This window comes from Phyllostomus discolor, chromosome 2 (assembly GCF_004126475.2).
Source record: "Phyllostomus discolor isolate MPI-MPIP mPhyDis1 chromosome 2, mPhyDis1.pri.v3, whole genome shotgun sequence".
NCBI lineage: Eukaryota > Metazoa > Chordata > Mammalia > Chiroptera > Phyllostomidae > Phyllostomus > Phyllostomus discolor.
This window is the reverse complement of record NC_040904.2, coordinates 162,591,486-162,651,404: the sequence shown is the minus strand read 5'-3', so window position 1 is coordinate 162,651,404 and position 59,919 is coordinate 162,591,486. Positions and strand designations below refer to the sequence as shown.

The 59,919-nt window shown below is 49.5% G+C and overlaps 2 protein-coding genes across 4 annotated transcripts; one reads left to right on the top strand and one right to left on the bottom strand.

Moving 5' to 3' along the window:
- Positions 1–3,106: 3,106 nt before the first annotated feature.
- Positions 3,107–30,381, top strand: PDE1B (phosphodiesterase 1B). 3 transcript variants are annotated; one of them, XM_028532142.2, is made up of 16 exons: positions 3,107–3,604; positions 3,692–3,813; positions 19,972–20,085; positions 21,018–21,200; positions 21,369–21,435; positions 21,782–21,898; positions 24,205–24,345; positions 24,741–24,841; positions 24,939–25,064; positions 25,190–25,291; positions 26,290–26,410; positions 26,737–26,818; positions 27,168–27,276; positions 27,779–27,909; positions 28,410–28,529; positions 29,043–30,381. In XM_028532142.2, exons 2-15 carry the CDS (start codon positions 3,704–3,706, stop codon positions 28,511–28,513), a joined length of 1,608 nt encoding a protein of 535 aa, XP_028387943.1. In that variant the 5' UTR covers positions 3,107–3,604; positions 3,692–3,703; the 3' UTR covers positions 28,514–28,529; positions 29,043–30,381. The 3 variants fall into 3 exon arrangements, with proteins under 3 accessions (XP_028387943.1, XP_035874778.1, XP_035874779.1); XM_036018885.1 differs by having other exon boundaries at positions 3,448–3,604; positions 3,695–3,813; XM_036018886.1 differs by lacking the exons at positions 3,107–3,604; positions 3,692–3,813 and adding an exon at positions 15,197–15,426.
- A 1,062-nt stretch (positions 30,382–31,443) lies between these two features.
- On the bottom strand, positions 31,444–40,952 carry PPP1R1A (protein phosphatase 1 regulatory inhibitor subunit 1A). Its single transcript, XM_028532124.2, has 7 exons — positions 40,707–40,952; positions 37,027–37,087; positions 35,776–35,813; positions 35,386–35,449; positions 33,115–33,270; positions 32,095–32,201; positions 31,444–31,577 (listed from the first exon to the last, which is right to left on the bottom strand). The coding sequence occupies exons 1-7, from the start codon at positions 40,788–40,790 to the stop codon at positions 31,572–31,574; spliced, it is 516 nt and encodes a 171-aa protein (XP_028387925.1). The 5' UTR covers positions 40,791–40,952; the 3' UTR covers positions 31,444–31,571.
- Positions 40,953–59,919: the final 18,967 nt, after the last annotated feature.

Sequence of the window (59,919 nt, the reverse complement as noted above, 5' to 3'; positions counted from 1 at the left end):
CCAGAAGAGGCTTCCTTATTTCAGGCCAGTAAACAGAGTCAGAGATGTTAAGTGACTTAATGAAGGTCACATGTTTAGCAGTACATCTAGAACTGAGAGCTGAGAATGATATTTAGTCCTAGACCTTTCTCCCTGAACAGACTGCCTCTTCATCTGCAAAAACTTAGTTGTCAGCACCCAGAGACCCTAGAACAAGCAAAAATAGGAGAAGGTAAGGACACGATGACCTTAACCACCTGAAACAAAAGATGAATATCTTGGGGTAACAGGGTCCATCAGTACTTTAGGCAATTTGCTTCCTAAATTGTCAGAGACCCCTTGCAGCCTAGGACACAATCAACTATGAACTGCTTTCTGCTCTCAGATCCCCAGCTTGCTTTGTTCTGGCCTCAAAGGAACTGAGGAATGAGTATCAGGGAGAAATTCTGACCTTGATTGCTTTGTCTTGCAGGCAGAGTAGGTTCTAGCCTCAGCATTTTCATTAGTGCAGTGTTTTCATTACAATCTCCATTAACTTGTTTGCAGCAAGGAGATGGAATTATCCCTCTTACCAGGCCTGCGGGGAGATGCTTGCAGAGGAGCTCCCATTCCTTTGGGCAGTAAAGACACTATGATGTTCAGTTCAGTGGGCAGGTGAGGGAAGCCTCTAAATGCAGTAGGCCCGGGTCCTGGATGAGGGGGTCTTACCCTTTGGCACTTTGTCCAGGAGGTAAGAGAACAGCTGCAGTTTGAGCTTTAATCTAGGAGAAGGAGTCCCAGGTAGGGACAAGACTTCCTTAACCTTAGGTCCTCATACCTATATCCGTTCTTTTCCAACAAAGTTTCACTTTGAGAAGAGGCTGCTGGCACGTGGCTGAAATGTACTCACGGGGTTTGGGGGGAAGACTCTTATTCCAGTCCTCCTCCCCACAGGGCCTCCTGCTCCTCCTAAGTACCTGTCATCAAAAGAGATGAAGATGAACCCCCCTCAGCCCCCACACCTCAATGAGTTGTCAAGTACTCTCCCTCCCACCTGAATAGGAAGCAGGAGCAGCGGGCCACGTTGCAGGTTGAGGAAATCACAAGTTAACTTGAGCTGAGTTTGCAGCTCTGGAGAGATTGAGGAGCAGGCTTTTCTCTTGTCACTTTGGGAGGAGAGGATTGCGAGGCCTCCCCTTTAAATAGCATTCCCGTGGGAAGCAGATCACATCCATCCGTCACCAGTGCCAAAATGTCATTTTTGGGTCTCTATCAAACCCAAAGCTTGTTGAAAGGGATTGTGGGGTTAGGGGAGTGAGGAGGCACAGTCTCCAAGGGACAGGGACAGTTTGGAAGCTGAAATGGAGAGAACTGAGGTTGGGCCGAAGGGGCCTGGGAAAAGTGGGGGCAGGGGACAGGAGGAAAGACAGGGAGAAAAGAATAGTGGGTCTTTTGAGCCTATGAATGAAACAGATACACCCTGTCTAGAAGGGTAAGACAGAAATGGGATGGGATTGCAACAAGAGCAATGATGTTGAGGTTAAACACCAAGACTGGTGACTAGAGAAAGAGAAAGAAAGCCACGGAGTAGAAAAGCACTAGAAAAAGTTGGGAGACTTGGCCTAGGCTTTGCTGCTTACTCTGTGGGACCACATAGTTTTTCTGGCCTTAGTTTTCCCATGTGTTAAATGAAGGGGGTTAGGCTAGATGGAGTCTAAAGTTTCTTTTACAAATAACTTTTGGGGGTATGAAATTTTTTCTTAAAATGGGTCAGGAGATGGGAGCCTGGGAGAGCAGGGGCGGGATATACCACTGTGTGCACATGAAATATTGAGAGATTCCTCTGGAAGTACATCACGACCTCTTTCCCATTTCTTCTAGCTGAAATACCTGCATGATCTGGGAATCTCCTTAGCTCTAATCCTAATTTTTAATTGGAGCTCTTTAGCTCTAATCCTAATTTGCAATTCTGTTGTAGCTTCCAGCCCCTTCTTTTTCAGTCATTAAGGAAGTTAATTGCTCTCAAATTTTGAGAATTAGATTGTGTATGGGTCTGATTTTGGGGGTCCCAGGTACAGCTCTGACTTGCCTGAGACTGTTCCTGGCAAGGAGAGGAAAGGGGGATATATGCTGCAGTTAATGGGCAGAGAGGGGAAGTCCCAGTATTCTTTTTGATGTGTTCCTCCATCTCTGCCTCTGCCATCTCCTTCTGCCTTTGTACCTCTGGGAGATGGTTCTCCTGATAATTCTCTGTCCTGCCAGATCTGAGGGCCTGGCCTAACTTCATTACCTCGAAGGCAACTCTTTAATGTTGGGAGTCTTCACCCTGCCACTTCACATCTGTTCTACTTCATTGCCTGGGAAGGCGGGAGCCTCCTTCCAATCTGCTGTGTTCTTAAAATTTAAACTCACCTTTTGGGATCCTGGATTAGTTAGTGAATACATCTCCACTTTCTATTTACATAGGATTTTCCCCAGTGTCAAAGCAGGTGGTCATTAAAGAGAACAATTCTAAGGAATGCTGAGGTAGTTCCTGCCAGAGTCCAAAGTAGGACTTAATTTGATGGAAGAGGCTTTGTCCTGTTACGAAGTCTTGAGTTCAAATTCCAGGTCATTCTACAAATATTTTAAGCAGCTAGGCTGTTTTGTGCCCGGCCCTCAGCCACTAGATTTCTTTCACTGAAGACAGAATAAGAAGAAATAATCTGGAAAGGCTACAGGAGGGGTTGAGATATTGGTAATGATTTCCCGGCTCTTAAGGAGTTGTATTAAACCTAAAGAAGATGTGGTGCTGCCTGCACTGGTGGAGTCTCTCTGGAAAGCTCTGAACTGAGGAGAAACTTCCCCCTCCACAAGGGAAGTTAGAGACACCAGGGGGAAGGCCACAGCGATGGGCACACATCAGGAAGACCAAGCTAATGGAACTGGAACAGAGAAAAGGCATGGGATACCATGGAAACTCCGAGTAGACCCTGAACTTTTCCCTTCCAAGGCAGGAGTGCAAGTGCGAGGTTCTGGTCTGAGGCTGGGTTCTGATGGTGGGTGGCTTCACTGAGCCTGAGCGCCAAGGCCCCCAGGCAGAGAGAGGCGAACTGCTCATGCTACCCCTCTGTCTCACACGGGATGCTAGGCACAAGCGGAATATATGAAACCACTCGCACGTACAAAGAAACTTAAAACGCACACCAAAAGAACCCACGCAACACCCACACCGAAGTCCTGCCTCCTCCTGCGCTGCACTTTGTAAACACGCACTCACATCCGCCGCGCGGGGCACCACGCACAGCCGCTCATCCCGGGAGCCTGGGTGCTTGTGCTGGCATTTGGGTGCTTTGGTCTGGGTGCGCCCCGGGCTTCCAATCGTTCCTCATTCCTCCGGGAGGGGGAGGAGTGGCTGCGAGTGAGAGACGAGCCGGCAGGCGGAGGAGGAGGGAGGGGGAGCAGAGGGAGGGGGAACCGGCCGAGGAGGAGGAGGAGGAGAGACAGGAGGCGGCTCTGGCAGCGCGCGGCAGCGGCGGTGGAGAGCTCGGACTGGGAGCCCAAAGCTCGGCTGGGCAGCGGGAGAGGAGGAGCCACAGGAACTGCAGCTCTGCCAGCTCCGGCTGAGCCTAGAGACGTCGGCCTGGCTGGTCCGCGCCAGCCGCAGGTGGGAAGGGGCTGCAATGTGGGTGAGGGTCTTTCCTCTGGGAGCTAAGTCTGAGCCTTGGTGCTGTCTCCTCCCTCTGTTCCACAGTAGAGGCTGAGCATGGAGCTGTCCCCGCGCAGCCCTCCCGAGATGCTGGAGTCGGATTGCCCGTCACCTCTGGAGCTGAAGTCAGCCCCCAGCAAGAAAATGTGGATTAAGCTTCGGTCCCTGTGAGTCCCCGGGGCCCGGAGTGGGGGGAAGGGATCTTAGGGAGCCTGGAAAGGGGGGAGGGGGGGTGAAGGCTGGAGTCGGGCTGGTGGATTCTCTCTGGCACACATGTTGGCAGGTGAGAGCAAATAAGCTGCTCTGACACGAGTGGCCAGGCCACATGTGCAAGGCATGTGCGGAACAAGCGGCTGGTTGGAGCGGGTTTAGGAGTTGCAAAGCTAACGATGTGCCTGTGGACCCCCCGGTGACACACGCAGCGTGGAGAAGCGGCACAGAATGTGCGGTGCAGTGTGGCAGGGCTGCAGACGGGCAGCGTTCAGGAGGTGCCAGGCTGACTCACACATATCCATGTGTGTGCCTGAGTGTCTGTGGGTCACAGAGATGTTAGTAGAATGATTGCACACAGCTGCAGATGTAGTGCTTGGGGATACTTGTGCCAACCTGTGGGTTATATATACCACTGCTGGGATTGGTGGTTTTTGCCTCTTGCATCCTACATGGGATGGGGGTGGGGAGAGTCCCATACCTGAGCCGCTCATCTCTCTTGGGGCCTGGAACCCCACTCTGCCTATTAATGATGGAGCACCCTCCTGGGATCTGGAGAAGTGGTGATACCTCCACCTGGGATCTGGCGGAAGAGGGTAGAACCCCTTCCTGGGAGCTGAGTGGTGAAGAATGATGACAGGGCAAGGTAACTGTCATAGCCTTTTTGTTGCTATAGGGTCTTCCAAAGATCTCCAAGCACATTTAGGCGTCTTTTCTTATTGTTGCAGGATGAGGGCATGTTGGGAGGAATAAATGAGGAAAGGAAGGACTCAGGCATCCCATACTCCAGTCCCAAGGGAGGAAAGGAACTTTTCTTCCTGCTCCTCAGAGAGGATCTGGTCAAATACAAGCCATGCACCATGTTTATCGCCCAGTCAGCTGCCAGTGGGTAATCTCTGCAGTCTGTTGATTCTTAAGCAGAGAACAAGGGAAGGTGCTCCTGTTCCTGAAATGACTCCCCATGGACACAGCAAAGATGCCGTAGATGTTTAATGAGGAAGTACAGGAAACATAGCCCCTACACCCAGTTCCTCCCTAGCAGCCTCAAGAGTGAGCACCAAAGCTTTCTGTTTCTGGGTTCTGGCGGGGGGGGGGGGGGGAGATATGAGGCAGGAGGTAGATAGATGCTTGTGGCTGTGTTGTTCTAAAAAATACTTGCGGCGATAAGATGATGCTTTTTTACTGGGTTGGTGGGTCTGATTTATGTGCTACCTGCTTAGAGAGGCCTGAGGGAGAACTGAGGCATAGTGGTAACAAGGCTTGGAATCCAAATGTACTTCGCAGTTCACCCGCTTTGCTGCCTCCAGCCAATGCAGTTTGTGGGATCTATGAAGCGCAACCTTAGAATGAGTTCTGGGATGAAGAAATGGAAAACCGGGTTAAATCAATTTTTTGTTGGGAGGAGCACTGGTTGATTCTTGATAGAAAACTGAAGCTCTGTTAATGGTGACTAAATTGGGAAGAGGGGCAGGTGAGGAAGTGATTGAAGGGCAGAGAAGGGGCCTCAGGAGAATACAAGGCATCCCGGGATAACTCCTCCATAGCTTTAGTGGTCTTCATATACTTCCCCTGCCTCTATTCCAGGTAACAGGTCCTGCAAAAGAGCAGGTTTTACCATCTCCCATACCTTCATTTAAAAAAATATATATTTTATTGTTTATACTATTACAGTTGTCTCAATTTTTCCTCATTTACCCCCTCCACCCTCCACACCATTGTCCATGTCCATGGGTCTTGCATACATGTTCTTTGGCTGCTCTAGTCTTTCCTGGGAGCAAAATGTTATTTCTTCCTTTGGTGCGAGAAATTCTAAATGGAGAGAGAAGAGGATCCCCAGAGGAGGCACTGAAACCTGGGAGCAGAGGCAGCTGCCCCTATAATATGTTAGTTGACATGTCCTTACAGGAAATGATAGTGAGCAAGGATCACTAATCATATTGAATAGATTATTCTGGTCTTGACTCACTTTAGCAATTCGTACCTTAAAAGTGCTACCTGCGTGCAGTAACTTAACCAGAAAAGTACCATCTCTTCATCACCAAGATAGATCCCAAATCTCACTTTCTCAAAGCAGAGAAAGACCTTTGTATCAGGGGAGATCTCAAGCTGATGGCTTACTGGATTTGGCTCTGTTTGAATATTGGGAGGCTTTGGCAATCAGATGAAGGGAAATAAAAGGAGTTAGGATTTTTGCTGGGCAGAAGAGAGAAACTCAGGATCAATTATTGTCTGAAGGAGGTGAACAGAAAAGGCATTCTCTCTTTTAAATGGAAATAGAGCATTCCTCCTCCAAACCCCAATCACCACCTGTTCCCAAATGGGCTTGAGTGGGAAGGGGTTGTTTAGGCTGGAAATGGGGGGAGGGTGAACGTAATTATCTTGGGACTGAGTACTGAACAGAAATGAAGGCAGATGGAATATATATATAAGTGGAATATATAAATATATATATTTATATGTGTATAAAAGCCTTGATTCCCCTATTTAACACCCCCCACACCCCATACTTTTCATTTCTAATCTAGGACATGTAGACTCTCTTCAGGGATGCCAGGCCTGGTGTTTTTGCCTCTGATTAAAAAACCATATAATATAATCGTACAGGGCAATTTCCTTTTGGGAAGGGCATTCAGGAATTCTGTTTCTTACACTAGCACTCTGCCAAAGATAAATTCAGGAGCATATGAGCTGGAGAGTCTCTAACTGTAGGATTTCACCTCCACCTAGCAGGAAAATTTTCCAAACTAAGCAGGCTCAAGCTGAGATAGGAGAGAGGCTGGGAAAGGCAGTCTGGAGATGGTGGGTCAACCAGGATGACTTTCATCACCTTTCACATTAGTTGAAGGATTTCACTTGCCCATCCCCACTTTGCTGAGACCAGAGAGCTTTCAGGAGTGTGGGGGAGGGTCATTAGGAGTAGAGGGAGTTTCCCATGTCTTTGGGAATCAAGAAAAACCATGAGCAGAGATTGGTTTGCTATCCTTAACTCATTTGCTTATTCAACAACTATTAATTGTCTCCTGTGGGCCACATGATATGCTGGATGCTGGGGATATAGTGCTGGACAAGATAAACACAGTCCCTGCTCCTAATGAGCTTTTAGTTTGGTTCAATTCCATCAAGTGGAGGAAGTGCCCTGGTCCTCATTTTACTACACACTCCCAAGTGGTAAAATTCTATCATCTACCACTCTGGTGTCTGCTTAATCTTTTCCTTTGGAGGTTACACACAAAAACATGTGTGTATGTGTATATATGCTTGTACTGTCCTGGCAAAGAGAGGGAAAAAAGTCTCTCTCTTTGCCAGGATAGTACAAGCATCACTAGCATCACTCTCTTTTCTTTGCTCATGTATCCTGGAATTTTACAGACAGAACTTTCTTCTTCCTTTGGGATAGTACAGACAAAAATCCCTTTCCCTTCTTCTTTCTTCACATGGTACACACTCAGGACTTTCAAGGTCTATGCTCAATGTCCTAAGCTGTGGTTCAAGGTCATTACAGCTGAGCTGGAGCAAGGATCAGTTGGGGATTGTTTTTGCCTATCTTTTTTTTGTCAGAGTCTAGTATGGTAACTAAAACATAATAGGCACTCAATAAATAAAAGAATGAACACATGAATTAATGATATATGTGTATATGTCATGGAGCCCTGTTTTGTCTCTGATTCTGTGGTGCGTGTGTTCCTGCATGCAGAGGCGGGAATAAGAAATGGGGGTGGAAGGAAGGGAGATGTTGTTGTTGTTTTTTGAGAAGGTGATGTTTACTAGGTGTGGGGTTTGAATACCTGGAACTGAGCCTGGGACTGAAGGAGTTACAGAGAGGATACATAAACGACATTATCTGGCTGTATGAATGAGATGTATCAGAATGATTGTGAATGCCTGACATGTATACATATGTGTTTGGGGAAAGGTTGATGTACATGCCAGGGACAGTGTGTGGAGTCAGAGCTCTATGACGATGTCTCTTTGTTTTTGTGTTTATAACTGGCAGACTGATAATAAGTATGTGGGGAAGGTATGCTGAATTCGTGTGTGCTGAATATCCGGAATTGTTCTGTCTATGAATGAGATGTATGAGTGTATGCAAGTGTGTGTGTAGGTAATGGGATAATATGTATGTGTAATCTCGTGTATGTGTTTGTGACACTCACATTTTTTAACAGTTTTGGGGAAATCAAATGGGTAGGAGGAGGAAGCTGAGGGACTGGACTGGGTGTCTCACTGATTTATCCCACCATTTGTCTTTATTTTGTGTATTCCCATGAGTGATCTTCTGTGGCTATTACCAGTTTTGGAAACCGTGCTGCTGTCCTTTCTCTGCATATGGCTGTGAAGCTGCTGTGACGATTGGAGAGCTCCTTGGACCTCGGGAGAAAAAGGAGCATCATTTCTCCCAGGCCTTGGCGGGGATAATGTTTAGTGCCTTTATTCCCTGATTGGCCCTTCCTTCTTTATTTCTCATCATAGCAAAAAGACTCTCTCCTCCTTGGGTTTATATGCCCCTCTCCTATCAGATGGCTTCCATCTCTCTATTTCCCCCATCAGCTTTGTCTTGAATGAGGCATCCTGGATGGTAGAGGGTGGAAAATTTCTGCAGTAAGCTGAGAGGAGGTTCAATAATAGGGAAAATCAAATTGAGACCAAAGAAAGAACTCCACGACCTTCTGGTCAGAAAAGGTGGCTGGAGAGAAGCGGGGAGGCAGAGTGGTGGTCATAGAAGATCATTTTGAATATTGAGAGACTTGAGTCAGAATTCATGTTTCCACGCTGCATGATCTTGAAGTCACACAGCCTCTCTGAATCTCAGTTCTTTATTTGCTATCATCCATATGAAAGTGGCTTTTAAATGATATCGTCTGAGTTCTTTGAACATGGGAGAGCGTGCTTTCCTAAGAAGCAGGGGAATAGGAATGAAAGGGTGACCATTGGCTTCAATAGGGAAAAAATAAAGATTCAAGAGGCAGGGATATGAATTACTTAGTAGGTTTGAGTCCTGGTGTCTGGGACATGATTCAGAAAAGTCTTGTTGATGAATGGTTGTCTGGAGCCAATGAGGCAGATTTCTGAGCTTAGAGGATAGAAGGCTGGGTGGGGTTGGAGAAAGACTGTCCTAGAAAGAGTATGGGCTACTGAGGTCAAAAGAAAGAGAGCATCTGACTTCTTATCATCTCTTTTCCCAGTGGAAAAACTAGAAGTGGATGGAGCAATTGCAGGTGTAAGACATGGTGGGTGTGGGTAGCCCAGGGACCGTGATTGGTGAGTTCTCTGAGCACTGGAGGAGTTGCCCTCTGGCATTTACCCTCGGTCGCTAGGCCTGGGTATGATATGACTGGGTATGCCACATTGTATTTTAGAGAATCTCTAAGGTCCCTTACAACCCAGCATCACCCTGCCTGCACAGGAGCCCCAGGATGCTGGTTGGAAAAACTGAGAGGAGATCGGACATTTGAGATTGCATTTATCACCTTAGCCAGAAGTGGGGTGAAGTAGGTTGGGGATGCTATGGGACTGGAAGGGCAGGTGAGAGAGTCAGTAGAAGAGAAGCCTGCCTGTCTCTAGATCCTTTCCACCTGCCCGCTGCCCAGGGAGTTCCTGAAGTCAATGAAGTGAGTGGTTTTCTTCCATATTTCCCTCTCTTTTGGGCCACTCATCAGTCTCTGATGGAGGAGCCAAGAAGCCTTTCCTTTCTTGAGTCTTTAAAGGAATCATCAAGGATTTGTTTCTACCTTCTCTCCCTCTGTTTTCATTCTTTTTGATTCTTCCTGCATCCTTTCCTCTGTCTATTCTCTGCTTTGTTCACATCTTAATCTGGTCCCTCTTTCTCTGCTAGGCTCCGTTTTGCTCCCTCTCTGGTCTCAACTTTCTATCTTCCTATTCCCCGAGACTTAGCCTCTCTCACTCTCAGCTTTTGTGCTCCTGCTCCTCCCTCACCTTGGCTAGGACTCAGAAAACCCCTGGGGCTCCCCCCTCACCAGGTGGTGTTGTGGTGATGGTGCAGGGTAAGTTTGCTGCAGGTGCCCGTTGGGGCCACCTGAGGAGTCCAGCCTCAACCCCTGTAGTCTGCAAGTCCTTTCTTTTGCCTTCTCAGTGACCTCATCCTCCCAGCGCCTCTGGGGAAGAAGCCAAATAATTGCCTTTGGATCTCAGGGGGCTGATTTTTCTCAGGTACCAAAGTTGAGCTATTTTCCAACTCTCTTCAGGACAGCAGCAGAGAAAGAGGGACAAAACCAGGGCAGCAGGTGGGGTGCAGGTGAGACAGCTGGGAGACTGGAAGTTGTTAGATAATGAGATTGTTCCCTGAGGGAGGAAAATTTAATAGTCCGAGAGAAGTGGGAGAGAATCCTGGGAATACTGAGTAGGGCAAAGATCGGAACTGAGGGGGAAGAAAGGCTACTGAGGAAGGAAAAGGAGAAAACCCAGATTTATCCATTTGATACAGGAAGGTGCCTAATGCCAGTGCTCTTGCCCCTCTGTCTCTAACAGCAACACGCACCCCCCTGCCCCATGTCCAGTCCTGCAGCTGCTCCTCTCCCCTCAGCTCCTGCTGCATCTATGGAGCTTTATTCCTGTCTGGGAAGAAGACACCAGGTTAGCCTTCTACTTTGGCATCACAGCCTGGGAGAAATCTACTGAGGGAGAGATAATGAGGTTTTGGTGGAGAAGCAAGCTTGGTGGGCAAAGGGCCAGGGCATATGCAGGGGGAGGCCTTGGGATATAGGTTGGGAGAAGAGCTAGAAAGGGGGGGGGGGCTTCAGGTGGTGCTGTTGGGTAACAGTCAGTCTCCCAGGTCAGTTGGTTCTGCAGCTGCAATGAAATGTTAGATTTGCAAATAATTATGGTGGCTGCAGTGGGATGATTAGGCTGCCTGCTGGTGTTGGCACCATTTAGGTTGGGAAGGGAGCTTGGCTTCCAGGGGGCTTAGTGATTCCCTGGCAGGCAGCACCTGGGGGCTAGGGAAGCTTCTCCTTTCATTCCTATTCCTTGGCTTCCTTGCTCCCCTTTTTAATCAACTCTTGTGTGTCTAACTTGGCACCATCTCCCTAGTTCTTTCCTCTATGCCCATCCTGTTTGGAAACTTACTGGGGTCTGGACAGAGTGAACACATATGCCAACATGTTGTCAAGCTTCTTAAACCCAGATTGTTTCTCTATCAAGCAGCCGCTTTAGAAATTCCAATCTGAAAGAAATAAGTCAAATCATACCGACTCACTTCCCCAAACTTCTTTGTCCTGCCTGTTTTCTTCCTTTCTGTTTTTCTTTGAAATGCCAAGAAAACTTGCCATTGTTTTGACTGCAGCAAGATGGATTAAATATAGATCTGCAAGAGAACTTCCTGGAAGTTCATGGAGGTAAGAATGTGACTTTTCTATGATAAAGAAGAAAGCCACTGTCCTTTAAGAATCAGGTTATGAGTTGGGGGAAGTATTGATGAACTTGAACCCAGGATGAATCAAGACCCAGGCATCCTACTTTCCTAGTGTCTCCAACCTAGACACTGTTACAGAGGAGGAAACTGATGCCCAGAGATAGTTGGTAAGGTGAGGGGCAGGGCTAGGATCAGACCCAAATGCTACTGATGCACAGTTTAGTGCTGTTCCTACCACACCTACAGTCAGTCCCTTGCCAAGTTTCCAACTCATTTTTCCATCCCAGGCTGCCTTAAACATCTGTTAGGCCCTTGGAAGCTGGGCACCTGCTGGCAACGTCTGTTGGGATGTGGTCTGGAGGGCTGGTGGGGTGGTTCTGTAGCAGTTCTTAATGAGCAGAATTAAATAGTTCAGGAAGGGAAATAGTTCAGTTGTCCATACCTATAGAGAGGTATGGACAACTGAACCAGAGAAAGAGTTCGTTTGGACTGAGTCCTGGGAGCCTCCTCTCTGACTTGCTTTCCTCTTATTTTCTTGCCCACCCCACCAGTTCCTCCTACTCTCAAGGGCTGAAACCTGAGGGAGAAGAGAATCATTTGTGTGCTGGTCTGGAAGCTGGGATATTGGATCCTTATTGGTCTGGACCAAGGCTCAAGCTGCTCAGATTGCCCCCTTCCTCATCTGACCTGAGCTATGCTGAGCTGTTGCTAGGAATACCTGTTAGAAAGGGCTGTTGGTCAGGAGGCAGAGGGTTCCTGACCTTCAGACACAGGCAGAGGGTAAGCTGATTCTTTTCCCTCTTCTTCAGTGTTTCTCAGACTCTCTTCTATAGCACCTCTCAAATTTCCCTTCCTTCCCTCCATGACCCTTAGTAACTCCTGCTTCTCTCCCTCATCTCCCTCCACTCACCTGGTTTCTGTCCTTCCCCCACTAATCCCCAGTCTTCTGTAGGCTCTACCCTATTCTCCTCCCACCCTCCCTTTACCCAGCTCCTCAGGCCAGTGCCTAGAGACTGCTGCCATGTCAACCTGATGCCTGCCACCTCCCAGGATGGCACCCCAGCTCTGCCACTAGGGGGCTATTTTTATTTCTGGAGCCACCCCCGCCAATGTGCCCAGCCAGCTGCAAGAATTGGGCTGCTTATACAGCAATGGGAAGCCAGGGGAGTGAGGGGAGAACCAGTGCTTGGATAAGGTAGAGATCTGGTTGCTCTTGGCTTCTGGAGCCCATGCTCTGCATATTCCCCATCTTCTGCTTCCACTGTCTCCTGGCCCCTGTGGAGTAAGGAGGCAGGGTGAAGTCCCAGACATCTGGAGTAGTGGTAGCAGGGCTTTTTCACATCAGGGGTTCTTAGTAAAGGAGTGGGTCTAGGAGACTTTGTTCATGGAGGACTTTTAATAAACATTTGCTAAACTAACTAAATAAAGGATTGAACTAAATAACCTTTTGTATTCATGCATCACTTTATAGTTCCCAATGTGCTCTTGTATGAGCTCATTTGATCCTTGTGAGAATTCTGTGAAGCATGTATTATTTACCCATTTTACAGAGCAGGAAGCTGGAGCTCAAAGTGTCTTGCTCAAGGTCACACATAGTGATAAAGTCTAGGCAAGAGGCTCTTGGTTTTAATTCATGTCCTCTTTCTATTGGATTCAGATAATTTCCTTGGTTCTTTCAATTTCTGAGATTTTGGAGCCTTTAAGTCAGTTAACCCCTCCCATATAACTGCCACCCCCACCCAACCCCCATCTCTCTCCATCTCTCCAAACCCTCACCGACACCCCTCTTGTCTGACCAGAAGCAGTGTCTCCTATCCTTTGTTCATCCCACCCCAAATCCTATTCTCCAGTGCAAGTGGGGAAAGCTGGGGACGGGCCAGGAGGGAGGCTTTATCACTGGGCTCCTTCCTATTTTACAACTAAATTTAAGGACTAAACAAAAATCCATCTTTGTTGGAGTCATCACATCTATGCCCTTCCTAATACCTTGGGGACAGTCTCCTTAGCTTGGACAGAGGTAGAGTGTAGTGTGTATATGTGTGGGTGAGTGGATATGTATGAAAATTTGTGGGTTTTTTTTTTTTGCCAGAAAGAGATGGTAGTTTACTGATATCCTTACCAGGAACAATCAATAATAATAATAATAATAATAATAATAATAGCAGTACTAATAGGCTGGGATGAGTAATGCAGCATGTATGTATGTGGGGGTGAGATGGTAAACAGTCATTTGTCCAACCAGCTTTGGTTCTATTGGGCAAGAGAGTAGAGGGATGGATATCCTCTCCAAAGCTTTGCTAGACTAAAAAATCTCTACTTTTTAGTAGGAGGGTTGAGGTTAGTGCCCACACTGGAGTGAGGGCCTGGAGTCAGGGGAGGGAGGGGAGCTGGCTTGGCTTGGTGTTTGTTACTGCACCAGGTGGTGTGCAGAGGCCCCCATTCCCACCTCCATCCCTATCCCTCTAAGCAAGCATGTCCACAGAACAGGCCAAATGACTTGTCTCTCATTTCCTAGGTGGCATTTCTGGGTCTCTGACTCTGGGTCTAGTCTTTTCCTTCCAAAAACACTAACCAGCGTGTGTGCGTGCGCGCGTCTGTGTGTGTGTGTGTGTGTGTGTGTGTGTGTGTGTTGAGGGGCACAGAGAGAATGAGATGGACACAGAGGGTGTGGGTTTCATTTTTTCCAAACTCTGAAGCAGCCCCACCTCGTAGCTACCAGGAGTTCACTTAGAAAACAACTTGTAGATATTTAACCTCTGTTTCTCTCCTTGAGGTTGAAGCCTACTTTCACTTGTCCCGGTACTCAGTGGGGCTGAGAAACAGCAGGTTCCCAAACTTCATTTGTTTATAATCCTTCAAGGCTTTGGCACAGTGAGAAGGTATTTTAATTTCTCCCTGCTTTTGGGAGGTGTGGGGGGAAGACTTCCTGTCATAAAATCCTAGCTCTTGGCCTGTTCTCTTTCCTTTTTTCCTGTAATACTCACCCCAACTAGTTCCCTCCCTTATTTCCACGTTACCCTAGCCCTAGATCCTAGATTAAGGAAGGAAATTGTAGTAGCGCAGAACTCTCTTCCCTGACTGTGCTGGGATTTACCTCCAGCTCTCACCCTTAGCCCCGCCCAGCCCCTCAGTTGACCAATCACAGCCCCAATATACTTGTCCTGTGACGTCATCTCTTAGCCAATCCAGAGGCGGGCTGGGGCTGTGTGTGCACGTCCCCTTCGCCCGGCAGGGGCCAGGTTCTCTTCCCCAACCTGAGCAAGAGCAAAGTCTGGAGGCGGAAGAGCAGTCCGGTTCTCAGGGCTCTCATTGGCCATCTAGTCACTTCTCTTCTTCCTCTCCAGTTAATTCAGAATTATCCCCAAATCTCTGTTTTACAGATGAGAAAACTGGGACTGGAAGTGTTAATGTAACTTGCCCAACCCCTTAGTTTCTGTGAGCAAGTCGCCCTGATTTTCCTTCACTACGTGGGTAAGGTGGGGGGATGGAAGCTTCCCTCCTGGTTGAAAGGGTCACTGGGTAAGGATCCACTGATCCCTAGCTTCAGCAAGCCCCTCCCCTGCAATTTCTAATTCTCTTCCAGTCTTACTTCATTTTTTTTTTCTTTTCTTTTTTTTCCCAGGTGGGTTAAAGCTCAATTTGAAGAACGGTCAGAGAAAAAGACCCTGGGAGGGAGTGGAATCTTGACCCCTCTGGTGGGCTTTTGCAGGGTCTCTTCCCCTCCCACTACAGACTTTCTCATTAGGACAGATTCAAGATGGTTCCCTGTCCCTGCACCCTTAAGATTCCTACTAACCCCTTCTCAAAGAGGAGCCCCACCTCCTCAGAACAGGGAGGGAGCCTGTGCTATTTCTGTCCTTTCTGGGATTCTTCTGAGAAGAGATTCTTGTTTTCAGTCTGATTCAGATGAGAAACTTTTCCCTTGGCCTCTCACCCAGTTGCTGTGGGCTAGGTCTCTTCCTCATCACTCCCTTCTTCCAGCCAGGCTCCTCCTGCTCTCCTCCCCAAAGTTCTCTCTGGTGGGTCACTCAATTCTGCTGAGATCCAGAGGAGTAAGTCAGGGACCCAAGAAGGATTCATTCCTGTCTGGCGCCCTGAGGCCCTGGGGGTGGCATATTGATGCTTGGAAGTAGGAAACGTGGATTCCCATGGCAAACCCTGTTCCTGTGCAGAGGAGCCACCTCCAGGGCCCCATCGTCCGGTAGGCACCCGGGATAAGGAAGGGAGAGGGAAAGAGGATGACAGGTTACTGTGTGTCCACCAGTTGTGAATTGGTGGAGGGGAGGGATCATGACCTGATATTCCCCACATCTTGTGGTCAAGTGTGTGTGTACTTCTCCACCTTAACCTTCTGTCTTGCCTTCACTTTATTCTCTTTCTTATCCATCTCCCTTTTCTTTTTATTACTTCTTCTTGACGACAATAGATGATGTAGCAGAGTTTCCCCCCTTTCTCTCCTTCCTGACCCCCAGGATCCTTAAGACCTCACATTTCTCTGAAATCTCATCTGGTCTTAAGAATCTAAAAGGGAAATAGGATTCTTCTCACAACTCTCAGCCGCTTGGCTTAAGGCTTCCCTGTGCTGAGCCCCCTACTTACAGTGATCTTTTTGGAAATATGGGTTCTGGAAGTAATGGCAGGGGTATTTGGAAATGGCTAGATAATCAGCCATATGGTAATAATAATAAAAAAACAACCCCCTAAAACAAAAAACTGGTGGGGACTGAGGAAGCTGAGCTCTTTCTGGGGTGTTGGGATTATTATTGCCTTGGAACCTTCTCTTCTAGCTGGCTGCCCAGAGCTGGAAGTCACAGGGGCTTTCCAAGGTCAAGATCTGAGAGGCTTTGCCCATGGGGCCTGGACTGAAGTTAATGGAGAAAGAAGTGATGGTGGTGAAACAGGGCTAGGGGTGGATGTGAAAGGAGTTGAGGGGGAAGCTTCTAGTTTTCCTTATCCTGTTTTCCAGGTTAAGGGACCATTCCCTCCCTGATTTTCTGAAGATCTAGTCAGAGGGGTTGGATTAAAACTGATGTGGGAATAGGGAGTAGGATTTCCTGCAGAAGAATGTTGAGGTGAGAACTCTGGGTGCGGTCAGGGGAGATCTTAATTCTGAAGATTTTAGAATCAGAGGGGCTCCTGCTAGACCAGAAAGTGCCGTGTGGGGATATATCACTTCAGGAAGGTGAAGTTCTTGGACTTCCCATTTGTCAATCTCAATAAAGAATAAATATATTCTTTAATCTTTTTTTCGCTCTCTCCTTGTGGATTGTGTTGGGTTCAGATATCAACAGGAGCTATTGAAGAGCTTCTGGACAAGATCTAGATAGAGGTGGAGGCAGGAGGAACTTGGAGGGAGTGTTGTGTTGAAAGCCAGCCCACAGTCTCATTCTTCTCTCTGGGCTCTCCATTAGAGAAAAACCCTGGCTCAGAGTTCTCAGTTGTGAACTTTGGCAGATAGCTCCTCACCTAATTAACCTGCTTTCTTTCTCATTTATTTATTTAATGAACATTTACTGAGCACGTATTGTGTGCTCTGCACATAGCAACCAGGATAAACCAGTCATTGTCAGTGCCATCAAGACACTCACAGTCTACGATGCATCGATGGACACCGACACTTCATGATGGGTGGATGACTGAGATTGAAGAAGCTGTGATGAATTGCAACCTGCCTCTCTCCAAGCTAATTACATGACTGAGCTTCCTCTGCCCAACACCTTCGGTGTTTGGGGCACAGTTAAAGCTCCAGTAGTGAGTTGTAGGCTTGCTGACCTGGCTGACATTGACAGGTTGTGTGACCTTGAACAAGTCACTCCACTTCCCTCATCAGGTGATTGTGAAGCTCCAATGAGGTTTGCAATTTTAAAGAAGAGATCAGGACCATTTTCATTTCCCAGTTTCCTCTGTTAGGGGACTTCCTAATTACCAGTCTCCATCCAGGCTAGACTCACTCTTCTGGACTTGGGGTAGAGACAGCAGGTGCTGCTGGATTTGAAGGGAGTGAGCTATGAGCTGAGCAGGGCCAGCATGATGCTGGTCAGTTAATTCCGATTCAGATCACACTTATACAGACCCATTGTATGTGCCAGGCCCTTTGCATACATTATTTCACTGAATCCTCTTATTAACAGCCCTTCACAGGTGGTTTTTTATCATCCTCTCTATTTTACAGATGAAGGAATTGAGGTTCTAGAAGGGACTCAGATATTAATGTGCGTGAGAATCATCTGGAATGTTTGTTAAATGCAGATCTCTGGACCATTACCTTAGATATTCTAGTGTGTAAGTGTGTAGTGAGACCTAGAATCTAAAATTTTCACAAGTACCCCAGGTGATGCTGATGACAGTAGTCTATAGGCCACATTTTGATAGATACTGATTAAGAATTAGTGACTTGTCCTGACTAGTGTGTCTCAGTGGGTTGGGCATTGTCCCCTCAAACCAAAAGGTTGCTGGTTTAATTCCCCCTTAGGGCACTTGCCTGGGTCGCAGACCTGGATCCCCGGTGGGAGGCATGCGAGAGGCAACCAATAGATGTTTCTCTCCCTCTCTCCCTTCCTTCCCCTCTCTCTAAAAAAAAAAAAAAATAAATAAATGAAACCTTAAAAAAGAGAGAATTAGTGACTTGCTCAAGGGCTCAGAGCCAGGAAGTGATAGGTTTGAATCCAAAATTGCTGCCTCCCAGACCTGGAGCCTTGGTTTGTGCTTTGGAAATAGGGATAGCAATTCCTTCCCGCCTCCCTTCCTCCTCCCAGGCCCATTGTGAGAATAAAATGAGATAATGTAGGAGAAAGCACTTTAAAAATGTGGAGCTGGCAGCATTGTTAGTGATTATGCGAATACATGCAAATGAGCACCCGTGGGCTCGACTGTTCACTTAGAGAGCTGGGATGTGCGTTTCAAGAGGTTGGTCGAGGAAAAAACTTTGATACAGGGAATTGACCCCTAGAAGCAGAGTTTTTGGTTGTAAAAAGGGCTGATCAAAGGGGAAGATTAGGGCGAGTACAGGAATCCGGGAGCAGGTGGGACAAAACGCCTTTCTTCCTAGGTTATATGTCTCTAGATTTGACGGCCCCTGGCTGCAGGGACTGACCTGGAGAGGGAAGCCTGGCTTGAGCCTGGGCCCCAAAGGCAGAGTGCACCTCTTTGTTCTGCGAGGACTAGTGTGGCACTGTGGGAGATGCTGGCTCAGGCCCTCCTTTCTAGCTCATTGGCTAGAAAGCCTTTTCTGCTGCCTAGCCTCTATTCTCCCTATCCACCTATGGGAGCCCCAGCCGGCTCTGAGCTTTAACGTTCCCAATGTCTGCACATAGAGCGGGTGCAGCAGGAAGGCTGGAAGTGGGGTTTGAAGACAGCCCATTGAGGAGGCTGCAGTGCCGCCCTCCTATTCCCTCCTTTCCCTTCTGCCCCACGTGCATTCAGACATGTGTTCGGCCAGGACTGCTGGTCCTTGAGATGAGAGTTGGCCTGTGATGCTTCCTGGAGGTGGCTATTTTGGGTACCCCTATTCCAAAGCTGCGGAGACCCTGGGATTCTAGAGCTGCTTCTGTTCAGGAATGCCCCCCCCCCCGCCCCCCATCCCTGGGAACTGATGCTAATTTCAGCCTCTGGTCCCTGACTCATTCTTTTCTCCTCCCTGACTCAGAATGTGACCTTGGGTTTCTGCAGCCCCTCAGTGGGGAATTGTGATGGCCACCTTCTGATCTCCATCTAGGTGTGGTGGGGGCATGGCTGGGGGAAAGATTGAGAGGGAAATGTTAATTGCTTTCTTTAAAATCACCATCTAAAGTCAGAATGCTTTGTTTGCTTTGTGACTGCCTGGGCTGGACTACGACTTCTAAGAAGCCTTCCAGTTAATCACCATACGACTTCTAAGAAGCCTTCCAGTTAATCACCAATCTCCAGAATTCATGAGTGCGAAGTATGGGGGATTTAACACACATTCAATAAGTGAGACCCCTGCCCCGCTTCCACCCCCCTGCCCCCCCCCCCACCTTTGGCTCTGGGGGAAAGCTGCTGCAGGGCTGAGGTAGGGGATGGGTACAGTCACCCTTTGCCAGAGGTTCTCTCTGGTACTGGGCAGGCAGGGGTTAATCCTGCTTTGTCCTGGTTGATGGATTCTGGAATCATAATCCATTAGCTCTGCCTGGATGGAGTGAGGCCAGGCGAAAGCATTCAGATTGCTCTTTGTTCTGTGTCTTTGCCATCTCTGCCAGGGACAGAGGGGCTGTGGTCCTGCACCTCCCTCCCCACCATGACCGAGACATAATGAAAGAATCTTGGGTACTGATTTTGATTGCTGTTGATGCCAGAGTCCTCTCTCATCGGGGAAATAAGCAGTTTCCGCTCTTGGTTATTCAGACTATGAAACAGACCATCCCCAAAACATCACCCCAGGGGCTTGCACCTGCCTAATTCTGCTGAGCCCCAGGCAGTCTAAACAAGAATGTTCAGGAAACACTGACTAAAGGGGAGAGTTAAGAGGTCATAGGTGGATGGGGACAGTGGAGTTAGGAAAAGCCTGGGATTAAACTTGCCCAGGGGGTAGATAAATTTAATATAAGCAGTGACAGTAGCCTGAGGTGAAAAACATTGGCTGCTATTAGTCTTGCTGTTAGAATGATTAATGATTTATGGAAGACTGAAGCTATTTCTTTAAAACACACTCTGTGAGAAGGTATCCTGTCCTTATGACAAGGTAGCAGTGCCTAAATAGGATGTCTCTGTCTCCCCCACCCCTTCCCAGGCTACGCTGTATGGTGAAGCAGTTGGAGAATGGGGAGGTCAACATTGAGGAGCTTAAGAAAAACCTGGAGTACACAGCTTCCCTGCTGGAGGCCGTCTACATAGATGAGACTCGGTGAGAGTGGTGACAGCGGTGATGCGGGCAGCAGAGAGAGCCCTACCCACAGAGGAGAAAGATACCAGATAGACACATAACCCAGGGACTGGGAGTCACACAGAAAGCCAGAGATTGAGACGTGTGACAGGCCAAAACAGGAAGGAGGAGTGGGGTGGGCAGAGAGGAAGAGATGTAGGTAGGAATATTAGCAGAGACAAGGAAGTAGAGGGACACGCACAGTTTTACAGACAAAGGCAAACACAGGCGTCAAGAAAGAGAGAGAAGACTGTTACCTTAAAGCTCACCTAGTCCCCACCTTCCTCCCAGTGTGGGGTCCCTGCAGACCTGCCCTGCCCTGCCCTGCCCTGCATGGGAGCTACTGTTGCTATGTGGCTATCAGGGCTTGAAAGGTGGCAACTGAGAATTGAGACATGTAGGTATTTATATATTTTTGCTGGGTTTCCAAGCCTTAGAAAAAAGAATGTACAATATGTCATTGATCTATTTTATATTGATTCCACATTGAAATAATATTTTGGGTGTATTAGGTTAAAGAAAATTTATCATTGAAACGAATTTCACTCATTTCTTTTTATCTTTTTAATGTGGCTGCTGGAAAATTTAAAGTTACTTATATGCAGCTTGCATTTTACTTCTGCTGGACACTGCTGCTTGTGTCTAGCCTCCCTGACAGGTGGTGTTCCAGTGTCTGCCTGAACACTTCCAGTGTGGGGTGCTCACTACTTCATGTAGTGACCTATTTTATGATGGGATATGAGACAGAGAAATGGGAATGAAAAGACATGGAGAGAGAAAGGCTTGGGAGGGACTGAGAAGGGAGAGGGCTGGCTTGAGAGTTCCTGAGGTGTGGGGGGTGGCTGGGCCCAGGGGCTGGAGGTTGTGGAAGCACTTGCTCTCTTTGCTCTGTGCCGTCCCTTCTGGGGCTTTAGGCAAATCTTGGACACAGAGGACGAGCTTCAGGAGCTTCGGTCAGACGCTGTGCCTTCAGAGGTGCGGGACTGGCTGGCCTCCACCTTCACCCAGCAGGCCCGAGCCAAAGGCCGCCGAGCAGAGGAGAAGCCCAAGTTCCGCAGCATCGTGCATGCTGTGCAGGCTGGGATCTTTGTGGAACGGTGAGGCTCTCCCACGCTCGGCCTCCCTCTGCGTCTATTCCCATCCCTCTTCCCCAGCCATCCTGGTCTTCCAGGCCCCACCAGTGGCACTGGCTCTGCAAGTCCACCTGGTCAGATCCTACTCTGCAGACCTTCCTACCTGGGCTTCTTTTTACGGTTTTCCCTTAGGATGTTCCGGAGAACGTACACCTCTGTGGGTCCCACCTATTCCACTGCGGTCCTCAACTGCCTCAAGGTGATTCCTGGGTTTATGGGGAAAAATGAAAAGGGTGGGGGGTGAAAATAGCCATTGAGACTTTTGGACCCTGTTTATGGAGTGATTTTTGCCTTCCCTTTTAACTACTGTTCTCATGTTCCTCCAAACAACTTTTGCCCACTCCAGAGGCAAACTCCTGCCTTTTCATCTGTCTGGTACTGAGCAATATCCAGGAAAAAAAGAAGGCCACTTCAGCACCTCTTTGTTTACCTACTTCCCAAGACTCTTTAATCATTGGGAAGTCCTCCTTGAAGCCTAACTGTAACCCTTGCTGCTGCTGGGATGCTCCCCTTGGGCTGCTGCCCAGACTGTTGTTTCTTTACAGAACCTGGACCTCTGGTGCTTTGATGTCTTTTCCTTGAACCGGGCAGCAGATGACCACGCTCTGAGGACGATTGTTTTTGAGTTGCTGACTCGGCATAACCTCATCAGCCGTTTTAAGGTTGGGCACCATCCTATTCCTGCCTTTGCACATGATTCTCCACTCCCAACACTCCTGTTCTAAAAGATTTCCAACAAGTGGCTTCCACAGGCTCCCTCACTTAGTCTCACCATCGGGGTAGTCTCCTCATGCCCACCCCAGCCTAGCCTTCCTTTCACTTGTGGCAGTCCCAGCCTCTGATCTTATTTTGCTTCCTAGGCAAAGATTCTAGGCCTGCAACCATCTAGCCTAGGATTCTGTTCTCTCCCTCTTTGCATTTTCCCCTAACTTGACCTCTCCAGGCTGGCTCGATATTCACCTCCCTGTTTCAGCTGTCCTGTCTCCTGCCTGTGGACACTGGAGGCCTAGGGTCCAGATGCTGTCAGCCCTTTGGGACTAGAGTCTCTCTGTGTGTTTGGGATGGGGGAGAAGGGAATAAAATTGGCCATCACTCTTCTTTGCCACCCCACCCTCCTCTGCCACCCGCCAGCGCTAGTGTCTGTCCAAGGAAATTTATGGAGAGGATCAGCTCTTGGCAGGGCTGGGTAGGACTGTACCAGGGGAGGAAGGGTATGTGAACTCCATTTGCTCTTCAGCTTGGCTGGCCAGGAAGAATATAGGATTAAAGTCTTCTCCAGATCCTGTGCCAGGAGGGAATGTCCTTTGGGAATTCAGGCTGGAAAAAACCATTTCCTTGTGGAAAAACCACAATTGGAAGTAGAGGGTGAGGGGGGTTGAAGAGACACAGTGGGGACTTGGGCGGGGGTGGGTGGGCAGTAGATGTTAGAGCAGAGGAAACTGTGTGTCCTGAGGGGTCCATGGCAGCTGGGGGGGCATCAAAGGAGTCCAGCTGGAGGGGCCCCCCAGAGGGCTTTGGAAGATCATCCTGCCATCCTGTGCCTCCATTTCACTGTGACAGACCACTGATGCATGTAACCGTTTCCTCTGCCCCGACTCCTCCTTTTACAATAACTCCCAAGGGGGTTTCCACATCTTTCCCAACATGCTCAGTTGGGATTTTCTCTGGGCAGGAAACAACAGGGTCCTCTTTTTCCTAAGACTTTTCCCAGCTCATGTTTCTTCAAACTGGTTTTCAGACATACTCTAGGCACCGGCTTCTCTTAAACTCCACTTCTTACCAGAAGGACTGGTTTTGGGGGGACCCTAGGAGTAATTGCATCAGGTTAGGATTGATCCAGCCCCAGTCTGCCTTGCTTCAAGACAGAGAGAGGGCATGTATTGCTTTAGTGTTCACTCATGGTATTGCCCCCAGTTGGAACCATGCTTCTCAAACTCCACATTCCCTTCCTGGGCACCCAGTTCCTCTCCTACTCCTTTCCTGCTCTGCCCCTTCCCTTCCCTTCCCTTCCCTTCCCTTCCCTTCCCTTCCCTTCCCTTCCCTTCCCTTCCCTTCCCTTCCCTTCCCTTCCCTTCCCTTCCCTTCCCTTCCCTTCCCTTCCCCTCTCTCTAGGGATGCTATGGCAACACAAAAGCAAGGGCAGTTGTCATGGAAACAGTCCTCTAAAATTCCCTGAATTTGGGGCACAGCCCTCCAGGGGTGGGGGTGGGGGATGTCAGGGTCTGACTGATGGTGGCACATCTGTGTCTCATCACTGTCGCTCATCTCTACAGAAGCTTCCCTGGGTCCTGAACCTCACTCTCCTCCCAGCCTCAGGAGATCCAGGGACAGGTGCAGACACCAGCCCTGAAGCCTCCAGAAGCCTTGAGCCTTTGAAGGAGGAGTGGAGAGCATATGCAGGGCAGAGACAGAATTGAGCAGCTGGACAGAGCTCTGGCTCCTGGTGCTTGTGTGCATGTGTGTGCATGTGTGTATGTGTGTTGGGGTGGGGAGGAGGCTTCTTAGAGTAGGAAGGGTCCTCTCTACATCATCTTAGCCTTTCCAAGCTTCTGAGCCCTTCTCCATGATGTTGGATTGGGTTGGGGTGGGGTGGTTGGAAGGTAGGAGGAAAACTGTCTTTCTGTTTCTTAAAAATCTCTAGGGAAATAATAATAATTATAGCTGCTCTTTAGAGAGCACTTACTTAGTGCTGTGTACTTATCTCATTAAATTCAAGGTAGGAGGTGGTATCTTTATTCTGCAATTAAGTATCTGAGGCACAGGGAGGCACGTGACTTGCCCAAGGTCACACAGCCAGCAGGTGGTAGAGCCAGGATGTGAGCCTAGGTTCACCTGACTGCTGAGCCAGTGCTCTCTCCTTCTGCCATGCTGCCTTTTAAAGAAAGATGGCATTGCTGATCTCAGGCCTGGGCCTCCTGCCATTCCTGCAGAGCCTCCAAGTGTCTCTATTTCCTCCCTCCTACTGCAGATTCCCACGGTGTTTTTGATGACTTTCCTGGATGCTTTGGAGACAGGCTATGGGAAGTACAAGAACCCTTACCACAACCAGATCCACGCAGCTGATGTCACCCAGACAGTTCATTGCTTCTTGCTTCGCACAGGGATGGTGGTAGGTGCCCTGGAGATAACTCTTCTGTGATTCAGGGTTTATGACTGCATAAGTAGGACGTCTTAGACTATACTCCAATTTCCCTTCTTCTCTCTTTGGTTCCTCTCCTTTGGCATCCCACAGTCTTCAGAGTCAAATTGGACTTACTCTAGAGAATTCCTGGGTGGACCATCATTTCATGGGATGTGTGCCAGGATGCAGTGGAAAAGTTGCAGGTGGGGATGGAGGAGGGTCTTTGGCCATTCTGGGAGCTGAGAAACCTGGCAGCATTAGCCCAAGAGCTGGCCTGGAAGAACGGAAGGGTTGCCCTGAGTGGCCTAGCCTGTATGTGGAGGTCTTTGGGCAGTGACCCACAGGGCGTTGGCCCCCTCTCATCTGTTGTCTCTTTCTCCCAGCACTGCCTGTCAGAGATCGAGATCTTGGCCATCATCTTTGCGGCAGCCATCCACGACTATGAGCACACAGGCACTACCAACAGCTTCCACATCCAGACCAAGTAAGGGGAGGGGTGTGGCAGGGCAGGAGTGGATGTGGAGAGGTTGCCAGAATTTCCACTTACAGGGTGCTGAGCACAGTGACCTTTGGCTTTGCAGGTCAGAATGTGCCATCCTGTACAATGACCGCTCAGTGCTGGAGAATCACCACATCAGCGCTGTTTTCCGAATGATGCAGGACGACGAGATGAACATTTTCATCAACCTCACCAAGGATGAGTTTGTGTGAGCAGAAGCCAGGAGTGGGCACCCCTAAGAGACCCCCTCCCCGCAACCCTCTTGTTCTACCTCCTGGGCCTCCTGCCAGCAGTGCTATGGGGCTGATGACTTCTGTGCTTCTGTTTATTCAGAGAGCTACGGGCCCTGGTCATTGAGATGGTGTTGGCCACTGACATGTCCTGCCATTTCCAGCAAGTGAAATCCATGAAGACAGCTTTGCAGCAGCTGGAGAGGTGGCATCTGGTGGGGTGTGGCTGGGGCTAGGCCAGAGTGAGGGGTGTGTGGATTGGGGGGCATACACGTGGGTAGTTGGTGTGCCAAGTCTCTACCTGGATGTATAAGCCCTCCTGGCTCCAGATAGATGAGTGTACCCGTGTGTGTGTCATGTGTGCGCGCGGCCCTGGGTTTGTGTACAGCCCAGGCAGTGGGGCTCCCGGGGAGCACTGTGGGCCGGGAGTCTGCGGTGGGCATTGCCCTCTCAGCTTCAGGACAGGTTTACTCTGGAATGTTGGGAAAATCATTCAAGCCCTCTGGAATCATTCTCTTCCCTGTGAAATATGAAAATGGTGTGCCTCCTTCCTCAACATCTTGCCACCAGTTCATACTCTAAGAAGGCTTTGGAAGAGTCATGTGATGTTAAACACAAAAGCACAGAACAAATACCATATTTACATCTAATGTTGCTTAAAAGTGGGAGTATCTAAATGTGTGTAAGAGAGAATGGACCATGTGTGTGTCCTGAAGGTGTGTGTTAATGTGTCTGTGTGAGAGAGTGTGCAGCGTCAGAGCATATCATTGCTGGAAAATAATAATTACAATAATAATTATAATTATAGATAACATCTACTGAGCACTTATTATATGTCAGACACTCTTCTAAGTACTTCAGTGTTGTATGTCATTTAGTTTTCAGAACAATTCTACATGGCAGATTCTGCTATTGTTTCCACTTAGGATTGAGGAAAACGAAATATGGCAAATTTAAGTAACTTGCTCTGTGTCACACAGCTAGTGTGTGATAGGTATGGTGGGGACTGGGCCCAGACCTCTGATTCTAAGAGCCTGTGCTGCTTGCTGTGGATATGTGTGCGCATGTGTGTGCAGCCCCAGAGGGTGTTGGAAGTTACCTGAGAGGGATCTGAGAGAGGGCGTGTGGTGGGAAATTAGAAATGGTCCAGGTTTCCTTTCCTTAAAGACCAGTCTCCCTTCTCTTGCTGTCTGCCTTGCCCAGGATTGACAAGTCCAAGGCCCTGTCTCTGCTGCTCCATGCTGCAGATATCAGCCACCCCACCAAACAGTGGTCAGTTCACAGCCGCTGGACCAAGGCTCTCATGGAGGAATTCTTCCGCCAGGTAGCACGGCATCTTTGCCCAGCCCTTGCCCTCGGGGCCTTCTCTCCCCTTAGTTTTCCAAGTTTTCCATACTTCTACTCCAGATCTTCATTCGGCTCCCTGTAGCTTCTCACTGGATCCCCAAACCCATGGGCTAAAATGTTATCATCCTAAATGCTGAACACTAGTGGACGACAGGGGCATCCTATTTGCATATCACTCATTTCCAGGTGACAGGCACAGAAATTCCTTTTCTCTCACAACAACCCCCTACCATCCCCAGCTTTGCCCTGGATCTGGTATTCTGAGGTATCCTCTCCAGCTTTCCCACATGTCTTCTCCCCCAGGGTGACAAGGAGGCAGAGCTGGGTCTGCCCTTTTCTCCACTGTGTGACCGCACTTCCACTCTTGTGGCACAGTCCCAGATTGGTGAGTAGCCTTTCCCGCAGCAAGGCAAGGATTGGGAAGGGAGGAGAATACTGTCTGGGCCCAGGCCAGGGCTTCCCCAAGTCTCCAGCCCTCAGAGCTATTCTTCCTGTATTGGTTAGGCTGCTGTGCTAGAGCATGGGGCCCGGGGTGGAAGTCCAGGGGGCGCAATGGTGGGGAGAAGTTCTCTGGGGTCACTAAGACATCACTGCAAAGGATGCCTCCATTGGGAACTATTCAGACACAGGTTACTCTGTTTTATACACAGACAAGGGTCAGTGCCATGCCAGCCATATCCACCACCCAGGACTCCAGGTAAGACATCTTCACAGTGTTACCCTCTTCACTGCAGGTTTTATCGACTTCATTGTGGAGCCCACGTTCTCTGTGCTGACTGATGTGGCTGAGAAGAGTGTCCAGCCCCTGGTGGATGAGGACTCCAAGTCTAAAAATCAGCCCAGGTAAGGATGACTGGCATAGCCAGGTCTCCTGGTTCTGGGGGAGGAAAGTTGGACCCACAGAGAGGGCCGACTGGCAAGGAGGAGGTACAGCCATGGTGGGGGTGGTGGAGAGGCGGGCCACTCCAAACACAGGAGCCCCTCTGCAGCGTATCACACGCGGGGTGGAAGGAAGGGACCATGGGACCAGAAGTGTGTGACTTGCACCTGTGTTTCTCTCCACTATATTTTTGTCTCTTCCATTAGCTCTGCCTTTATTGCCTTCCCGCTAATCTTGTTTTTATTTTCCTTCTAGTAAGAGGGAAGGTGTGGAGAGGGAGGGGTGAAGAGGGATAAAGACTTGGAGAGTACCTAGTAGAGGGAAAAGAGGAGGAAGAGGCTCCCTAAGCCCCCTCCTGGTCTTCTATCCCCTCCACCCTGAGGGCTGTGAAAGTGGTTCTGGAGTGGGCTGGGTCTCACCTCTGGAGTTGTGTGTGTGTGTGTGTTGGGGGGTTGCTGCTTCTAGCTTCCAGTGGCGCCAGCCTTCTCTGGACGTGGAAGTAGGAGACCCCAACCCCGATGTGATCAGCTTCCGCTCCACCTGGACCAAATACATTCAGGAGAACAAGCAGAAATGGAAGGAGCAGGCAGCGAGTGGTGGGTAACGTTGTGGGGTATGAAGCCTTGGGAGGAGGGTGTCTGATGGAGTAGTAGCAGGTCCATTTTCCTTAAGCTCCTGGAGCAGCCCTTGGACTCCTAGATTTGGGAATGGAGCTGATCAGACTAAAGTTAGATCACAGGAAAGGCTGACTAGCTGATTGGCCTAGACTGTTCTAGAATGAGGACTGGAGAAAGAACAGGGACAGCCATGTTTCACAACTCAGGTGTCCCTCTGTACATTGTGGTCTGTAAAGGGTGCTCCTGTAGATTTGGGTCAATTGGTGGCTCTGGCTGGGAAATCTCTTCCTTCGTGTGGGAGTTGAGGATTGCGAATTTTAGCAAGGCTAGAGAGGCTCTCCCCAAGTGGGTAGGGGTTGAATATAGCTCAGCTTGAAGGTAGGAGGATGCATGAGAATCCCTTTTTTCCACATATTCCTTGGGTTGTGTGGAAAACTACCTCTTGGTCTGGTCCCAACTTCCTTCATACCCCTCTGCAGGCATCGCCAACCAGATGTCCATTGACGAGCTGTCTCCCTGTGAGGAGGAGGCTCCGCCCTCCCCTGCTGAAGATGAACACAACCAGAATGGGAATCTGGACTAGCCTGGGGCTGGCCCAGGTGAGCCCGTCATGATGTTGGGGGGAAGTAGGGAGAGCTGGGTGCCCAACATGGCATTTTGAAGAGTCTCTGGAGTTCAGTGGATGTGAGGTTCTCCTGACCTCCTTCCAGGCAACAAAGTAGAGGAGTGAGCACATAGAACTGAATCGGGGCATGAGTGGGAAGCAGGGAAATACTTCCTTCCAGTCCTTCTGTGCCAACCCTGCAGTTGGAAAGCAGGTAGCTCGTTAGAGCAGGGTGGGTCCTGAGCAAGGGTACAGCCACGCTGTGTAGCATCTTTGTGAGGGTTCGGGAAAAGGAAGTAGCCAGGATATGAGGCTCTGTGAGGTCAGTTGGCATGACTTCGATTGCAGCTCCTGCTTGTACCTTGGCTGGGCACCCTTCTGCAGGGCACTTTTTTTTGGCACAACTATATGTGGCATGAGTAGGGATTGGGTGGGACTTGGACAAGGTAAGTCAGCCTGGAGATAAAGGCAAGGATCAAAGCACTGAGACTCCTCTTTCTTTCCCCAGGTCCTCATTGAATCTAAAATGTTTGATGTCATCAGCACCATCCATCGGGACTGGCTCCCCCATCTGCTCCAAGGGAGCGTGGAGGTTGAAGAATAGACAACCCACCCAAAGGCCAAATGCCAGAGATTGTGGGGTTGGGGGAAGGGCCCCTCCCCACCCGATACCCATTGGGTCGCACTTTAATCTCCCGGCAGCAAGACTGGGGAACTTCAGGCTCCCAATGGTCACTGTGCCCATGTCCCTGCCTCTGGACCCCCCCTATGGCCAGATGGCTGTGTGGGAAAGGGGAGCTTCCCAGAGGCTTCCCAGGGCCTGGGGGGAGGGTCAGAGATGCCAGCCCCTGGGACCTCCCCCATCCTTTTTGCCTCCAAGTTTCTAAGCAATACATTTTGGGGGTTCCCTCAGCCCCCTACCCCAGATCTTAGCTGGAAGGTCTGGGTCCCCCTTTTCCTCCCCTGGGAGGGGCTGGAATAGGATAGAAAGCTGGGGGGTCTTAGAGCCCTATGTACGGGGAGGGAAGCAGGCTCCTTCAGGGCATGGTATCTTGCTAGGGACTGGGAATGAAGGGGACAGCCTCTTTACCCTAGACTTGTGCCGCTTCAGCCCTGTCCCCAGCTCAACCCCTTGCAGTCTTGCCTCTCTCAAATTCTGTAATGGCAGCTGGAGACAAGAACCAGGGGCTGAGAGGTCTTTCTTGGGGTGCTCAAGAGCTTGGGACTGGTCTAGGCCCCTGGGGCTTGCCGTCTGCCATGGCTGATGCCTGAACCCTTTGCCTCCTTCCTCTACCCTGGGGCTGGGAGGCTCCCATCCGACCAATGTCTGTAAAGTGCTTTGAGCCTGCCCAACAAAGCACCTTCAGGATGCACCTTATGAGCATAGACAGGAGAGAGTGGCTGGGTCAGGGTCAAGGGTGCATGGTGGGGGAGGATCCCTCCCTTCTCCCACCCTCCATCACTGGCCCAGTTGCAGGCACCAAGAGGTCCCTCCTCTAGGACAAGTGGGGAGTGGCCGGTAGAAGGCAGATGGGGAGGGGCTCAGGGCTGCTGCTGTCATGTCATTTGAAGAGCCCAACCAGGCCCCCTGCCCCTTCCCTTCCTCAGGCTTCTCTCACCCCACCTTGTGACCAGGTGACTTCCCTTCTCCTTTCTTGTAAATACCAACCATGCATTTGTACAGTGGGTCCTGTTTGTGTGAAGTCCATATCCATGGTCTCTTAGACCTGCCACCTGTCCCTCCTACCCCATCCTGAGTGGGGCAGAGATGCATGTGACTTGCCCCTGTACTTGGTCTCCCGGAATCCTGCTATAGTCAGAGATCAATAAAGAAGGGAGACCACGTGTGGCTGTGTTTACTGTTCACTGGCTGGAAGTCCACTGCGTATCTTCACGTACCACTGTCTCTTAAGCCCGATAAAACCCTGGCGTGGTCAGTGTTCTCCCTGTTATATATATAGATGGATAAGCTTAGGCCCAGAGAGGTGAGGTCTTGCCGGAGGGCATACAATAGGGAGGGTAGATGTGGGACCTTAAACTTCTGAGGTCCTTTCTTTTCTCCATCAAAATGCTTAAGAGGGGGGAACTCTTCCTTCCTTCCTTCCTTCCTTCCTTCCTTCCTTCCTTCCTTCCTTCCTTCCTTCCTTCCTTCCTTCCTCCCTCCCTCCCTCCCTCCCTCCCTCCCTCCCCTTTTCCTGACACTACCTGGAAAATTCAAAAGCTGGGCAAGAGAGGCCTGGCTATGGTGTCTGAGGAAGTTCCTTATGCTCAGCTTCTGTCTTTTACCCTGGCCCCTTGTGTGTAGGACAAGGGGGAGAGGTGACCTTCCCAGTAACCAGCAGGGGCCTCTTAGTTAATAGCTACCATGTTCTCAATACATCTTTGCTAACCAGTTGGAATAGGGGTGGTGGTCTCCTCACAAGTGGAGAAGACAACACATCCTGAAGTCTGGGAATCACTGAAGCTTGGAGGGCCGACAAAGAGGCATCCCCAAAACATAACACTCGCTCTTTCCCATAGGCCATGGCAGGGTGCAGTTCCCCCCTTTGTCCAGCAGATGGTGCTCACAGCAAAGTTACAGTTGGACCAGCCTCACAGCTCTGGGTTTCACAGCTGTTGGGCAGCCCTGCCAGGTGGTGATATCTTCTTCAACAGGAAAAGAGAACCTAGGGTCATTCTTTCTTTTTGGTACCTTGTAAGTTAGTCCTTCCATCTATCTGACTCCCATCTCCCTTCCTGCAGCAAGTAAGGACAGGGTTGGAGAAAAACCCTCTTTTCAAGTCTGCGTAGCCTCCCTATTTTTTCTCTTCCAGAGGCAGCTGGGCAGAAGGGCAGGGGGCTGTAGAGAGGGCAGACAAGAAGGGAGGGAGAAATGTTTCTCCAAGTCGGGAAAGAAGGAAAATGCCAAGGACCTAACACCAAATTTATGACTTTTTAAAAACAAGAGATTTCCCCCCAAAAGTGGAGAAATAAGAAACAAATCCAGTGTCCACACACTCCCAACTGCAGTCTTGAATCCGGGACATCCCCTTCACTCTCAGACCTGTTGTGGGAAAGGAGACAGAAAGTGAGGGTGAGTGAGAGGCCAGTGGGCCTGTTGTCCCCTCCCCTGCTGGTCTGCCCAATGAGCTTGTTAGTCAAGCATCTAACTTCTGTTGTCTGACACCAGTTCCTACCACTTGTCCAGTCTACACAGGGGAGGGAAGATTGTAAAAATCAAAGCTCATAAGGTTATTTTATCAATGCTTCCATTACAGGCAGGACCATAGCTCACTCTGCCTGGACAGGTGAGGATTCCTGTGGGTTACAAATGCCCTTTATCAGAAAATCCCTGGTCTATTTCTATCACCTATTCCAGGAGCCAGAAGTCCTAACAGAGTCTAACCTCAGTCCCTCCTGCTGCAGCTTCCCTGTTTTACATCCTCTTGCAACAGAGAAGGGCTCTCCAGTGATCAAGGCTGGTACTTTGTTCCCCTTTCCCTGACTCCAGATCTTAGCCCTTGGCTTCATCCACACGGCCTGCTCTCCAGCAGACCTGCTGTGCAGCCCTGGGGGCTTACCGAGTTGGCTCCCTGGGAATCCAATGGTGGTATATGGGTTGAAGGTTCCTCTGTGCTGGGTTTCTTGCTGTCCCTCTTCTGAGTTTTTGGGGTGGATTCTGCAGGCTCTAAGGAGGGAAAACGGGGGGTGGGAGGGAGAGGGGGCATCCATGAAGGCTTGTAGAGAGGGCAGTGCATCTGCTCACCCCATCCCATTCTCCAGTGACCCCTGAGAGGAGCCAAGACAAAGCTGGGGCAATTGGGCAAGACTGACAGGGTTTTTTCTGATCACAATTCCTACTCTATGTTTTTTAATTTATCTGTAATCAGAAATAGAAAAAAAACCCTCAAAAAAATTAAAATTTGGGTACAATCTCAACATGCGGCTAAATCTAACCTGAACTGATAGGAAGCTATTTATAGTCTATTTATCCCACTTAGTGGGACAATTCATTTCACTGTAGAAATATTAATGTGTTTGATTACAGGGTGCTCTGCCGGGGGCATGATGTAATATACATTATACAAACTGTATCATTTTTATAAAATTGGAAAAAATTCTGACTTCTGGAATAATTGGGATAAGGGACTATGAATGTGTATTAACAGTATCCCAACGGTTTCCATTTATTACATGCTTTGTATGTGTCAGCTACTGCGCAGTCTCATTTAATTTTCACAAACAACCCAGTGAAATGGGCACCGTCATTATCATTTTATAGGGTGAGGTTCGGTAAGTTGCTCAAGGCCTCTGGGCTGGGAAAGGGGCAGAGTGGGGCTTCTAGCCTGTGAGTGCTGTTTCTGTCAGGATAGGCTGCCCTCTACAGCCATATTGGGGCCGGGGGGGGGGGGCGGGGGCTCTGAAGTACAGCTGGGAGGGCTTGGGGTCATTCAGTAAGGAAAGGTGAAGAGATGCAAATATATGCAATCCATGCAGATATATCCATATTTTGAAGACAGTTCCTGGCTATTGCTAGACCCCTCCTCACAATAGTAAGGCTTGGCTTCTCTTGGGCTGGTCTCTGCCCAGCCTGAACATACTTTGTGCTTTCTCAGAGGCGCCCAGCCTGGACTCTGCTTCTGTGTCTGTGATCCCAGATGGGCAGGTCTCCTGGGTCCCTGTGCTCTCAGCGGCTCCCTCAGGCTCTTCTTCCTGCTGCTGTTGCCCCAGGTGATGTTCAACCATCATCTGGAGCTCTGGGGGCACAGAGAAAGGGAGGGAACCGTGGACATGGTTGCCCAGAGCCTCCTCTGTGGACCCTCAACCTCCACAGACCCAGCAAATGGCCATCACACTCTGCCAGTGTGGTTTGACTTTCCCATCCCCCGAGACTTGAACAAGGAGGGACATTTGCTAGGCAATTAGGAGGGACTAAAGCTAGACAGTAAAACATTTCCTTCAAAGGTAAAAAAAAAAAGGTGTAGGGAAGAGCCTTTTAGAACAAAAGATCATCCTAACTTGCTGGGATACTTGGTCTCCCTTGGGGACAGGAGAAAAGACTCAAGTTAGAGTCAAGAAATATTTGAAATCAAAACAGCATGGTGCTGGCATAAAAGCAGACACACAGACCGATGTAACAAAATAGCCCAGAAATAAACCCCCATCTATACGGCCAAATAATAGGACAAAGGAGGCAAGAACATACAGTGGGGAAAGACAGTTTATTTAACAAATGGTGTTGGGAAAACTGTACAGACATATGTAAAATAAAAGGACACTAGACTACCTTCTTACACCACACACAAGAATAAACTCAAAATGGATTTCAGGCTTAAATGTAAGACCCCAAACCATAAAACTAGAAGACAACAAAGGCAGTAAATTCCTTGACAATGTTCTCGGAAATATTTTTTTCTGATAATATTTCCTTGGACAAGAGAAACAAAAGAAAAAATAAACAAATGGGAGTACATTAAACTAAAAACTTTTTCTACAGCAAAGGAAAACATCAACAGAATGAAAAGACAACCTACTGGATAGAGGAAGATATTCACCAATAATACATCCAATAAGGGGTTAATATCCAAAACTTACAAAGAGCCCATACAACTAAACACCATCCCCCAACAATCCAATTAAGAAATGGGCAGAAGACCTGAGTACACACTTCTCCAAAGAGGACATGCAGATGGCCAGTAGACATAAGAAAAGATGCTGAATGTCACTAATTATCAGAGAAATGTAAATTAAGACCACAATAAGGTATCCCTTCACACCTGTCAGAATGGCTATCATCAATAAATCAACAGTGAGTGTTGGCAAGGATGTGGATAAAAGGGAATCTTTGTGCACTGTTGGTGGGAATGCAAATTGGTGTAGCCACTGTGGGAAATGGTATGGAAGGTCCTCAAAAAATTAAAAATGAAACTGGTTTGTGACCCAGAGATTTCACTTCTGGATATTTATCTGAAGAAATCCAAAACGCTAATTTGAAAAGATATACGTACCCCTTTCTTCATTGCAGCATTATTTACAATAGCCAAGATATGGAAGTAACTTAAGTGCCCAGTAGTAGATGAGTGGATAAAGAAGATGTGGTACAAATACAAAATGGAATATTGCTTGGCCATAAAAAAGTGAAATCTTACCATCTGTGACAACACGGAAGGACCGAAGGTCCTTGCTAAGTGAGACAAGTCAGACAGATAAAGACAAATAGCACATGATTTCACTTATATGCAGAATCTAAAGGACCAAACAAACAAACAAACAAAATAGAAACAGACTTATAGAGAACACACCGATGGTTGCCGGATGGGAGGGAGTTTGAGGGATGGGCGAAAAAGGTGAAGAGATCAAGGAGTACAAATTGGTAGTTACAAAACAGTCACGAAGATGTACAGTACAGCATAGGGAATATAGTCAATAACACTGTGATAACTATGTATGGCGCCCGGGGGTAGTGGACTTATTGAGGAGGTCACTTTGTAAATTATATAAATGTTTAACTACCATGCTGTACACCTGGAACCAATATAAAATAATATTGCATGTCAACTGTAATTGAAAAGAAATTCTGAATACTTTTTATGTGCTACGCACTATAATGGGTGAGTTCATATATGTTCTTTAACTTAACTGCCATAGTGGGGTGGTATTTGGGGCTCCGTAGGTTAAGCAGGCTCCCCGCTCCCCAAGGCTGCCCAGCCAGTCGGGAGGCAGAGCTGGAATCCAGCTCCAGTTTGTCCAGCAACAACCCCACTATAATACAGGCAGACGACGACTTCCCAAGGGTTCCTTCCACAGGGGACATTAGGTCAAATGCTTAACCTCAGGCATAGAGGGGAAGAGATGGGAAGGATCTTACAAACCTTTCATTGTGGGAGTGGTCCTCGTCACCTTCTTCCGTTGCCGTGGAGACATGGCCAAAGTGGACTGTGAAGGACAGAACACCGGTGGGTGCCAGTCCTCTCACCTGCCTCCTCTGCCTTGCCATGCTTTTGGATTGTAATTGGGGGTAGGCATGGACTTTGTAAAGTAGAGGAAGAAAACTCCTGCTTCTCCAACCCCCTTACAATGGTGAGCAAGGAGACTGAGTGTGGGGTATGTTGGGAGAAATGTGTATGTGTGTCCACTCATGCATGTTTGGGGGTGCAGGGAAGAGGGAGTCAAAGGTTCTGCAGATGGAGGGCTCTGAGGACTAATCCCCCAAGGAGTCTGTGGATTCCCTGGGCTGGGCTGAGTGGGAGGGGCCAGCTCACCTTGAGTAGGGGGTTGGGGATCCGGTCTTCATCTATCTCTGAAGGGAACAAGGAAAAAGTGATGAGGATAGGCTACCCAGGGGGTCCCCACAGAGCTGACTTCCAAGGGGAGGAGTCTCTGCAGTCAGCTCCTTCCTGACTGTCCCTCACATCTGCCTCTAGGAAGTTGGCCCTGGTGGCTGCCCCAGACCTACTTTTTCTGGCTTCCTCCTGTTCTCCTGGCTGGCTTTACCCCTGCATCTAATTCTGTCCTTGACTCTGCAGGTGTATCTGTGTCTACATGCTTGCCTCAGACCTGAAGGTCCTAGGATCTGTGATCCCTTTGCACTTCCCTCTGAAGTATTTGTATCCCTTTCTCCTTCCATCCGTTCTCCCAACCCAGGTCCAGCACTAAACCCTTCAAGGAAGGAACATTGCAAAAACAATAGCAAATTTATCCTGTGCAGGAGCCAGGAATGTACAATCGTTTTCAGTAGTTGGAGGAAAGCTGGAGATGCAGGCATCCTGAACTCCCATGTAGCTTATCAGCACGACCACCTCGCTTCCACTCTCCGGTCAAGCTCCCCATGACATTCTCTGAGACCTTGGTCCTCCCCAGACCTTGATGGGGACACTGGTGACCAGAATGCCAGCTGCTCCCTGAGCTTTTTCTAACCTTCCCATCCCCCTCTGGGGGCTGTGAAGATAGCTGATGGAGGCGGTCCTTCTCCCCACAGCTGTCACTGCCTCTGGGGGTGGGGGCAGCAGCATCTGGGAGAAACCTGGAGGGCTGTTGCAAAGCAACCAGCACTCACTTGACCACCCCAATTCCTGGGGGGCTTAGCAACTGGGTGGTCTTCCTCCCCTTCCCAGCACTGCTCATCTCCCCAGAGCAAAGGAAATCCTCCTGCTAATCCAGCCACTACTTTTCTGCCCCCAGGGTTGAAGAGATCTCCGACCTCTTAGAAACGTGCTTCTTGCCCTGGCTGGCATAGCTCAGTGGATTGAGCGCGGGCTGTGAACCAAAGTGTTGCAGGTTTGATATCCAGTCAGGGTACATTCCTGGGTTGCAGGCCATGACCCCCAGCAACCACACACTGATGTCTCTCTCTCTCTCTCTCTCTCCCTCCCTTCCCTTTCTAAGAATAACTAAATATTTAAAAAAAAGACAAAAAAAGAAATGCACTTCTTCTACCTGGCGCACCTTTTCTCACCAGACCCAGCTGTCCTCAGCAGCCCCCACTCCCCTCAGTGAGCCATCCCAAAGGTTACCTGGGGATGACTGGTCACTGGTCAGCACGAGGGTGGCAGGGGTGGGGCGACGCCTCCGAATCTGAGGAAAGAGGTCAAGTACATGTGGAAGCATCAAAGCCCCACTAACACCACTCAGCAGTATAATCCAGGTCAGCCAGTTACACTTCAAAAAATGTCATGTTACACTGAACCTGCTATCCCAGGGTGGGCCTTCGTGAGCCCATCCCTCTCTGCTGGGGACCCAAAAGCCTTCCCCCACTTTCTGCACCCCTGCCCCCTTTCTGTCTCTGCATCTCCCCCCAGTCCTGGCCCCAGGTCTCCATCTCAGCAGCTATATCTGCTCCAGCACATCGATCTCTGGCCCGCTGTCCTTCCGTCCATCCTGGATCAATGGTCAGAAATAAACTGAGGGCAAAAGCACAAGGCTCTTCCCTCAGTCTCCCAGCCCACCCCCGAAACAGACATTAACCCTTGGTGGGCAAGCACCTGCAGAGCACCCCTGCATCCTCCACGCAGCCTGGGAAGTCAGCACAGAGGCTGTAGGTCTAAATGTTCATTCCCCTGGCCTGTGCCCCTCGCGCTGTAATGTCCTTTCTAACCTTAGACACATTGCCTTTCTGATTCGTCAGAAATGGTCTGTGGAAATCCTTGTCATGGTAAATGTAAATGAGCTGGAGCCTGGTCAGGGCCTGAGACTAAGCCGAAAAATCTTATCCTGGGCTCTGGCTCCCTTTCTAAGAAATTAACATATGAGAGCTACTTGCTGGGCTTCTGAGCCCCATTCCTGTTGCTGTTCTTTTGTCATGCTGCCAATAAAGTTGATTGTTGTTGAAGTTGGTCCAAGGACTCTTGGGACATATAGTTTTTGCTCTTTATTTGGAGGGTTTAGGGACTTGGAAGTAAGGGGAAGGTGGGGTTGGAGTCTCAGCAGCTCCCTCCAGGGCAGCAGAAGGGAGGGAAGGCTAAAGGGACTGCGAAAGGGGCTGCAATTATCCAGGGCTGAGAGGGGTAAGGGGAGAATGCTGAATGATCAAATTCCTATCTTTGTGTATCCATTTAGTATCATTATCACAGGGAGTGAGGGTGGTAAGATGCCTGCCCTTCTCTATGCCCAGGAAATGGGTACCAGCCATAGCCAGAGGGGTTCAGTCAGAGCAGGATTCTCCGCAAAGAACGGGCTGCATAGGGTGGGGGTTTGTTAAGGTAGGGCAGTACATTCTCAGGAGAATCCAGTGACATCTGGTTTTGGTGACATTATCAAGGTCCCTGGCACTAACAGTCTTGTGTATGTGTGCACACGTATACACATACACTGCACAAACACTAGCTGTGTCTGTCTCTGGCTATTCCTGGTGCAAATGTGCCAGGCATGTGTGCTTCAGGTATGTGGGTGGGGGCCATCCTTCCCCTAGGAGGAAACTCCTCCTTTCTGTTTCTCTCCTTCCCTGGGGTGGGGGCTGGCTGTGGAAGAGACAGGGAGAGGGTGGGGTACAGATTAGTGGGAGTTGGGAGCCTGAGAAGGAGACTCTAAGTGTGACAGAAAGGGCCTTTGAAAGGACAGTGGGGCTCTGTGATCTTGCCCAGGTCCCTTCCTTAGCCAATCTCCTAGGCTTGGACAAGATTTCTAAGCACTCAGTGTCCTTGAGAATTGTGAGGGAACAAAGTAAGACTTCCCAAAGCACTGCCCAGGCACCTGAACTACTAGGAAACCAGTAGATGCTCTCTTTTCTTTCTTGCACTTATCCCAAGTCCTAGCTCTTAAGGACACCTGGTGCCTTTGCCTCTGATTTATTTCCAAACCAATCATGCCAAGGACCTGGTAGTTGTGACCCCCACCCCCTGACACTCCATGCTCTCCCCATCAGATCTTCTGGCCGGTTTTTGCCCTCTCATGTCAGTCTGGGTTATTAGCTCTTGCCAAACCTGGAGTTTTTTGCCTGCACACTTGGGTAACACAGCAGGAGGGGCTGAGGTTAGACTGCAGGTAAAATTTCAGGCTTGGTAGATGATTTCTGAAGATTAGAGAAAAGCAGGCTCAAGTCCCAGCTCTCTTTGTCCCTCTGGCTCCTTAGCACTGCCTCATCCCTCTCCTCTGCCCCCGGACCCTGAACCAGCTGCCCTCCCCCAACAGGCACCTACACCTGCCTCCGCTAACACCAAACAGATGCAGGTGTCAGGTAGTGAGACCTGTTTGTGCCAATGGAAGGCAGTTCTGCTTGAAACCTCATCCCTAACCCCCACAGCCCACACTCTTGGGCCATTTTCCTGGGTCTGAGGTGACCTTTGCCAGTCCCCTGCCTGCAGGGATAGTGGCCTTTCTCCTGGGCCCAGGGACCACTCCCCATGCTCCTTATTCTCCACTCTCCTCATCCTCAGGGGCTCGGAAGTCTCACCACGATCCCTCTACTGTCCCACTTCACAGGTCTGGAGATGTGGTTCCCCCAGGCCAGGGAGAGGATGGAGAGGCAGGTACCTAACCCCTACCCACATTCAAAGCTGAAGTTACAGGGAGAGAGAGTGTACACCTTCCCATCTAGACCTTATTCTACCAAACAGTTGGATCAACAGAAAGAACATTGTCTCAGCCCATGCTGAGAGGCCACAGTGTTTTTTCAGGTGGGGAGGCCCAGCAGAGCCCTGGCAGCCAGCTGGGGGAAGTGAAGAACTGACCTTGTGGGCACGGGTATTCTTTAGGAAGAGGGATATCTAGGCAGAGCGAGGGAGATCACAAAGGAGATGGGGAAACCAGCAAATATTTGGCAAACAGGCTGTAGTAGTGACCAAGGTGGTCGCCCTCTCCACTCATGCTCACTCTCCCTGAGACACACACTTGCTCACACACTCGCACACGCGGCTGCCGCCTCTGCCAGGCTGCTCTGAGCTAAAAATAGTCCAGGCTAGGAGGCTGGGCCCCGGCCCTGGACTCCCACCCCTTGAGCCAAGGCCAGCACAGGGCTTCTCCCCTGCCGATTGCTCAACTTGAACCCCAGCCCCTTACAGCCCCTGCCTGTGCCTTCCCAGTGCCATCCTCTTTATGCCACCCCCACTCCCTGCTCCAAAAGGCAGTAGTTGGGAGAAAGGATCCACGTGTCCAGACTTGCAGAAAGGGGAGCCTCAGCCTGCAGACTGGCCGGACCACCTCCCCTCCCAAAGCCCCAGCCCTCGCAGTTCCCCAGCCCCTGCCTGTCCTCACTCTCAGGGATCCTGCAGGGTCGTCCCTGGTTAGGAAAGGCCCAGGAGGCGATTTCTCTTCTTTCCACTGCTACTGCACCAGGCTCCCTCCATTTCCTGCCCTCTCCGCTCACCCCTCCCGCGCTGCTGCGAGTACCCTTCAGCTCCCCCGCGGAGCGCCGAAACTCTGCCGGGGATGACTGGGTGGAGGATGCAGGAGTGGCGGAGGAGGGAGGGGTCGTGTCCTTAGGCAGCCCCTTCCCCCGGGGCTGGGGAGGCAGGGAGCGACTCTCGAGGGGACGAGCTTCGAGTGGAGGCGCTCGTCCTTCCGTCGGTCTCGAAGAAGCACAGATAGGGACATGTGGCTCCGACGGTGGGGGAGGGAATGGCAGACCCCCAGACTGGGCGCGTCCGCCCTCAGTGGCGCACTGCTAGGGGAGGACTAAGCGGGGATCTCGGATCCTACAGTCCAGGGACCCCTCCTCCTCAGCTGGGCGAGTCACCCGGCGCCCCTCCCTGCTCCGCACCTGCTCCGCCGCCTCCGGGTCAAGGTGCGGCTCCAGCAGCGGGACCGTGAACTGGATCTTCCGGGGGCTGTTGTCCGGCTCCATAGCTGGGCGGCGGCCGCTGGCCCGCGCTGCAGCGGGCGGGAAGGCGGCGGGACTCGGGGCTGGGGCGGCCGCGCTGCCTCTCCGCTCCGCTCCGTTCGGTCCCCGGCCCCAGCCCGGCGCGCTGAGCTCGCGGCTCACCGCTCCGCGCTCCCAGCTCGCGGCCCCCGGGACTCTGCGGCCGCCTATTGGCTCCCCACCCGCCCCTCAGGCCCCCCTCCCTCCCCCAGCCCTGAGCCTTAACCCCGTCGTGGCTGCGCCGCTGGCTGCCGGGGTCTCCACCCCGCGGGCGGGCGATCGGGGTGTGGCCGGTGCCAGTCCCGGTGGACAGCTCCGTGGGCATGCAGGTGTCCTCGGAGCTCTGGGCAGGGAGGGGTGTGGGGGCGGCTACCAAGAACTTCTCCAAGCCCGGGCAGGTTTTAGGGGCTGGGCGTGTGGAGGGGCACTGCGAGAAGGGAGGCAACAAACGCGAAAGGAAGATTTCATTTATGATGTTAAAGGGGGTTGTCTCATAAAGAAAAGAAGGAAAGGGGATTTAGGCATGCAGCAGGAAGGATTAAGGCTAGACAGGGAGAAGGACTTTTCCTTAGGAAGAACACACTAGAGCGGAGATGGCAACCTGGAGGGGATCGGCGAGGTCTGGGCACCAGACCGGTGTTCCCTGGGAGGCAGGGAGGGGAACTGGAGGCCTTAGAGGGACTCCTGAGGCCGGGGCCTCTTCTTAAAGTGTTGCCGGTGGTGGGTGGAGGACTCAGAGAGAGAGGACCATCTGGGACTCAGCAGAAGGCGTAATGGGAATGGCAAGCCAATAATGCTTGTGAAATAGATTTCTTTTTCTGCTTGCTAAATTATGGGATGGGAAATCAGGTGAAAGGCCTGCAGGAAGAGGATGCTGGGGAATGAAGAGAAAAAATCCTTCGCTGGGGTGGCTTGTTTTTACAGATGGCCTGGGTTTCCAAAGTCACTACTGGCAGAATAATGAAATGATCTACTGTAACTGCAGGAATGGAAGTTAGACTGCGAGAAGAACTTACTGGTTTGGTGTAGGACCAAGATGTCAATCAATACTAGAGAGTAAAGGAGATAGAATATTCATAGGAGCTGCAGGCACTATGGCAGGGGCTGGGGGGCCACTGGATAGGTAGAGAGGAGCTGGGGCCCTGGGGAGGGGCAGGCTGGACATTCTAGGGTGAAGAGGACTGGGGGTGGAGGGGACAGGGACAGGGAGTTCTGAGGGAGGGGCCCAGTAGGGACCAGAGCCAGAGATCTATTTCTTTTGCTTTAAACCAAGCACCTGGAAAGTTCCATACGGCTCAGTGCCTGCTTCTCTGGGGACCCTATGGCCATCCTCTCCTGCAAAGGGTCAGCCTCAACCCTCAGTTACCTCCTCTCCCAGGCAGCCCTTCCTTGGCCTGGATTTCACATGGTCCCTTCCCCTGTTACCTCCCAAAATAACCTCCTCTGCTCTGCCCCCACCAGCCATATCACTTTACACATGCCAGGCCCATCTCAGTTTTCTCAGGGCAATGCTGGGACCCATGGGGGCCAGCCAGACCTCCGCCTGCTGTAAACTGGCCCTGTTCCGCTGTCATTTGGACTCCGGGGTCCCCTACACCCAGGCTGTATTTGCAGGGTTCCCTTGCTCTCTCTTCGATGTGGCAGGGCCAGTCTGGGAAACAGCTGATCGGAGCTCTTAGTCCCTGTTCAGGTCATTTGCTACCCACCCCGTAGATGTGACAGCAAAGGGAAGGGTGCGAGGGCCAGATGCCAAGAGAAGGATGGGGTGGGGGATACCTGGGCCCAATAGGGCCCAGGTGTTTGCTCTGGCTCCTCCACTCACCCACCTCCTAAACATACACACACACAGCAGGGTCCAAAGTGCCCTTTAAATAGCTGACTTGTCTCTCCCCCACCCCTTTCCATCAGGACCCTGGAGCCTGAAGCCAGAATTCCCACGCCCCCATCTCTGGGGCCTTAGACTCTCCTTACTGAGCCTTGATTTCCTCATTTGTGCAATGGGCAGAAGAGTCCCTACCTGATGGGGTTGAGTGTCGTATAAGGTAAGGTATCTGGCACAAAGAGCCCTCAGTGAATGGATAAGTACTGTTTTCCTTGTCTTGTTATCTCCTCAAAGGACAGCAGAGTTAGGAGAATGACCTCACCAGTCTCTCTAAGACCTTCTACCTCCACCCCCTCACCCACTGCTGTCATCCAGTTTGCCTAGGCCTCTTTCACAGTCCCCCTTTTCCTCTCAAATTCCATCTGGTCATGGAAATTCCCCCCAAAGTCTCACACCACTCTTGATGTTGCTTTCTCAAGCCCTGGAGTGTCAGGTCCTCTGACCCAAAAGCTGTAGGTCAGAAGAGGGGTCCAGAGAGCTCAAGCCTTGGAGAAATGGCTAGTAGGGTCCTGCACAAAAAGAGGGGTCCTGGGAGCAGCTGGTGTGGGGGTGGAAGCAGAGGAGGAGAGAGCAAGAGAGAGGGAGGAGAGACAGCTCCTGGTGCTGGCTTCTGGAGGAGGCTGGGGGTGGGTGGCGAAGCGTTTATGGGTAGCGGGGAGGTGGCGTAGGACTGGCTTGCAGCCTTTGGTGCCGGGGTCTCCATGTGAGCTGTCATGTGAAGGTGTGAGGGCGACGTTTTGACTTTTTTTATGCCCAGAGCTGGGTGAGTGATTGAGCATCTGTTGGGCTTGTGGGTGGAAAAAGGTGTGGGTGGCTCACCGACAGGGCTGGGGGGTGGCGGAGCCATTCCTAGACCAAGTGAGAATTGGAGCCCACCCGTCCCAGTCCCCTCCCGGAGCTTGCACGTGTCTGTGCAAAGTGTGCGCATGAGTGCAGGGGCAGTCACAGCCCCTGCTGGAGGAGCAGTAGCTGTTCCACATGGCACACTTCTGGGTCGATGAAATATTTAAGGTTACAGAAATGTGACTTTGTGATGCAGTCACTTAAGGGCTCCCACCTGCCTCTACTCTGGGAGCTGGACTCTGGGTTAATAGGCTGCTCTTTGTTGCTCTCAGCACTTTCTGCTTTTGTTTATCTATCCTCTTCACCCCCACGAACCTTCTCGTGGCTTCTCTTGCACTGTCACTAATCTTTACAGCTGACCAGGAAGGAGGGCAGGTGGTATGATCTTTGTTTTGCTTTTCAAGGGCAGAGTCCTGTAGAGAGGTGATGCTGGGCTGGGCTGCCTGGCCTGGGATTTGGGAGCAGAGTTCAATTTCTCCCTCTGCTACTCACTGTCTGGGCCCCTCTGAGGTAATCATTCCCTCTCATCCTGGACGCACACACACTGGTCTCAGTTTCCTCATCTGTAAAAAGAGGGGAGCAGGTGACTGCATAGGTTTCTTCCTGTTCTAATATATTGTCATTCTGAGGTGGGGTGCTCCAGCGACATAGGCAGGAAGTCTGAGAACCCCAGGGGACTGGGCCCTTACCTGTACCTTTGCATTTCTGCCTGCCTGGCCCACATGGCAGGGGTAAACTCCTGCTTGTTGACTAAAACACGCACACACACTTTTCTGCATACACAGCTACAAGGAGGTGAGGCTGAAGACTGATCTTATATACCCAGAGGAGCAGTGCCCCATCCACACAGTCCCCCTGCGGAGCCATATGCTCATGCCGGTTTGCTGCAGTGTACTCAACATTCCTGGAAACTCTTTTAGAGTCATTGCAGAGCTTGTGGCATTTGCTCTGAGAGCCCTCCCTCATGGGGAAGTGAAACTTTGTCCTTCAGAGTGGCTTGGTTCTTCTGGAAATGAGCGAGAGTCAGTAGGGGTCATGCTGAGTGACGAAGGAAGGAGGCCAGGTGAGGAGTGGAACTTGATCTGGAACACAGGTATGGGAGGTGTGGGTGCCCTGCAGTGAGGGTCTGTGTCCCCTGGGGCTCCGAAGCCCATCTAGAAGTTCTCTGCAAGAGAAGTTTCCAGAACATCTTATGAGACCCGGCAGCACCATTAGAGTAGGTGTGTGGCCTCTCAGGGGCTGACTTTGAAGGCCCAGCTTCCTCCAGCTGCCTATGGCCTGGTTTGCCTGTGAAAAAACCCATCGTGGCAATCCTGCCAGGCTTGGGTGCACACCCCCCTGCATCTGGTGCTCTAGGGAATGGGTCCAGAGCTGGTGATTCAAACAGGGGGAATGCTCATTTCCAAAGTGCTTCGCCCCTGTCTGAACCATAAACTGGTAGAGGTGGAAGAGACGTAAAAATAGACCAATCCGTCCCCTTCAAGAGGGGAAACTGAGTGGAAGAGAGAGAAAGCAGCTCTCCCAAGGACTGGAACTTATGTTAACACTTTCCCACCAGATTTGGTGGCTAAGGCGGGAGCAATGGCTGAACTGAAGCAGAGGCATGGACCAGATGGCCTCTTGAGATGCATTTTTAACCCTATGATTGTCACTGGTCTAGGACACCCAATCCCTAGCAGCCTCTAGTTAGCTGCTTCCACCTCCAAGTCTTTAAGAGGTTGAATTTATTCTTCCACCCAGTACTTGTGGGGCAGTCACATGTGCCAGGCATTAGGTTAAGCACTGGGGATACAGTGGAGCACAAAACAGGTACAGTCTCTGTCCACTAGCATCTTCTAGCCTCGAAGGGGTCAGTGTGGAGTGGGATGATTAAGTAATTATAAATGATGACTAAGTAGTTATAAATTATTTAAAAAGTAGAAGTACTATAAGAATAAGGCACATCAAAGCAGGAGGAAGAAAGGGCCTCTGACAGGTTGGATGCACACCGCCCCTCTCCTCCAGCTCCTTCCAGGAGGGTGACTAAATACCCAGCCTCTGGAACGGTCTGCCTGGCTTCAAATCCCAACTCTGCAACTAAGTAGCTCTGTGACCTTGGGGATGACACTTAACCTCTCTGAGCCCCAGATTCCTCACCTGTAAATGACAGGCATGTCTATCGTTACAGTGAGGGTTGGGATGAGGTAATGTCCATAAAGAACCCAGCTCAGTGCCTAGCACCCATTCAACACTTGAAGAACAGACATTAATAGGGAGGAATTCATCTTAGCAAATGTTTCTTTTGACTGGAAAAATCAGAGATGAAGAAATGGGTATTTCAAAGCTTTCAGAGTTGGGGGCAGACACCCCTGCCCCTTCTCAGCCAGTTTCTGCTCCTCCCCACCCTTGTCTGAGCAGCTGTTCTCCATGTCCAGCTGTATCCTCATCAGCATGGATGATCACCCTGCCCTGCTAATTAACACCCGCACTGTTAATGATTAAATCTAATGACTTTGACTTGGGGGTGGGATGGAAAATTCCCCAGCCACAGGACGAGATGAGGGTAGGTTACCAGGAGTAGGAGCAAAGGGCCCCCTGGGCTCTGGACGTGCTGTTGATGGAAGGCAGCTGGGAGCAGATGCCGGGTTTTCTCCCCAGGCTGCTCAGCAGGGGAGTGGGCGTGGAGGGGGGGGCACCCTCCTCCCAGGCTTGGCAGAGGGCGCTGGGCCCCAGCCCAAACCGTGGCATTCCTCTTGCCGGGGGTCAGCCATTGACTGCTGCTGGGGCTGGAAGGGCCGGAGTGAGAAGGTGTATCAGTTCCCTCAGGCTGCTGTAACAAAGTGTTTTGACTGGGTGGCTTCAATAACAGGAATTTATTCTCTCCTGGGCACCTTCCTGGCCCCCCAGAGCTTTGCTGTCTCTCGCAGTTCTGAAGGCTAAGAGTCTGAGGTTAAGGTGTCAGCAGGGCTGTGCTCCTTCTGAAGGCTCTAGGGAGGGAACCTGCCTTGCCGCTCTCGGCCCCTGGCGGTCCCCGGTGGCCCCCAGTGTTCTCGGTTTGTGGCTATGTAACTCCGGTCTCTGCCTCTGTCTTCGCAGGTGTCCTTTCCTCTTCTGATAGATGTCTGCCATCGGATTTAGGACCCACCCTAAATCCAGGATAATTTCAGCTCAAGATGCTTAATTAATTACATTGACAAAGACCCTATTTCCAAATAAGGTCACGTTTTGAGATCCTGGGTGGACATGAATTGTTTGGAGAGACTTCTGGACCCACTGCAGACAGTGAGAGTGCCTGAGGGGCTGGGAGAGGGTGAGCACCGGAGCTGGCGCTGAGGCCAGGGGCATGCCTCCCCTCCCCCAAGAAGTGGAGGCAGTGCTCAGGACCCTGGGTGGGCGGGACGGGGTCTCCAGAGGCCTCTAAACAGGGGCTACTGATGGTAAAGAGAGGAAGGAATGGGACCAAGGATGTTCTAGCTTGGGGGAAAGAAAGCTGAGGGAACTTAGAAGGGGATATCCTGGGTCCTTATAATTTATTTAGTTCTGTTGGAGGGGAAAGTGTAGCCTGCATTATATTATATATTGCACCTATTATTGTATATGTTTTATATTGTATATTATATACTATATGACAACCACAATTTGCCATAGAATAAAAAATTAAGTTGTATTTTGGTTACATGACAACTTGGTGTTATGAGACAATCCTTTATACTTTATTGGGCCAGAGGTCACAGGTAATTTTTTTCTCTTGCTTCTGGGTGAAAACCCAGGAAAACCTTTTAACTATTTTGCTCACTCTCAGATGAGACACCGACTCAACTCAGCGATTAGAATGACCAGGCCAATACATGAATCGAAACAAACTATTCAATGCCACTGTCCACAGCCTGTGGGCTCCTGCTGCAGTTGGAGCCGTGGGAAGGGGCAGCGTAGTGCTCTCCCTCCCCCGCCCCCCCCTCCCCAGCCCTAACTGTCACCCACTCCCCTTAGATGCTGCTTCTGGGTGAGGTATGTTGGCAGGGAGGTTGACTGGGTGGTGTAGAGCAGACCGGAGGCGTTGGTGAGTTTTGACATCAGCTGGCTCACAGCCTCCTCCTCCCTCAACTAGCAGTATCCTCCTTCCTTCCTCTCTGATGTCCTCTGGTGACCACTCTCTCCCGGGCCCATTCCTGGCCCCTCAGGGCTTTGCTGTCAGCCCGTTCACCTGTTTCTTTGTCCCAGAAACCCGAGCCTTCTCCTCCAGCTGCTGGGATCCCTTGGTCCCTTGAGATAGTCCCACTGGACAACACCCAAGATGGATGCATGGGGATATACTTGTTTCTCTCCCAGGACATAGAGCTAGTTCTTTTGTTGCCAGGCAAGCGCTGGCAGCCCAGGGCGTTCCAGAGTCCCAGCTCTGCCAGCCTGCCCACACAGCCCTTCCTTGGTCCTCCTCCCTCCTTCTAAACTTAGGGTGGCACACAGGCACCAGACCACTCTGCCCCTGGCCCATGCAAGCTTTCAGTAAGTTTGCTATAAGAGGGTAGGTAGGGCCCTCTCCCCTTTCTTGGGAGAAAGGGGATGGGGCTCACAGCACAGCTGTATCCATACATTTCCTCCTTATAAAATCTTCCTTCTCTCCATACTATGCTGCCTTTTTATATCCTCAATCTGGCTGAGGGGGTTAGAAACTAGTTCTTAAAAATTTCCTTTGAAATGCTTCATAGGATGATTTGACACCTTATTTTGAAGTTTCATCTGTTGTACCTTGGTGCTTAGTTGAAATTCTAATTTTAGTGTTCTGCTGTGTAAGCATCTGGGACAGTTAAAATTGTGCCAGTAGAGAGGAGCATCAGGCTCTAAATCCATATGGTCGACTTCTCTGTCAGGGAACAGGACACTGAGCAACCGGCCCTGAGGTGAAATGGTCACCAGAGGGCAGCAGATCCTGCTTCAAATCGTTTCCTTCCTTGGGCTCATTGGAACTAAATTATACGGAGACCAGCTGGTGCCCAGGTGCTGGGCCATGAGGAGGAAATGTTCTCCTGTTCTGTTCCATCACCTGGCTCCCTAATATTGGCCCTGCTTTCTGACTTTCTGCAGTTTAGCCACTGTTCTTTCATTTGCAGTATCAAAAACATCCACTTATTGTACTAAACGCCTACATTGTAATGGGCCTGGCAATTAAAGCTACGCTTTCTGCGCTGGACAAACACAGCCAGGGAGGGAGGTCTGTGAACAGACACAGTAAGTGCAAAACAGCAACAGCTGTCGAAGAGGCAGAAGGAAGGGCTTTGTACTGAGCCCTTTGTGTCAGAAGCAGAGAGCAGGCTGATGGTGGCCAGGGGCGCAAGGTGGGGGAAATGGGTGAAGGTGTTCAAAAGATACAAACTTGCAGTCATAAGTTAAATAAGTCCTGGGGATGTAATGTACAGCCCGTGACTACAGTCAACAAGGTTATCTTGTATATTTGAAAGTTTCTAAGAGGGTTGATCTTAAAGTTTCTCATCCTCCCCCCAAATTTGTAACTGTGAGGTGATGGATGTGCTAACTAAACTAATTTTGTTAATCATTTCACAATACACACAAATATCCAATCATCACATTGCACACCTTAAACTTATACAATGTTATATGTCAACTATATCTTGATAAAGCTGAAACAGAAAGAAGGGCTTTGGGAACACTGAGGAAGGAGCAGGAACTGGAGAAGTCTTCATGGAGGATGGAGAATTGGTGAGTTTTTTTTAAGGATGAGTAGGATTTTGAGGAAGAAGAGGTGTGAGAATAAGGGGGAGGTAGTTTGACAATTCCCAGGGAACAAGAAAGTTGACAGATGACAAGGAAGGTGGAGGGTAGCGGAAAGCGGTGGGTTGGAGAGGGAACTGGGGCCCTAGTGGGGGAATTTTGGGAAGACTGTTTTCTGCTATTAGCAGAAGCAGAGCTTCCTTTTCAACTGCTCAGTCTCCAGGAAGAGGGGCTGAGGCTGGATGACTGAAGATTTCATTGAAATTAGAGGTTATCAGAGAAAATGGGGAGATGGGAGCCTTGAGCTTTGCAGGGAAGAAACGCTGGAAAGCTTCGATGTTGTTTAGCGTTGAAGAAGGCTCTGTCAGGGGTGGGGTGACGGGGAGGTGAGGGCATGGAGTCAGACCGGCTTGGGAACAAATCCTGATTCTTTCTATACCCGAGTGAGCCTGGGCTGATTGCTTTACTTCTCAAGCTTATTTCCTAATCTACAGATTGGGAATAATAATTCCTACATGCTAGAGATGTTGCAAGTATTGAATGAGACAATATACATAAAATGCTTAGCACAGTGTCTGGTAAGCATTCGTTAAGTGGTACCATTTATTATTAGAATGATAATTGCCTTCAGATGTTTCAAAGGTTGTCACATGGAAACCACTAACTTATCTGTTCTGCTCCACCAGGCTGAACTAGTGAGGCAAGCGAGAGGGAGATAGATTTGGTCTGGCCAGGGGGAGAATGCTCTTACAACCAGAGCCCCCGAAGCCTGGGAGGGGCTGCGCTGTGTGTATGGAGATCTCTGTCACTGGAAGTACCCAGGAAGTTCTCTGGAGGATCCTTGAGTCGGACCCAAGCTGGGCCTTTAAGGGCCCTTCCTAAGTCAAATTTTGGGATCCTTTGGGTTGTTCTGAAGCTGTGCATTGGAGTCTACAAATGGGAGATTTTGTGGTTACCCTTGGGGAAGAGAGGCCCTTGGGGAGATGGAGCTGGCAGTGGGGAGAATCGGTGTCTCCACACAACAGCGTGGCAATGACTAGAGGGAAGGGGCTGCGTGGGATGGGCAAAGGGGGAGAAAATGGGGACATCTGTAATAGTGTCAACAATAAAAATAAAGTAAAATAAACAGAAGAAAAAAGAATCAGTGTCTCTCCTGTTCTAGGGCCAAATGACCCACAGCCTTGGCTATCCAGTCGCTTCGGGTGAGGGGAGAGCGTGCAGGAGACTCTGAGGAAGCTGTCCGGTCCCTCCTCCTGCCCCCATGTGATATAGCTCCATATTCTGCGTGGGAAGTTTGGGGCTGGTGAGGGGTATTCTTTAAGCCCTTTCCCTCACACCCAATAAAAGAAAGTCCCTACGCTGGGGTGGGTCCTCCTGCTTGTCCACGGGTTGAGAAGCCCTCCTGAGACATAATATCAGATCTCTCCACTGCAGTGTCTGGGCCTCTGATACTGCACCTTGTTCTCTGGGAATGTGGTCTTCTCCTCAGCTCTGCATTAATTCTGTAGAAGCTGGGGGAGAGCACTGGAACTTTGAGCAAAGGCTTCTCAGTCCTTCCCAGAATCTTTTCTTTCCAAACACTTTGAGGGAGGGAATGCTGGCTTGTGCCCCTTTCCATCAGAGGGGAGGGCTCTGCTCCCTTCTCCACCAGACCGTGAGTGTCGGTGTGCACCCCTCTGGTTTCTCTGTCCCTTACTTGCTCCTTCCTGGGAAAGGAGTAGCTAATGTTACCATTTCTTTCATTCATTCATTCATTCATTCATTCAATTTACTCATGAATTTAATTCAGACTCATTCATTGAACTCCAATTGTTTGCTTGATAATTACTGTTCAAGGTATTAGAATGAAAATGGTGGATAATAATGGTCACCAATTTCCCCAGTTTCATGCAGCTTGCATTTTTTTTAAAGATTTTATTTATTTTTAGAGAGGGGAGGGAGATAGAGAGAGAAAGAGAAACATCAATGTGCGGTTGCTGGGGGTCATGGCCTGCAACCCAGGCATGTACCCTGACTGGGAATTGAACCTGTGACATTTTGCTTCGCAGCCCACGCTCAGTCCACTGAGCTACACCAGCCAGGGCCAGCTTGTATTTTTGTGAGGCAGAAAGTATATAAACACCTAAACAAGTATATAAATAAGATAATTTCAAAGCATGGCAAGTGCAGTGAGGGAATAACCAGGTGAGGTGACAGAAGGGACTGGTGGGAGGACAGATGGGTAACCAGGGAAACTCCCTCTGAGAAGAGACACATGAGCTGTGACCTGAAGGAGAAGGCGTCAGCTGTGCAAAGAGCAAGAGGAACAGGGTTCAAAGCAGGGGGAACAGCAAGGGGGAAAACCCTAAGCTGGGAAAGATGCTGTGTGTCCCAGGAGCCTGAAGGATGCCAGCACACCTGTGCCGTACAGAGCAGGAGAGTGGGCTAAGATGAGGTTTGGAGTGGGGGTTGGGGGAGGGGGGATAGGTGGGAGTCAGACTGTGTAGGGCCTACAAGTCCTGGTAAAGAGTTTGGATTTCATTTGAAGTGCAATTGAAAAATACCTAATGGTTTTAAGGAGCAGCAGACTGACCAACATAATTTACTATATACTTTAGAAAGATCATTTTGCTTAAATGCTGAAGGGAGGATGAATTGGTAGGGGTCAGAGGGGAGGCAGAGTGGTTAGTCAGAAAGCCCTTGCAGCGTCTGAGGGATAAATCCTGGCAGTGGAACTAGGCTGGTGGCCATGCAGATGGGGAAGGATGAAGTCAAGATGCAGTTCAGACACAGAGTCTAAGACACATTGATGTGGGGGTTGAGGGAAAGGCAGGATTCAAGATGTACTCATAGGGCTTTGGCTGGTATAATCGAGTATATGCCAGTTATATTTAATGAGATGAGAAGATGAGATAGATACATATATTAAAACACTAATTCAGGTGCAGGAGCAAGGCCATCATACTCCGGCATAAGCAGAAGTTAGGTGGGGGCAATGTGGAGGCTCCACAACACTTCCGACCCAGGCTCTTTTTATCTTGTCACTCTTTCTTTTTCAGTATGTGGTTCCATTCGGTGGCCTAGGATGGTGCTACAGCTCCCAGCTCTTCCTCTCATTCCAGTCCGTGGGGAGGGGAGAAAAGAGGAGGGGGGAACATACTCCTTTTCTGTCAAGAATACCACCAAGAATTTGCCCTTATCACATTTGCTCACATCCTACTGACCACAGCCTAGTCACATGGCTCCATGTTTCTGCAAGAAAGCCTAGGAAATGTAGTCACTACCTTCATGGAAAAAATGGCAGAGTCAGTAGGTTGGGAGTCTGGATAAGGTCAAAGAGTTGTTATGACTGGACTTTTAAAGTTAAGGAGATGAAGGTCAGGAGGTTGTAGACAGAGGATGAGATTCTTGAGCTGAAGATTTAGGAGGTTACTATAGCAAAGTGTAAAACAAGGACTGGGGTACGAAGGTCAAGGACCAAGAAGCAAGAAGGTAGGAAACGTCATCTGTGTAGATGCTGAGCATCATCAAGAATGATGACAGGAGCAAGTAGGGGGGGGAAGGCCTGGAGCCAAGGTCAGGAGTGAATGAGGGAGGTGGGCTGGGAGGGGGACAGCCTCCCTTCCGAGCTTCTAAGGAGGGGAGCTTTTGAAGTTGGAAGGAGGGGCAGTGGTGTAGAAGCAGCAATGGGGAGCAAGAAGGATTCCTCCTCCCAGTTTCTGGCTCTCAGGTAATCGAAAGTAAGGGAGAAAGCAGCTTCCACTTGAGAGCCCTGTAGAGGCTATGAAGTTCTTAGGAAATTTAAGAATACCATGTAAGGACAGGCAATAGAGAACATTCAAAACAAGATACTGGCAATGTCAGGGAGTTTGCTGATCACAGATCAGGAATTCTAGAGGGCACAGTAAGAGGGCTTGGGAGAAAGAGGCTGGGCAGAGGACTGGGTTGGGTTAGGGGTGGACAGAGCTGCAGGAAGTTGGGAATCTTGTTAATAGAGTCCTGGAGGCTTTGGCTTGGTCCTGGAGATGATTCAGGAAAACAGAACAGGAGAGACAAGAGGAACTTGGTTGCCCACCTTCCTCTAAGAGCAGTTGGGACAGATCATAGACCTCAGTACCTGGCTGGATAGTTTGGGGCCTCTGGCAACTGATTCCCATGGTACCAGGGACTAAGGGGATATGGGTGGTGGCCGGTGCCATGGGAGTAGGAGATGTGCAGTAGCAGAATAATGGCCCCTCAAAATGTCCATGTTCTAATCTCCAGAACCCGAAAGTATATTAGATTATCTGGCAAAGGGGAAATAAGGTTGCAGATAGAATTAAAGTTGCTAATCAGCTGGCTTTAAAACAGGGAGACTATCCTAGATTACCCAGGTGTATCCAGTGTAATCCCAAGGGTCCTTAATTGGAAAAGGGGTTCAGAAGAGAGAACCAGATTGATGGCAAAGGGAGAAGAACTTGGCTGGATGTTGCTGGCTGTAGAAATGGGAGAATGGGGCCATGAGCCAAGGCATGTGGTCGGCCTCTAGACATGGGCAAGGGCACAAAAATGAATTCTCCCCTCAAGCCTCCAGAAAGGATTGTGGCCTTGCTGACACCTTGATTTTAGCCTAGTGAGAGCCGTCTTGGACTCTGACCTCCAGGATTATAAAATAATGAATTTGTTTTGTTTTGAGCCAGTACATTTGGGGTAATTTGTAATTAGAAATTGTAATTGGAAAACTAATACAAGGTGAGAGGCTCTCCTCTTCTGGTTGATTGCTCCCTCCAGCAGGGTGAGACGCATAGCAGCTGGAGAGACAAGGTGTAGTGGACACATTTCACCAGGAGTGGAGTTAATGCATTAACAGGAATTTAACAGACTAGCATTGTCTCTTTTTCTGCTGTCCTCTGCTGATGCAAATGCACGCACTTGGACAAGGCTTCCTGCCCGCCCTGCCACTGCTCCCCTGGGGGATGTTTGCTATGTCCCTCTGTTTAGTGGCTCACGCAGGGAGGAAGCAGAGGAAGCTCCTTTGGATTTGTGTCTTGATTGCATTCTCCAGCTGAGCTTGCCAGAGAGGTCAGAGTGTTGTGGGTTGTCTGGCACTTGTTTGGCCATTAATAAAATAAATACTCTGGTTTCTTTTGCCCTGTGCTCGGGGTGCCTGCTCCTTTGGCTGGATGGAGTGGGGTGAAGGGATGATGTGCTCGTGCTGGGGGCCTCCCTGGAGCCTTGCTGGTAAAATAAAGGACTGGCCTGGGGGGACTCCAGTACCATGGATTTTAACAGGCATTTAACAGGATTTTAAAATGCTTGCAAGAGAATTCTAATCTGTAGCATTAGAGGTGCAGTTGAAGCTGGAATGAAATTGCCTCAATTCCATGGGGTAAAGAATAAAAGAATATTAAATTTTGGATTCAGACTATTTGTGCTAATCTTTAGTAAGTGATGCTAGGTTGGCCAACCCAGATCCTGACTGTCTACTTTGTCCTGAAGTGCATTTAGGGCTGCAGAAGGAGTGATGGAAGAAGTTTATTTATGGCTTGTCCACAGGCTTCAAGAATTATTATTTCCCACCACACAGTCTCAAGTTGGCTCCCAGTTGTATATTTGTTAAAGTTCTGACAGGGGCTGTGGAGTTCTGATGCCCTCTGTCGTGGACTTCATACAGAGCAAAAGGACCAAGACCCCTTCTATGGCAGCAATGCCAATGTGGTGGAAGTGAAGAAACTCTCAGTGGAATTATTACAAACTTGAAGGACAAGAGACACAAACATGTCTTGTACCTGGAACACTCTGTCTCAAGACATCAGCTGTATTCAGGGAAAATACAGTCAAGGAGACACAGGGGCCATGTGAGATACAAGTCTTAGTTTTGTAGTGAGAAAGTCAGCAAAAGAGGGAGAGAAAAAAAGGAAGTTCTGCTGATTGAGCTGGGGAAAGAGACGATTTTCATGAGAGAAACATTGACTTCTTAGAGGCCACGCTGGAGATATATTAAGAAAGAAGGAAATGTTTCTACACCCAAATGCTTTTACAGATGGAACAACAGAAGAGCAGGCAATTTTACTTATTTCTGAATCCGGGAGGATGAGTGGGGTCTAGATTTAATAACACTGTAAAGCCGAGTGAGGCCACTAGAGGGAGTGTGGAGCCAGAAAACTAGTGTAGACATTGACTTGCTTAGCATGAGGGGAAAAAAGGACCAGGAGGTTTAGTGGTGAACACTGCAAGTGTTGTTAGGTAAATTTGAAAGGGACAATTACTGGGGATTAGGAGGGCAGTATTGCCTATGCCCCTTATTCCTTGATTTCCCCTTCTCAGCACATCCTCCCTTCCCACGGCCCAGGGCACTTAGGAACAGGGTAAGGACAGAGGAGGGAGGGCCTTCACAGAGGGAGTCCTCAGCCCTCCAGGCTTATTTCCTAATACCCCTAATAATCCACAAGTTTAGGCCTCCATTATTTCCAGACTAGGTTGTTTTGGTCCATCTTCTGTGCCTGATGAATCTCCTGAAATTCATTCATGTCACGTTTCTACTCAAAAGTCTTTAATGACCATCCATTACCTATTGGATAACTTGCAAACTCCTCAGCCATGTGTTCAAGGCCCTTCATCTTTCAGGCCTCGTTTCTTCCTCTGTGAATTATTCCCTGCTCACTGCAGTGTTAGATCTGTATTCATGCTGTGTCTCCTCTGTCAGGAGCGAGCTTCCCTCTCCGTCTGCCCGCTGTGTTCCACATCAGATGTTGCCTGCTCCCCTGAGTGAATCCCACTTTTCACGATCACATCTGCCTTTGTCAGTCACCTCACCTTTGTGGTCCCATGATACATCGTTTACATCTTCATCTTTTCATTTTTATATTTCACTACTACTTATTAAGTGCCTGCCATTTTGCAAGTTTTGGGGATACAATGGTATGCAAAATTGCCTGGCCTTGGCCTTATGGCATTTTTTGGCTACCATTTATCACACTCTATTGTAATTCTCTGTTTAGATCTGTTGCTCCTACTGGTCAATTACCATTTTGAGAACAAGAGCCATAATTTATTTATCTCTCTTTCCCAATTTATTTAACATAGATATTAACACTTATAAAGTGCTTTGGTCAATTAAATGCGTCAGTTTGTTCATTCAAAGCTGGGCCCTGGGGGATACATTTGCTCCTGGTGGGCAGAGAGGCGTGATACCATACGGGTGCCGGAACTTCAGCACTGAGCGAAACAGACCTGGTCCCTGCTCTTCCACTTAGGGTTGTCAGGTTGAGGTGCCCAGGAAAATGTGAATTTCAGATAAGCAGCAGATAAATTTTTCTTGTATAAGTATGTCTGCAATAAGGGACATATGCATACTAGAAGGTTGTTTATTGTTTACCTGAGATTCATATTTAACTGGGTGTTCTGTGTTTTCTTTGCTAAGTATGGTAATCCTACTCCAGGGCTCCAGATCAGCCTCTACCCTCCCTGCACCAGTGGTTCCTCCCAGAGCCCAGCCTCCACCTGTGTGCTCAGCTCCCCACTGTGTAGAAGAAAGATGCACTAAAGAGGTTTCCAAGGGCCACACCTGCAGTTCCCTTCTGAGAAAAGAGGTCACTGTGGTCCTTTGCACACAAGTTCCAGACTTTGGATCAGATGACCCTAATTCTTGGGCCATTCCTATTTGGTGGGGAAGTCTGGGTCTTATCCAGAGACATCCATCAACAGGCTGCACGTAGAAGACCAGTGGCTTCTGAGGAACTCTGGGTGAGAAATATGTCCATTTCTGGTACTCTATATTGGAAGGTTCCTAGCCAAGTCAGCAAGACCCCTCTCAGTGAATTATAAATGTGAGACAGAAGAAAAACTCACTGAGGTGTAAAAACAGTAGCAGAAAGAGGCTAAAAAGACAGAGGGAGGTCAATGTGACCAATGCATAGAGGAGATCCTGGGTCTAAAGTTCTAGCAAGACGACTGTCACCAGAGCAGCTGGAGGGGTGCACAGCCATGGCTATTCCCTGCACAGCACTCCATGAGGCTGCTGAGATGCTTTCCTGGTCATCCGGCCTTCCCGCTGTCATTTCATGAACACTAGTGAGTCTTATAAACTTGAAAAAGCCTATTTTACTAAAAAAAAGCATTAGCTTTTAGTCAGGACACATGCAGCAGAATGTCAATCCGCTGTTATCTTATTGTGTGGCCTTTGACCAGCCACTACTCCTCTCTGGACCTCCTCCTCCTCCTCAGCAAGGAGAAGGGTGCAGAGGGCTGTCTGAAGGTACCTAGGATGCCTCTTCCAGGATCTGACGCCCCTGTGGGCTGGAGGTAGAAACTTCTTTGGAGACTGCCATTCCAGAAAGGATAACAGTATCCAGGCTGGTGAGTCTGGAACTTCAGTGCACACCACAATCAGCCGGGAAAACTTTCCTCTTCTCCATCTAGTGGGTTTGAAATGCAGCCCAGAAATCTGCATTTTAAAACCAGCATCCAGGACAATTCTGATGTGGAGATGACAAGGATCACACTCCCTTTTGCTCATGGAATGGGTTCTAAGCAAAAGCTCAAACTTTTTTTGGAAAGGAGTTTGGGAGGCAGAGAGTCTATTGTTTTGAGTGTGTATGTGTGTGTGTGTGTGTGTGTGTGTGTGATTACTGTAGTGGCTGCTGGCCTGAGCATTGGGCGTTGGAGAAGAGGAAGAGAAGGAGACTAAAGTTCTATGAGATCTGACCTTGAGCCAGATACATTGGTGATTTAATGTTCATAATAATCTGCAGGGTAGTATTGCCTCTGACAGATTGGAAAACTGAGGCTCAGAGAGGTTAAGTAAAAAAAAAATTAAGCACACAAATGTCAACTGGCATGTCTGGAATATGGACTCATATCTGTTTGGCTCTGAAGCCCATGCTCTTCCCATAATGCCCTCCTCACCCCCCATTTAAGCATCACCAGAGTCAATGCCACAGTAGAGCAACCATAAACCCTTGGCTTCCCATCAGGGCTTCATTTCACATATTCTGTGTGTTCCCCACACATCCATGGACTGTCCTTGAAAATCAGTATTTCTGTTTCTAAACACTTCCCAGGCTATATTCATCCTCAGGAGCAGTAGGGGAGTCTGTTACCACAATGGAGAGGAAAATAAGACCATTGATAAGGAAGCTCAGAGGGTAAGAGAGCCAGATGGAGCAGGTCCACATTGGAGCAGGGGAGTGAAGGGGGTCAGGATGGAGTCAGCAAGGGGCAACTAAGGGCAGACGGAGTCTACCCTCACTCAACCCTGGAGCAGGTGGGGATGGAGAGCAACTTCTGTCCTGCTTCTAAGTCAAGACTCTAGCAGTTCTTCCTGAGTTAGTCTCTAGTTCCCTTCCTCAGAGTCCAGGGCTGAGAAGTCCACTCCAGCCACATCCAGTTTCTCTGCAGGAAGGCCTGAGGCAGACTTGGCTCTACCTGGGTAGTCTGTGGAAAAGACTCTCCATTTGGGAGACGGGACCCTGAGAATGTTGCCCACATGGGCTGGCTGCTCTGGGAGCAGCATGAGTGTGACAGCTGATGGGCCAACTACACTGAATGCTTGCAGTTACCGGGATGCCTTGGGACCACTCAACTACCCCTGGGACACCAGGCAGGCTTTTTCCCTCTCCTCTTAAAGCCCATATGAATCACCCCTCAAACTACACACACAATACTATAGTCAGATGTTTTGTGTATCACTCCACAGCTTTGATCTGTGGGGTTCTATTCCAGTGTGAGGTTTGCAGGCTGTGGGAAGGGGCTATAACAAATCAGGATGGGTGGAGGTTGGACACCTTGGAGTCCAGGGGATCTGTCCTTCCTGAATTGGGAGGTGAAATAAAAATGGCAGAGTGCACAGTGGAACAGATGGAGGGTGTTCTTGGGGTGAACATAAAATGATGGAATTTTCTATTTGGAAGTAATCATGTGACTTGTGGACCTTCAATGAGGACTCCAAGTGAGGAAAAGACCCTAACAGGTAGTGGTTATGGCACATTATGGTCACATCTATGTGTTAGGGGTATTTCTATTCTCATTAATTCACACATGGGGGTGGGTAGAGGGTTTGACACTGACTTTAAAGTGCAGGTTTTGAATGGAACTCAAAGCTCTCAATTTTTCTTGGCTAGCGTCAGGTAGGATGCTTTCACTTCCAAATAATAGACAATCCAATTTAGCTGGCAAAGACAAAGGGAAAGCTATTATCTCCTGTCACAGAATATTGGAGGTAGGCTTGGTTACATCAGCTGTTCAAATAAATCATCAAGGACTTAGAATCTTTCCATTTCTCCACACTGCTATTCTCTATCCAAGAGCCCTGTCTTCTGACTACTTCCCCTCAAGTAAGCAAGATGGCTGCCACGGTGGCAGATATCACATCCTCGAAAGATCCAGAGGCAGAAAAAAGACCTTTGTCTTTATGTGTCATTTTAAAATTACATTTTATTGATTATGCTATTACAGTTGTGCTGATTTTCCCCCCTTTGTCCCACTCCCTCAGGCAACCCGCTCACCATTGCTCATGTCCATGGGTCATGCATATAAGTTCTTTAGCTACTCCATTACCTTTACTGTACTTTACAACCCCATGGCTATTCTGTAACTACCCATTTGTACTTCTTAATCCCCTCACCTCTTCATCCATTGTCCCACACTCCCCTCCCATCTGGCAACCATCAAAATGCTCTCCATATCAATGATCCTGTTTCTGTTCTTGTTTGCTTAGTTTGTTTT

Coding starts and splice junctions, on each gene's coding strand:
- PDE1B (XM_028532142.2), top strand. CDS start 3,704: ATGGAGCTGTCCCCGCGCAGCCCTCCCGAGATGCTGGAGTCGGATTGC. Junction 24,842..24,938: donor AGCTTCCACATCCAGACCAA/GTAAGGGGAGGG, acceptor TTGGCTTTGCAG/GTCAGAATGTGCCATCCTGT. Junction 27,910..28,409: donor GAAGGAGCAGGCAGCGAGTG/GTGGGTAACGTT, acceptor ACCCCTCTGCAG/GCATCGCCAACCAGATGTCC.
- PPP1R1A (XM_028532124.2), bottom strand. CDS start 40,790: ATGGAGCCGGACAACAGCCCCCGGAAGATCCAGTTCACGGTCCCGCTG. Junction 37,088..40,706: donor ACCCGGAGGCGGCGGAGCAG/GTGCGGAGCAGG, acceptor CTCTTTCCTCAG/ATTCGGAGGCGTCGCCCCAC. Junction 32,202..33,114: donor CGCCTCTGAGAAAGCACAAA/GTATGTTCAGGC, acceptor TTCCCTCCTTAG/AGCCTGCAGAATCCACCCCA.